The sequence below is a fragment of the Daucus carota genome, chromosome 8 (genome assembly GCF_001625215.2).
Source record: "Daucus carota subsp. sativus chromosome 8, DH1 v3.0, whole genome shotgun sequence".
NCBI lineage: Eukaryota > Viridiplantae > Streptophyta > Magnoliopsida > Apiales > Apiaceae > Daucus > Daucus carota.
The window spans coordinates 12,810,759-12,882,847 of record NC_030388.2 but is presented as its reverse complement, the minus strand read 5'-3'; the positions used below and the strand labels follow the sequence as shown (position 1 = coordinate 12,882,847).

The following is a 72,089-nucleotide window of genomic DNA, read 5'->3' as shown; positions in this document are numbered from 1 at the left end:
CTATTCTCACCTTTAACAAAATTCTTTTTAATGGGACCATATTTCTTGTTGAGCTTCTTGAGAACTTTCTTGTCAACTGGTGAGTTTTTGTTCAACTGATGACTCTCATCAGTTGAGACTTTGCTCTTCAACTGATGATCATCATCAGTATTCTCATCACTTGAACTGTTCTCAGATATCTCAAGAACTTTCTTATTCCTTTTCCATTCATTCTCCACAAAGGTTTCTCTACCTTGCATGTTGATGATATTAGTGGAAACATCTCTCCCAGATTTCCATTTGGCAATAATCTCTTGTTCCTTATCAAGCTGTTTTCTTATGATCTCTTCTCTTTTCAGAACAACCAAGAGATCATCTTTGGCTGTCTGACACTCAATTTTCAGTTTCTCAAACTCAATAAATTGAGCTTCTAAAGCACTGTTTCTGTCACTAAGAAAGGTGTTAGCTTCCTTAATCCTACTATTTTCCTTAGTGAGAGATTTTAAAGAAACATGCAAATGATACAGTTCTGTAGACATTTCATTTATGGTAGCATTGCATTCATCTTTAGTTAACTCAACTAGGTTTGTAGTGAATACCTGACTACTGCTTCCAGTGTTTTCTTCTTGATCTGTGGAGTTGGCCATTAGAGCTAGATTGACAAACTCCTCCTCTTCATCAGAATCATCTCCAGCTGCCCAATCATCCTTTGTGATGAATGCTCTTTCCTTTTGTTTGAGAAGTTCATAATATTTCTTTTTATAGTCAATGTTTTCACTTGACCTCTTCTCAACTTTAGGCTTTCTGCACTCATTTGCAAAGTGACCTGCATTCCCACAATTGAAGCACTTGAATTTTGATCTGTCAACCATGCTTCTATCAGACTTGGGATTGCCTTTGAATGATTTTGCAGAATTGAAATTCTTTTTGAATTTTAGTTTGGAGAATCTTCTTGACAGGAAGGCTAGATGTTCATCAATTCCATCACTTTCTTCACCAGAATCAGCTACATCTTTCTCTTTTCCTTTTACTTTGCTTGACTCTGAGCTTTCTTCTTTGACCAACTTCTCAGTTTCTTCAACTTGAGACTTTCCTTTGTCCTTGACAGTATCATCAAGAGATGCAACTAAAGCCACAGATGAATGTCCTTTCTTTTGGCTTTTCTCAATCTCTTCATCTTGCTCCATTTCAAGCTCATAAGTCTTTAAGGTTCCATACAGTCTCTCTAGAGTATAGTCTTTGAACTCTTGTGTGTTTCTGAGAGAGACTGTCATAGGTTTCCATTCTTTGGGAAGAGCTCTTAAGAACTTCAAATTTGAATCCTTAACTTGATATACTCTTCCAAAGAGCTTTAGACCATTTAACAGTTTTTGAAATCTGTTAAAAGTATCACTCAAACATTCACCAGACTTGAAATGGAATGACTCATATTGTTGAATCAGAAGCTGCATTTTGTTTTCTCTTACTTGCTCATTCCCTTCACAGATGGTCCTGATGGTGTCCCAAACTTCTTTGGCACTTGTGCAGCTGATAACACTATCAATCATTTCTTGATCCAAACCATTGAACAGAAGGTTCATGGTTTTCTTGTCCTTGTGCACTTCTTCGGTATCTTCTTGAGAATACTCATGGATAGGTTTTGGAATCATTTTACCTACCATGTCTTCACCATCAGCTCTCATACTGGTGCAGACCTTCATTGGGACATGAGGTCCTTTTTCAATGCAGTTCACATAGCTTTCATCAATGGACAACAAATGCAAATGCATTCTCACTTTCCAGTGAAAATAGTTGTCTTTGTCAAGAACAGGAATCTTCACTCCAGCATCCTTCTTTCCCATCTTTCTTTAGCAGTGTTGATCTTTTTCCCTGTTTGTTGGGAACCTGGCTCTGATACCAATTGTTATTTTACACCAACTATAAGAAAGATTGTAGAAGGGGGGGGGGGTTGAATACAATCTTTTACGAATTAAAAGATTCAAGGAACAATACACCTAATCACAGTAAAACAGGAAACACCAAGTATTTAAAAATACGGGTGGATTGAATGATCCACCCGTGAGATTTTATATAGAAGAATCTGTGGATTGATTACAATTCGCACAGCTGCTGGTTCATCACTCAAACAAGTTCTAACTCTCAGATTTTTTCTCTCAAGTAATTTGAACAAGTTCAACTGATGCTTCTAACTTGGTTATATACTCCAAGTTTTACAAAGCTTTTAGCTAGAATACAAAATGCACTCTAATCTAAAAACAATGCTGCACAACTTTGTCTTATGTATGTTTTCTGAGATGTCTTCATCTTTGACCATCATCTTGATTTGATCCAGATTGCATTGCATAAGATAAGTATGTTTCTGCTTCTTCTTTATTTTCCTAATCAGGCTTCCATGTTTATTTTAGTGTAATTCGATCCATGTGATTTGTCAGGCTTAAGCTCTAGTCGCTTTCAACTGCTCTTTTGCTCCATCAGTTGAAGGTTCAGGTTGCTTTCAACTGCTCTTGACTTTATCAGTTGAATGTTGTGCTAGGGTCATCAGTTGATCGAATTACAAACTTTATCAGTTGAATGTTGTTCCAGGCTCATCAGTTGAATTCCTTAGCATCATCAGTTGAACACTTTGTCTTCAGTTGAAAGCTTGGTCTTCATCAGTTGAAACATGATCCAGTCTTCATCAGTTGAACAGTTACATCTTATCAGTTGAATATCCTTCACTTAGATGAAATTACATGGCATTGGATATTTACAATTAGCCATCCTATTCTACCCATCCGTTGATAATTCCCAAGAATAAGAAAAATAACAATTACAACTAAAATTTGATAAAGATTCTAAATAAGATATGTTACAAAATGTTTATGTTATCATCAAAAATTATTGATTCCTAACAGGCCGGAAATTTGCCCAAAAATTTAACCAAGTTCATCCATTCATAGTGGGAAATACACTGATACTCCTCTACCCGTGAGGTATCACCTGATACTCTACTGGTTACGATATATCATTATGTTAATCCTCTTGCAATCAAAGCTTTTGTCGGTATTTAGAGCCTTCCTTATTGAATATACTTATTTATGTTAAATGTTGTTGAGTCACGAGCATGCTGGGTATTTAGGGCCCCAACTTACTGAATATTCATATTTTGGTCAAATATTGTTGAAAATTGGGTAGTTTGGCCGGACATTTACCGAAGAATTCAATTAAGTTTTTATAAATATATAAGTTTCACTCCGAGTGAAATATCACACTGATACTCCTCTACCATTGGAGTATCATCCTGATACTCAATTAATTGGACGTATCACCATGATAGTACTCTTATAGTCAAATATTTTGCGCATATCTAGGACTTCTTTACTAAATATTCATAATTTAGTTAAATATTATTGAGACATGGTCACACGGGAATGTTCTCATACGCGTGGATGGATGTTGTTATCTCGACATTGTCAAAATGTTAGGTTTAGGTTCTTATTATTGCAAGGTGATGCATTAACCATTAATATGAATTAGATATAGTTGTCCTTATAATAATGTGAGTAAAACATCACACTGATATTTTTTTACAAGTGTGGTATCATATTGATATTTGACTGGCTGTCCGTATCAACATGATAATACTCTTGCAGTCAAATATTTTGCGTATATTTAGGACTTCTCTACTAAATATTCATAATTTGATTAAATATTGTTGAGACACGGTCACACGGGAATGTTCTCATGCGTGTGGATGTTGTTATCTTGATCTTGTCCAAGTGTTAGGTTTGGGTTCTTGTTATTGCAGGGTGATGCATTAACCATTAATATGAATTAGATATAGTTGTCCTTATAATAATGTGAGCAAGGTATCACACTGATATTCTTTTTCAAGTAGAGTATCCATATTGATATTTAACCGGATGTCGTGTATATGTTGCAAAACTCCGAATGAAATATCACATGATAATCAATTGATTGTGACGTATCCTCATAATAATCCTTTTACGGTAAAATATTTTAGAGGTATTTAGGGCCCACAGATAATTTAGATAGGCATTCATCCAAGAACTTAATTAACGCATTTTTGTTAAAAATTATGCAAATTAGATTTTTTGATTATAAATTAGTTAGTGTGATACATGCTTTGACGATATAATTATTTACCTATCCATCTACTTATCTACTTATATATATAATAGCTTAACAAGTTCGTGTTAAGCCTCCCTCCTGAGCAAATAAATTACCTAGCTCCGAACCTGAACCTAACTCCGAACCTAGCCTCTTCTCATATATATATAAAAAAAATATTATTCATAAGACTCGAACTCAGGACCTCTATGATGCAAATACATCACTTAAACCACTTGAACTACACAAACAATTAGTTTATTATTCAAAAGCATTAACCACATACTTTAAAGTTTTTGTATTTATATTCGTTTCAATATCTTATATATTTGAAACAAGTTATTATTTCAGTTAAGTCTCATATATTGTTTACATGATAGATTAATATCTATGAATTAATTATTTACGTAAATAAATTTAAAATTGAAAAAGAATATAAATAATCGGGTTCGAGCCATGATTCAGATTTCTAAAAATAGATATAATTCATATTTGAATTAAAATAAACGAATTCAAATCTAACTTAATAGTTTAAACGAGCACCGATACAATATTATAGAATTTTTAAGTCATGAATGTGAGAAATAAGCACACAAACTGAGGTTTAAATTAATTCTAATAAATTATAATTAATTCTGAATCGGATAATCTGACGCGATACGGTGAAAACTAATATCTGATTAAACGGGACTAGAACAAGAATAGTTTTTTCTTAATTCAAAATATCGGATATATGACTTGATCTTTAACAATTGAACATGATATGCCACATTGATCACTCCTAATAAATACAAGTATTAGAATATTTAAAAATGTGAGTTTGCACAAAGCTAAAAAAGTAACTACACGACTAATTGAACTAAATAGTTCATGGTTTTATGAACTTCATGATGCCTAACTCATATCTACTCTCTTTTTACTATTTGAAATTCCTAAAAATCATTTGTTTGGGATCTGGTTTATAACGATTACATGAAAAATCATTAAAAGTCTTAATCGACAAGCTCAAAAAACTAATTGTAAAAAATTAAAATTTTATAACGAGATAACGTTATAACATACTGTATCAAAGTAATAATCATCTAATACTTTTACATTAACAATAAAAATATAATACGTTAAAGTACTATATAATTGATATGAAAAATAAAAGGATAAGACACATCAAAGGTGTCGGAAATTTTTGGGGTGCAATTATATGGTTAGTAGTTCAATTGATACTTTTATAATAAAATAAGATATGTGTCTTTTTACATACAACATATATTTCAATATCTATTTATACAAAATGTGTGCAACATATGCTAAAAAGAATGTGTTGATGATCTGCTCCATCATGTATCACTTTAACAATTATGCAAACGTATGCTCAAAAAAGAAGAAATAAATGTAAGACAACGCGGACCACACATCTTCGTTTAATCATGATTTAGGATATCGTAATTCACATATCAAGAACAAGTTTTCATCAAAATCATGGTATATTAGTTGAAATAATTTAATAATTTCAACAATAAATTACATATACTTTTAATGAGTTTATTATATTTAAAATCTAAAATATCAGTATTAATTTCGAATATAATTTTGAACATAGATAATATGATAATGGTCTCTATATCCTAACGAATTTGAATACAGAAATATCAGTTCAAATGTAGTTTTTGATCCATAAATTTTTTTAAAATATACTCCCTTCGTCCCATTTTAAGTGACCTTATTTGACTTTCACGGAGATTAAGAAAAAATTAGTAAAAAAAGAGTAAATTTAGTTGGAAAGTGGGTAAAGTGGTGGAACATGTCAAAATTTAATAATTGATTTGAAATAGTGGAGTTAAGTAGTGAGTGTAATAGTGTTTATTTAATAAAAAAGAGTATAAAATAGAGAACTAGTGGGTGTAATAGTGAAAAGTAGTGTTTAAAAATAGTAAGTATAATAAGTTCATTATTTTAGAGATGTCTCAAAAAAAAAATAAGGGTCATATAAAATGGGACGGAGGGAATAGGACTTATTATTACTATTAATGCTATTAGGGTGCAAATATTACATTTTTTGTCAAAAAATAAAATGTAATAGTTACGCTCGAAACAATATGATGACACACGGATATTATTTAAAACACAATACAAATTGAAAGCTCGTACGAGAACAATATAATGACATATGAATATTATTTAAAACACAGCAAAAACTAGAGCCCCGTGCCTCGCACGGGCTTTTATGCTATTAATAATTAACATATTATTTACAAATTTAATTATGAATAAATTAATATGTTAGATATAATCACACATATTAATTATAAATATTAATTTAATGTATTAATAAAGAAGGTAAACACATCAATTACATGTCTAATAATAAATTTATTAAAATCTTAGATATAATTACATGTATTAATTGCAAGTTATTAATTATATGTATTAATGGAAGAGATATTAGTTGCAAGTGTATTAATGAAAGAGAGGGTTAAAAGAGTAATTTACATGATGAATAAAATTTGGCATGTTGGTCTATTATATAGTTGGTCACTGAAGTGGGCTTAATGTATCAAATTGGTCACTGAATTCAAAACGGTATCAAAATGGTCACGGAAGTAGCCATAAATATCAAATAGATATCTTGAAATATAAGTTCAAGCAGTAAAAATATTATTTATAATATTTTACACATTATTTTTGAATGTTACCAAAACCAAGTAAAAGGTTATGACTTCTAATATTTATGATAATATATTTAGATTTTATCAAGTTTATTTATTATTTATTTTTAATTAAAACAAAGAAAATAACTATATAATAAAATATAAATAATAAATAAACTTGATAAAATATAAATATATTTTTTTAAATACTAGAAGTCATAACCTTTTAGTTGGTTGTGATAACATTTAAAAATAATGTGTAAAATTTTATAAATAATATTTTTACTGCTTGAACTCATATTTCAAAGTAATTGTTTGATATATATGGTGACTTTAGTGACCATATTGATACCGTTTGGAATTCAGTTTCCAACTTGATACATTAAACTCACCTCAGTGATCAAGTTGATAATTAACTCTATACATAATAGATAATTAGTTGCGAAGAGCCAAAAGTAAAGCAAAAGGCGAGTGGAAAAAGATTGCAATTTTTGGAGCAAAACAATTGAAGCAAATCTAGGGTCCCCGAAAATGGGTAATTTTGATGAATAAAAATACTCTAACAAAGTAGGAGCAAAAGAAAAGTTAGGTTGTGTTTTTTTGTGTTGGAGTTATCATCATGATTTCAACATTGTAACTTGTAAGTAGTCTAGTACTAGTAGAAAACAATCAAGTCAAAGGGAAGAAGAGTTTGTTTTTAGTCACACAACTGGCTCCAAATTCGACGGTGCTGAGGACACTTGCTCCAAAAAAGATAAAATAAATAAAGTATCGAATATTCCTCTTCATTTATATGAGCAGCAGCATCAGTTTGGGGTTTTGTGAAGAATGGTGGAATTCTGGAGCAAGAAGACGCTAATCGGTCTTGTATTGGGACAGATTTTATCGCTTTTGATCACTTCCACCGGTTTTTCATCATCTGAATTGGCTAGGAGAGGAATTAATGCTCCAACTTCCCAGTCTTTGTTTAATTACGTGCTCTTGGCGCTAGTCTATGGATGCATTCTCATTTACAGGAGAAAGCCTCTCAAGGTACACACATGTATCTACCTCTTACTTGTGATTATCGTCTAGCTGCGTTCACTTTGACGGAATGGAATGGAGCGAAAATGGAATGATATTTCTACTTTACTTTAAATTGGGGGTGATTAGAGAAAATGTCTAATTTTCGTTCCATTCAAACTGTTTTAACTATAAATGTAACACTCGTGTTTTGGAAGGAATGTTCGTTCCACTTCTTCATCGTGTTTTCCTACAATCTTCACACTCACTCATATTTAGTCACTATTTGTGTCGTACTTTCTTCTTTCACCATAAAACTTCTTTATAATTTTTCATCTCATTCTATGCCATCCAAGTGAACATCACCTAAGTTTACAAACAAGAGTATAAATGTCTTTCATAATTGTTCTTTCTTTTGTTAACCAGATTTTGAGATTTTCAATCCTCTTTTATTGATCTCTATACTGATGTTTTTTTCCTACTTTATTAATCATGTTGATGATATCTTGACGCTCAAAATTATGCAGTCAAAGTGGTACTTCTATGTACTTCTAGGATTGGTCGATGTTGAAGCCAATTATCTTGGTAAGCCATCTATGCTACTTTAGACAATACTTTCTTTCCTTTCATTCTTCAATTAATCTGCATGCTTAAAGTTGTTCAAATTACAACCCTTTTAATCTTAGATATTTTTCAACTGTTCTTCAAAGCTTCTTTCTAATACTAATGAAGGAGCAGGAATGTGCTCATGAAATTCAGTGGTTTACTGCCTTATTGACAAGCTATGGTTTGTTCTTATGTTAGTTGACAAGTTTGAAAGTTCCAGCATAAGTATACGTCAATGATTATGCTCACAATAGAACTAAAAGAGGTTGAGAAGTGATATTGGCCTATACGAAACATATATTGTATACGCATCTCTCTAAAGCCTAATATCCTCTAATCGTGTTGGATTGAACATGATGCTTAAGTTATTGTTTCATTGATTCGTGGATCATAAAAAAAAACAGTTGGAGGTCTAAGGAAAAATTTCATTGATTTTCAGAGCAATCAATCCAGTACTAATTTCCTACTGTTTAGAAGTCTTTAAATTAATTGAAAAGAATGAACGCTTACCTTAATGCAGTGTACTGGCCGTGATATGTATGTAGACTACAAAAAATAGGTGCATTTAACATGAATCAATATGGAAATCTAAGTGTATTTAGTGGTTTAAAAGCTAGCTTCTTACTTGTCTTTTGATGAAACATGTGTCTGCTCCTTCACACAGCTATGCATTACTTTTTTAATAGAAGTGTTAAAATACAAAATGTCCCATTTAGAAAAATCAGGAGCAAATTATATATACACATGATCCAAGGTGACTTCTTTTAAGTTGGATTCAGATTCATGGTATGCCTAATGTACGAGCAGAATATAATAACTCTCATCACACACCGATGCACCCATGTCAAACGGCACAAAAACAGTTCATGGCTAAAGCATCTAATAAGAATTCATCACTAGAATATGTTCGATGTATGTTCAACTGCAGGTAACCTGTTACAAATGAACAATATGAAGTAGATAGGTTGATATAATTATCAACTGTAGTTGCAAACCCAGATAAATATTTCTCTGTTTATCATATCTAAACGATTTAGTAGGAAAATCATTGTAAATATTAAAGAAAGCAAAAATAACCTTTGAGAGTTGTATTAATTTGAATCACAATGTTATCTGTGCAGTCGTAAAGGCATACCAGTACACATCCTTAACAAGTGTCATGCTTCTGGATTGTTGGTCAATCCCGTGCGTTATACTTCTCACCTGGCTTTTCTTGAAGACTAAATATAAATTCCGGAAATATGTTGGTGTTGCTATCTGTGTGGCCGGTCTAGTCTTGGTTATTTTCTCAGACGTACATGCATCAGATCGTACAAGTAAGCAGCTCTAAAGTTTTAATATTTAGCACTTCATGTTTATTTTGTTACTTCTAGAAGTTGGGGTTATAAACAAGTTTTTTGTCTCTCACTTTTGCTTTGGAATGGCGGTGGTTCTTAATTTATTTTCTAGTACTTACATTCAGTGTTAAGTAGTTACAGAATATGTTGATTATCACAGCAGCGTATCATAAGTAATTGGAGTGTACAAGTTATAGAAGTACCTGCCGACGGAACAAGTCAGGTACAATCCAGGAGGTTCTGCAAGTATCAACTAAATTAATTTAATAAATTAATAATATATATAATAATATTAGAGAAAACAATCCAAGAATCAGGGTTCTTTAATGTGCTATCATGAATGTCTAGGCTGTGTCTTTTATTATGCCTTGAACAGTCCTTTTTATGTTTATAAATACAGTCCCAATGTAAATTATAGTGCCTACAATACTTCCTTCCTCGTACGCAACTTCCATCATCAAAATAAGAAAAACTCTAAACAATTAAGAAGCCAGGTTACATAATACTCATGTCAATCTTTAATCTAATACTTCAGGTGTGTCTATGATATCATGTATAAGAATTTTAAATCCTCTCTTAATTCATTTTAATTCCTTAAGATTCAACAAAAAGTCGATATAAGCAGCTATAAAATTTAAGTATTTAAGACTATAAGTTTATTTTGTTACTCCAAGAAGTTGGGATTATAAACAAGTTTTTCGTCTTTCACATTCCCTTTGAATTGATGGTTGTTCTCAAAATTATTTCTTTGTGCTTATATTCGGTGTTAAGTGGTTACAGTCTTGTAAGAGTATGTATATTATCACATCAGTGTATCATAATAAAGGGAGTGTGCAAGTAATAGAAATTTTCTCCTTTGGATTAATGGTTGTTCTCAATTTATTTCCTAGTGCTTATATTCGGGTGTTGAGCTGTTACATTTTTACAGAGTATGTATATTATCACATCAGTGTATCATAATAAATGGGGTGTACAAGTAATAGAAATTCCTCCCAACACAAATGGAACAAGTCGAGTACAACTTAGATGTTTTTTAATCATCACCTAAATTGATGTAATAAATATATCATAAATATGAGAAAAAGCAATCCAAGAATTCGGGTTCTTCAATGTGCATTATGAATGTCTAATTTGCTTTTACTTTTTATTATGCTAAAAACAATCTCAATGAAAATTATAGTGCTTCCGGTTATGCTTTCTTTCAACGCACTCCCATCTTCAAACAAAGAACAACTCTCGACAATTTTAGAACCAAGAATTTTTAGTTTCACAATTCTCATATTAATATTTAATCTAATACCTCAATTGTGTCTATCATCATATCACGTATAGAAATTTTAAAATGCTCTCTCAATTCATTATAATTCCTAAAGATTCAACTAAACTAGTTGCTCTTCTTATTGTGTAATTGTACAAAGTGCTTAATGATAGATAATCAATTTAAGAGAATCAAAATATAACATGACAAATAAAAAAATCAATGAATACTACTACCCATTTCTAGGATTCAGGGACTAGCCATTTAAGATAGGATTGAACAAATATTTAAAATAAAAACCATGAGTAAGAATTGAAGTACCAAGTATACGTGTGAAGTTTCTTTGAAGTTAGGACGAACCCATTATCTCCTTCGCTCAATCTCTTGTTTCTCTCCCATCTCTCTCCATATCTCTGTAATTCTATGTATGTATGTATTATGTTTCTTGTCGTAGGATCTAATCACAAGCCTCGACAAGAAAGAATGTTTAAATGAGTCTATTGAATTGGTCTGAGCAAGGCTCGTCATGACAGAGCCTCTCAAGCTAACTTTGAATTCAGCAAAACTTGTTCTTTATTTCCTGTTCCAAGCCTTATATAGGCTACATATAATAGAAAGACTAGGTTCCTAAATTACACGTATCATTTCAGGATCATAACTAGTAAAACAAAAGCAATACAGGAAGCAAATAAATCAGAATATGAATCCAACTGTTGCCGATTCTTTCCTATATTGTACAGATTTCTTTCTTTTGGTACGCAACCCAATAACAGCATCTATATCAGTATGTAATATGGCTATATCTTAATTATGTTTAGAAATATATGGGCGGGCCTTCAAGAGAGCCTTACAGTGTGTAGGAAAATGAGTTTGAACTAAATAGAAAGCTCTAATATTAAAAATCTCATCCAGTTTCAGGGCCTAGAAATTTAACAAGCCCTTGAGAATCTCTGCCCTTAAATATCAGGTTCAAGCCCTCGACTTTCAACTACTTGAACTCTTTCTTCCTAGCATCTCCTCCTACTATCCATAGCTATCTCCATAACTTCCTGCAAACATATGAAAATAGTGATTAGCATTAAGCCAGTTTAAGTAACTTCTAACAAACTAATAAAGGATTTAGGTATCTGTTAGGGATAAAAATAGGAGATTCACCTTCTAATGCAAATCAAACACACAAAAAATATATGACACGGAAAATCCACGTCCCAACTTATATCAATAATCAAAACCATTGTTAATAATACAACTAACCAAACTTGGATACGCAAGCCTAACAATACTCAAATATCCGCTCGGAAGTGATACCTAAGTCTACATCTCGAGCACACATAACAAACATAATATGACTATGCATATATAGCCATCTCAAACTTAGCTAAATCAAAATCTAATTCTGAAATACCTAACTCCCATTAGAATCCAATTCTGAAATCTAACTCAAATCATAATCTAATTCATACTGGGTTAATACCAAAGAATCCTTCCCATATTTTGTGACCAAAACATACCTTTTATAATAATTGTCTAAATATATTATTATTATCCATATATGTTGTGGATCACCCAAGCCCATACTATCATTGTAATGGGTTGATACCTAACAGCATCACCATATAAGTTTAACTGGGTAGAATATGATATAAAATATGTGTACATTTAGCATGTATCAGTTCCTTTACTATAAGAAAATGATAATATTTTATAAATTATTAAGGAAATATTGTAATGATGATTTAAAATAGACTGATAAAATAATTCTACAGTAGGGTGTGTTTATGTACTACTTCTTGTGTTGCTCATATGGATACTCTGTAAAATTAATAGGTGGGAGCAGTCCTTTGAAGGGGGATGTGTTGGTGATTGCGGGTTCTATGCTTTACGCTATCAGTAATGTCAGTGAGGTAAGCAAATTTTAACATATCTTGTTCCATTATATTATATTTGGCTTCTGGATCCCTTAATTTGTTTTATCTCATTATATTTGAATAAGCAAGTGCTAGAGACTGATGGAATTCGCGAATATTAAAGAATTGCAACTCTTAATTCACCAATGTAACTTCAGTAATTCTACTAGAGAATTGCAATCACAAATTATACTGTAAATTACAACTGAAACTTGCCAACTTTCGAGATGTGGCCTCTCCCACTATAGAACTCTACACAATAATTTTCAATACCCAAACCCTAGTTGTTTTCCCCCTTTTCTACCTCCATTTTGCTAATTACCATATTACCCTCTTATTTCTCCTGCCCAGAGCCCTTACTCAGGTCCGTGCATAGCTTAGCAGGCCTAGCCCATAGAGGGTTGGGATGTAGCAGCATGCTTCAATATGCTTTCATTAATTTAGCTCCAATGAATGATGACTTTTCAGTTTCCTCTTTTTGATTCTTTCCACTTGCATGTGTTTCATCCCATCTTGCATGCCTGTTCTTTAGTGGCACCGTTTTTTAGTTTCTTCATAGAATCAAGATTCAAGACTGGAGAAAATTACTAGTTTCTTATAATGTTAACAACACACGCACACACACAAGTACACTGTTTATCTACCAACAAAAAAGGACAAATGTAATTCATGGTCATACCATCCCTGCAAGTACTACTCATGTTCTCTTTTCCTTCCAAAATATGATATTTATCAAGTAGTTTGATAAAATTTTTCATTCCAACTTCCTAAATCGCAAAATGAACATTTTTTTATTATTATTTCAGGTATAGATTTTACCCAGCCTAGAGAATCTTTATAAATAACAGAAGTTATATACCAATTATTGTAATGTTAATCCCTGATCTTGTGCAGGAATTTTTTGTAAAAAATGCCGACAGAGTGGAACTAATGGCAATGCTGGGCCTTTTTGGTGCTATTGTCAGTGCTATTCAGATGTATCCTTGATATTTATGACAACTCTGAAGATGTTTGTCTGCATGAAATATCTATGATAGTGTTTGCATATATAATTATGTATAGTGATTTTTTCATTCCTGACGTCATATCGTAAGATCTTTTGTTTAATGTTCTGTGTAAGCCTCTAACATTCATGTTTTTGGGGTGTCTTATTTATACCCGCCTATATTCTTTAACGGATACTATAGATGTGTATTGGAGCGCACTGAGCTGAAAAACATCCACTGGTCATCTGGGGTGGTGAGTTTCCTTGTCATTCTCCTCAATTTCCCCCCGATAAAAACATCCTGCTGTATCCCTTTTGGTTTATAAGAATGCTTCTTATCTATTTCTATGCTCTTTTTGTGACAGAAGTCAAATTACCGTTTTTCTTCATTTTCCTGATTTTAAAAACTTAAAGCGCTACCATATTATATTCAACAATCTTCAAGATAACTGTTTTTATAAAAACTATGGTGGAAGTATATCAGTTGGAAAGATGATAGATTTAGCCCACAATGTCTGGTGGAAAAGTACAAGTATCTTTACTGCTCAGAGTCTTAAATAGTTACATCTCCTTCTTTAACAATTTCAAGAAAGTTGTAAAAAATCTGGTAATGAATTTATCTTAAGCTAAATCACTTCTGATGTCTTGATGTTGGCAATGCTATCAAAGCATTAACCATTTTCGTTAAAGTAGTTGCCACAAAGTTCATGGCGGTTAATATAATATAAGACAAACACTTTTGTAAGTTTAAGCTTAATTTTGTTTTTATGAAGTCATTACTTTAGTCTCGTACTCACTTTGCTTAATATAGCCATTGAAGTAATTTTCAACTTTCTTGGTATAATTTATACCTTAGGAGAGGCAGAATAATAGTCCTCACCTCACCAAGAAAATAAAATGAACCAAGACTTTTTTTAAATTATTCTATTACGTGATTAAGTATGTCTAAATAAGGGCAAGTTGTGTATTCTTCAGGGATTATTATTCTGTACAACAGACATACCCTTACAGTTTGTGTATCTTGCTCTTGAAATCATGTAATTCGCTATCTTATCGTGAAATAAGTTTAATTGGATATACTTTCTGATCCCATGGTTTAGGCATTCCCATTCACTGGATTTGCGCTTGCAATGTTTTTATTTTATTCTGGAGTACCTGTTCTGCTGAAGGTATGACTTCAGCCATTGTTTTCATATACGGTTTTTCTATGGTGTGCCCATGGGCACACAATAAGCACTAAATTTTATGAGTTTGGTGCATTCTTATTGGTCATCTAATCATAAATAAGGATGGCCCCCCTGCATTTACACCAAGTCCACCAATCAAAATCCACTAAACTCCTCAAATTTAGTGTATAATGTGTGCCCATGGGCACACACTAGAAAGATCCTTTCATATATACTGATTACTAATTGTTATTGCCACCCCCCCTCCACCCCCCCCACCCCCCCTCCCCCCCAACCACCAAACACTTTTTACAGATATCATGCCATGGATAGTTTTGGTTTTATTATATAAAGAAAAGGATAATATTTGGTGGAGGCTTATAATTTTTTTATTCTGTTGCAAATCAAATGAGCATAATTATTGCCATGTAATTACGTATCTTTTGTAATTAAAAGAGACAAGAAAATATAATAAATTATTTGATTCTTCGGTTACACTTTTGAATCATCACTCCGACACTCCTGAATATTTGTAAAATTTATTTAGTGATTTCAAATTGACGATGTATTTCCCATCATCGACCCTGGAGCACTTCTCTCCACAATCATATTTTTCATTTCACTTCTCACCAAATTCAACTTCCGGAGCACTTCTTACCAAATTCAACTTCCGGAGCACTTCTCTCCAATTTTAGAACAGTGTTTCCTTTTCAGAAACATGTATCAAGTGGATACTTTTTTCAATCTTATTTCGACAATATTTTTGCACATGTTCAAACTTCTTGCATATAAAGCATTGAGGTTTATCTTTGTGCCAACAATCTATTTCTTCATGGCCAATCTTTTGGAATGACCATATATTTTTGTTTTTTGGCAAATAATCATCATTTTTATTTCTTATAGCTTTTTGTTTTTTGACATGTTCATCATCTTTATTTCTTATAGCTTTTCCTTGATGTTGGGCTTGCAAAGATTTAATTAGTTTTAAAAGAGGTAATTTATTAATATTTCTTGAATCTTCAAGAGATGATTTTTTAGCCTTAAACCCTTCTGGCAAGCTTAAAAGCAGATTCTCCACGATTCTGGTATCCGATCTTCTCCCATAAGCCGAATTTTGTTGATGGTGATTTCGGTAATTTTTTTATTGTCCATAAACTAATTTAGGTAAATATGCAAACTTTGGTAAAACAGATAAGATCTGATAAGTGAGTGATATTGCTTTAAAGATGTCTCAAAGAAGTGAAACTAATTGAAACCCTTATAAAAGAAAAACCATATTATAGATACCATGAAACAAAAGCAACTATTTGATTGATTGCAAGATCACTCTGGTTTGATTGGTCTTGTTTTCTCTTCGTCTACTTGTAAGTATATTTCATGATTTGGTCATTAACTAATCTCGAGTCTTGCAAAAAGAGAGAATAGATTCCCTCGTTATGAGATGCAGGTAAAAAAGAAGATAGAGTAATCATTATTTAATGAAACCAGCCCACTTCTAATATGCCACTATTCTGCTAGTCTAGAACCTAGAACTGAGGTAGTTAGATAAAAAAAACAGTATTTTTGATCTTTTGTAAATAGAATTTGAGAGTTGCTAACTACTGGAATTTTTGAATTTAATTATCATGTATTATCTGTTATATGTATTGCATTTCTTTTGGCATGCACCATCTACACTTGATAACATCCGACATCTTGTTTCTTCATCCTACATGCAGATTAGTGGATCAACAATGCTGAACTTGTCTTTGCTGACATCAGACATGTGGTCTGTCTTGATTCGCATATTTGCATACCATGAGAAGGTGTGTAACATATAAACATATGTAACACTAGCAGGCAATTATAATTAATACAAGCAAACACAGTCTGTAAGATATACATGTTATTGATTGTGTATGTCGACGTTTTAGTGAACATTTACCTCTGGGTTGAGTAAGCATATATAAGAATTTAGTTAAGCACCAATTCTGATGGTAGTTTTTTCACAGGTTGATTGGATGTACTTCATAGCCTTCGCCGCTGTTGTTGGAGGTCTAGTTGTATATTCAGGGTAAGTTTCAACTTGCTTCTGGAGGTGGTCTTAATACTCTTTTGCTTAGTGGGTAAATGGTTTTAATTTATCTTTAGAGATTCACAAGAAGTATGAGACTTTGCACTTTATATAAAAGAATCTTACCCTAACATAGTATATATCTCAACTGGTTCCATATGGAATATAGATCAAATTGTTTCCTTCATCACTATGATACCAAAAATTTAAGTCCAGTCTTAGTTTCCATATTTGAAAACTGCAGCAAATTGAAATTACACCTAAAGGGAGGTGAATAGGTGTATAATGGCTTACTATGACTATTTTTAACTTTGACCAACTATTATAGTTGACTGTTATTAAAGCAGTCTATAGTGTCTTAGACAGCTATGTCAAGCTATTATGCATGCGCTGACAAAACTAGCAAGGTGCAGTAAAGTAAATGAGGCACAAGACGTTTTAGCAAGGTTCGACCCCTAGTTCTAATGGTCTACGTCCTGGTAACTTATCAACTTCGTGAGAGAATATATTAATACTGAAAATTCAATAATTACAGAATAATAATATATCTCCCCTTTTTCCCCGTCACTGAAAGTAGCTTGCTATTATCCCTGCAACTTGAGCCGACTGCATGGAGTAGTTGTTTAATTTGATTGTCTTTCACATGATTAAGGTTGAGAATATTAATCAATACCTTCCCGATCTCTTGACAGATCATTGTTAGGTTCTTTAAAAACAATATCAATAATAGTTCTTCAGTAATACGTTTCTTTAAGTTATAATATCTATAAGCACGACTTCTTAAAGAATAACCGAGAAAGATAACTTCGAAAGATTTAAAATCAAATTTACCATCTCTATCAATATTTTTAAGCACAAAACATTTAGAACCAAAAACCTTAAAATACCCGATGTTAGGCGTTTTGTTCTTAGCAGCTCATATGGAGTTTTATTTAGAATAGGCCTTATGAACACACTGTTGAGAACATAGCAGGCTGTATTGACCGCTCTGCCCAGTAACTTATTAACAACTTGCTTTCTTGCAATAATATCCTGACTGTTTCTTCTAAAGACCTGTTTTTGTGTTCAACAACTCCATCCTGCTGAGGTGTCCTAGGAGTTTTAAATTCATGTGTGAATCCTCATTCTTCACGGTAAGTAATAAAGTCCTTTTGGAATTAACCTCCTCGATCAATCCTTATATCGAAAACTCCTTATACCTACAAGCTTAGTTTTCAACTTGTTCTCGAGAAGCTTAATTACAGCTAGAGGGGGTGGGGCGGTGAATAGGTGTATAATGGCTTAGTATGACTATTTTTAACTTTTACCAACTATTATAGCCGACTGTAATTAAAGCAGTCTGCAGTGTCTTAGATAATGGCTCACTATTTTCAATTCAGCAGTGTGTTATGTCAAGCTATTATGCATGCGCTGATAAAAACAGTAAGGTGCAGTAAAGTAAATGAGGCACGAGACGTTTTAGCCAGGTTCGACCCTAGTTGTAATGGTCTACATCCTGGTCCCCTACCAACTTGGTAAGAAAATATATTATTACTGAAAGTTCAACAATTACAGAATAATAATATATCTCCTTTTTTCCCATTCACTGCAAGCAAGGCAATAACGGCGCCAGTCGAGTCTCGGCGCCCGTGTATCGTGGAATCGACTAGTCTACAAGTCGCCCGACTAGTCGTAGAAAGTCGACAAGTCATTCATATACATATTTATACTAGATTTAATAAATATAATATAGTTGAACATCAGTTTATATTTTGAATCAAAAGTAAAAGATAATAAGCAGGAGTGAGATGTACATGATTTGGCAGATTGTTAGTTCACATGTAAAGTGAAGCCAGAAAGCAGTGACAGGTCGGAAATATAAATGTTAAGTTGAAATGATACAAAGATTAGGGATATACTGATATGTTGAATATGATACAAAGATTATGTAGCCGGAATAGATAATCAAGGCCTACACGCTGACAACAAGTCTATTAGACGGGCCTGATGTAGCGCCCAAAGCCTTATCTTTGTTTTCGCATAAGATTTTGTCTAAAAAACCCTACTTCTAAAGTTTCTGGTGCCGGGTCGGGTTGGGTAAAACCTATAGTCGCCGGACTAAATAAGTCGCTGCTTGACTTTCTCTATAGAACGACTTGTCGACTAGTCGACGACGGCTAGTCTTAACACTCTCCTTGTTTTTAGGATAAACGTTTGATTGATAAAACGGAGCGTGAACGTGCACTATAAAAATATATTAATCAATACATAATTAAATCCTAACCCTTGTAGACTTCGTATTGATGTGATCGGGATAAAATTCTAAGTCTGGTAGGTTTGCTTAACAGTTTGCTGTTTTTGAAAAACAGCTTGCTGTTATTGTGACAATATAACTTCCTGCAAAACTGAGTTAGTATATACTTATAGCAGCAGGCTATTATCACAAATTATGAACATGTTAAGCTAGTATATTAAGGTCGCTTGCTGTTAAGTGTGATCATCAAAACTTGAGATTTGCAGAGATAAAACTTTAAGCACCTGGAGAGTTTTATGTTGTTTGTAACATGCTAAATCCCTTTTTAAGACATGTATACAGAACATTGGCACTAGGTAATTTCTTATTAATTTGCAGAGTTTGATTCAATAATCACTTGTATTTGCTAATTTCTAACTTATCTCTGATTGTCACAGGGGTGATAAGGAAGTGGAACAGAACTCTGCTGAGGTTACTGATGAAAATGCAGAACAAAGCAAACATCTTGACGAGGTAAGTGGCTTGATGAATAGCAGTAAAATGGGGATGCCAAGGAGCTCTAAATCAGTAGATGCTTCAACCAGCAGAGGATATGTATAGCACATAGTAGAATATCATTTTTTTTGTGGGGGGGTTGGAGGGGAAGGGGAGGATTTTATGTATTAAAATGATCAGATATTTTTAATAAACTACACAGGAAGAAACAAATAACCATCGGGTCTTCCTTGAATATAGCAGCAACCCACCAACCAGTCTGACCCTCAGAGGCATGCAAGACAAAATTTAGAAGTAGAAAAATGTATTATTCCCAGTTAAACTCGTAGTTGTGGGTTAAAGGACGGAGGATAGCAAAGAACACGGGGGTATAGTTTGATCAACAGATACCGGCCTATGTAAAACAAATTGCTTACTGCTATCGTGCCGCGAGGGGTGGGGGTTGTTTTTGGTATCGAACAAACTGTGAAATTTTAGTCGGAATCAAAATATAGGATTAACCATCTTTTGCCCCTCGTTAGTATACGATTGAACCCGTATATTTTAACTGTCAAGGTATTTGAAGTTTGAACCCATATTTTGGGCCTTAAGATGCGGTATATGTAGTTATTTACTCTTATATTTTTTAACAGTACATATTGCAGAGATAAAAAAGACAACTACATGGTAACACAGGTACTTCATACAATGTATATATGTTGAGGCTGTTTGAAGGGAAATTATAAAGTTGATTACTTTTTGGTTATTGTGATATATGTGGCATATATGGAGTTCAAACTTGGATTCGACTCGTTAAAAACGAATATAATCCGTATTCGTATGAAAAATGAGTGAATTCGAATCTGTTTTTGTAATTCGAACGAATACCGAGTCGGATCCTATTTTTCTGGTACTCGGACATATATATTTAGAGTAGTTCGACTAAATTAAGAGTACTCGAATATACATATTTAATAAAGATACTTGAATCGAATTCGTAAATCATGTATATTATTATGTATTAATATACATCATATAATATATATATATATATATATATATATATATATATATATATATATATATATATATACACACACACACTCTACAAATGATTTCATTTTAGTTATAGTACATAATTATTCATGTATTTATAGTTTTTTAATTATCTTCTACGAATTCGAATACAAATATACAAAAACAAGTAATTTGGTATTAGTTCGAGCCGAGCCGGATCATATACGAATATTGTATTTGAACTCCAGTCAGAATCTGAACAAACTTATATAATTTTAGTTCGAATTTGGACCGAATTCGAATGAGTAATTATAAATTCGAGCCGAATTCGACCATACTGTTGTTCGTATTTATTCGACTCGTTTTCACCCCTATATATGTCGTGATATTCTCCGTCATGAAAAGATTGATAGTTAAAGATTGGGAACCAAGTTAAGAAAATAAGCAAAGTAAGAGTTAAAAAGTAAAAAAAAGGAAGATAGTGATGGGACTGGTTGATATTTAATCTATAAACTATATTGAAGAGTAAAGTTATGTATTCTGAATTTTGTCTCAATTTTTTTCCCAAATGGTGTGGTACACAGATGACTGATTTTAATTGGATGGTTTATTTGCATACAGGGATCCATGAAAACATTGTCAGATAGGATTTGAGAATAAAATTTGGAACAATTTATGGAATATGTATTCTATAGAATAAAAGTAATAAGATTAGTTGATTTTTATATTATTAAATTTTTATTATATTTGTCAAGTTCTAAAATGTAAAGAATTAGATCGAACATCACAAAGGAAGGAAAGTGTATAATTTTAGGATTGTCATAAGTTTTAAGGATTAAAAAAGTTATGGAAAAGGCTAGGTTTAGGAAATAAATTTGAAACATAACTTAGGGTACATACCATTGTTCAAAAGCGGTGTTCTAAAAATCGGTTAACTTGGCCGAGTACTCTTTTTTGACCCCTCATCCGATTCGAGTTCTGAGTACTTATATCCGAAAACGATTTCGTAAGAAATCGGTCAAAATTCGATTTGATTTCGAGTACTATGAGTCAAGCTCGGATTTGACTTTTTCGTAAGGTATGGACAACAACTAGAAACATAGATGTAGCAATTAATAAAACTTGTTTTTATTATATTGTCAGATATTATTAAGATTATAATATATACTTCACCTGTGAATATGTTGTCCATAATATTATTTATTTATTAATAAATTATTGATAATATTAGATAATTATTTTTAATATATAACATATTCTTTATATATTAATTAATAACAAAAACATTTATACTTAAGTTTAAATTTAAAACACTTGAAGTTTATATCAACTGCTACACTCTTAGCTAGCAGTTGATAATTATCAATTGATAGCTACAGGTCAGGTAAAGGACAAAGGTCATATGGGTTGATGTGAAAGGTGATGTACCATCTTTGGAAGCTAAACTAAAAAAGGTTTAGTCAAATATTGAGAATCTCGAAACCTACCATTTTAAGCGAAGTAACAAGAATTTTAGCTGCCAAAAGTTCCATCAAATCCAAGAAATTCTATATATGCATTTGTTAGGAAAAGAGTAGGAGCATACTTTTTGCAGACTAGCCCAGATATTTTTAGTTTGTATTAGTATAAATACACAATGTAATTTTACATTTCATTATATTCAACACACCAAGAACAGAAGAGCAAAGCATTAGAATTTGCAAGTAAGATCCGTAAGCTTTTGCTCTTCAATTTCTTTGTAAGCAGTCAAGTAATTCAACTTGGGAGGTTTTTAATATAAAAATCCTCAGGTGGACAAAACAATTCACCTGAAATTTTTGAATGACCTTGTTAATTAAATTCTGTTTAGTTTATAATTTGATCTTGTGGATGAATACAATCAATTTTATACAAAAAGAATTCGAAATTTTTTGTAAATTGTATTCAACCCCCTTAGTACAATATAACTCCTTGTTTGCATTGTTAAATAACATAGCATAAGAAAAAAATTAGGTTGGTTGGCTTGCGGTTTTTGAGCTCATGAGTGGGAAAAAGCTCTTCCAAGTTTTTATTTTATCCAAATACAAAATATAAATTGACCAGATACTTTTAATAAAAAGATGTCACAGACTTACAGTTTTGTTGCTGCCAAACACCCACATAATTCGCATACTAAAATAATACAACTAACATTCTTGTTCAATTAACGCCAAATGTATAATGCCAAAACTAAACTGAAAAAGAAATCAAATTATTGATTAAATTATTGACTAAATGCATACTTCCAAATCTGACTATACTGCTCAGCATGAGTTCCATTTATTTTCACCAATGCCCTAGTCTTTGCTCTATAAACAGCATGTTTACTAACATTGCATTTAAGGTCATTCACAATTTTTTTACGGAAAGAATTTATGGGCCAAGAGGGATTCATCCTGATTTCTTTCTCGTAAAATTCTGCCAGCCATTTGGAGTTTATTTGTCTTTGGTTAAAAGTTGGCATGCAACTATGTTCTCCAAAATAATGTCTTCATCTGGTAAGTGGAAGTTTTTTGCATAGGAGAAGCATAAATCTTCCACTTACATGGACTCTCACACACATTTTTAACTGCTTTTCCAAAATTTCTAACATTGCTAATTGGCCTCCTGTCTAGAATAGCATGTTTCTTCACTGCAGCCCTAAATGTTTTAGCATCGTTAAAACACATGCCTCGCTCAAACAGTGGTTTCCCATCTGGTGTCTCATGATACACAGGGTAGCCAATTTCATCTTCATCAGCTGTATTGGGTGCTATTCTCTCTTCTTCACTATCAGCATACATAGAGGAGTGATCACTAAATTCATCACCTAATTCTTCATCAAATTTAGATTTATTACCACGCAATTCATCAGCATTTTTGTCAATTTGAAAATCACTATCGCTAGCATCCTTGTTAGAGTTATTAGAGTAAAAGCTATCCTCAGAGCTTTCAGTTTCAACAACATAGATACTATCTGATTCTGAATCTAAATCTGAAGAACTAGGAATCCCAAAAGCATCTCTAAATTCCTTTTCTTGATTAATTTCTGCTTGGGTACTATCCATGAAGTCAAAATCTTCATACCTAGGCTCAGGTTGACTAAATTGATATTGTTCTTGTTCTGCATTTCCCTCAACATAGTCTACATTTTGTGTATTAAACTCAGGCTGTGAGGTAGACAAGGGTTCAATAACAGTGGCAAATACTTCAGCATATCTACCTTTCACAAGGAAGCACATATCCATCACATCAGCATCACTATTTAATTCGAATAAAGTCTTATCCATATCAGTACCTGGTAACGTATACATGTATGAATGCCATCCCCCAAAACACTCACATTCGACCATCATGCTATTTAAATCTAACCAACTAAACTCATCCACATGGCAAAAATCAAAGTAATCCACAGAACCCCCAACATATGTAGAATGATCAGACTTTAGCTCTCCACCATAATGCAACTTTATAGTTAAATTATCAGGGTCTGTCAAATACCACAAATAAGCACATTTTTAATTAACCATATTTTTACCCATAAAATTAAAGCTTATAATATGCACGTAATCAACTATATGAAGCTCAAGAAACCCTAAAAACCATACACAACCTCTATCACTGTCAAAACCCTAAATATTGTACCAAACAACAATATCAGTTATGAAAAATTACTCGATCATACTTGAGCACACAGATATGGAATACAACAATAATATCGATAACAATCAAACCCCAAAATTTATACATAATTTCCAATCATTTTTCTACATGCAGTTAGAGAGTTCGAGTTTAGTACATGTATAAGCGGGCGCTTCAAGTGGCTGGCAAATATTGTGATCTTCCTTCAGTCTCTTGTACCAACTCATCTTCAATGATCTTCGATAGCTGTGAATGATTGCGGTGTGTGGGTGTGTGACGTTGGGAGGAAGATGAAATGAAAGTGGAGGGAAATGTAATAACAATTAAAGTAATAGAAGTATTAAACGGCGTTAGTCGTGAACTAACGGGACTCGAGCATAGCCACTCATCTGGGTAAATATAAAACAATTAATCATTCATGTGGCTAATATAATAATTTAACCAACACTGTGCAATTATAAAATATTTTAGACACACATTTTGCAATTAAGTATAGTATAAATACACAATGTAATTTTACATTTCATTATATTCAACACACCAAGAACAGAAGAGCAAAGCATTAGAATTTGCAAGTAAGATCCGTAAGCTTTTGCTCTTCAATTTCTTTGTAAGCAACCAAGTAATTCAACTTGGGAGGTTTTTAATATAAAAATCCTCAGGTGGACAAAACAATTCACCTGAAATTTTTGAATGACCTTGTTAATTAAATTCTGTATAGTTTATAATTTGATCTTGTGGATGAATACAATCAATTTTATACAAAAAGAATTCGAAATTTTTTGTAAATTGTATTCAACCCCCGCTTAGTACAATATAACTCCTTGTTTGCATTGTTAAATAACATAGCATAAGAAAAAAATTAGGTTGGTTGGCTTGCGGTTTTTGAGCTCATGAGTGGGAAAAAGCTCTTCCAAGTTTTTTTTATCCAAATACAAAATATAAATTGACCAAATACTTTTAATAAAGAGATGTCACAGATAGTTTTGTTGCTGCCAAACACCCACATAATTCGCATACTAAAATAATACAACTAACATTCTTGTTCAATAAACGCCAAATGTATAATGCCAAAACTAAACTGAAAAAGAAATCAAATTATTGATTAAATTGGATTCTTAAAAATAATTGATACATGGTGGGTATTTGGTAGATCAACTTATAGGCTTAAAAGCTATAGGAGCCCACTTTGCTTAAAAGTCGTTCATTTGGCAACTTTGCATAAATGCTTTATTGAAGTTGAAGAAAAAAAAGCTATCAAACCTATCTTTTTTTAGGGCTCCAACTTATTGAACATTAAACGAACCTTGCTTTCTCCCATTGCTATCAAATCTATACTGACTTATAAGTTAAATTATCCAAACACGATATCCAAACACTTGTAATAGTTTATAAGTTCAAATCGACTCATCACTTCTAACTCACTTCTTTATTTTAAACAATAAATCACTTCTGTTAAATCCAGACAAACGGCGCCAGAATGGGTTTTTTGGCTAAACTTGTTTTTCCTGGAAATAAGAGCTTACTTGAGGATGAAAAATAAAAATCTATATTTTTATTAAATAAGTCTATAATTTTTTTTATCAAATAACGAATATAAAATATTTCTTTAACATTTTCATTTAAAATATTCTAAAATAATAGATTTCTGAAAAAAAGTAAATTCTTATTTTATAATAAAAATTGGTTGCCAAGGGGCAGAATTTATCATTGAAAAAAAGGGAACATGATATATTATTTAAATTGGACGACGGAAGTAAATGAAAGAATATTAGAATAATCTAAAATAAGAAAGTAATACTACTCCCTCCGTCCCGGTAGATTGTATACATTTGGTTTGGACACGGAGATCAAGAAAAAGTGTAAAAAGTGAGTAAAGTGAGATGAAAAGTTAGTAAAGTGATGAGACCCATTTATATTTAATGATAGATTTGAGATAGTGGAGGAAAATAGTGGGTGTAATAGTGTTTATATTATTATAGAATGGAGATAGTGGAAGAAAGAAATGAGTGTAATAGTGTTTTATATTATTAAAAGTAACTATATTTGGAATGTATAGAAATGATGAGAGGTCCAAAAAAGAAACTGTATAGAATTGATTGGGACGGTGGGAGTATGAAAGTGAAATAAAGGGAGAAGATATGGATGACGAAGAGAGGAAGCGATGAGCACGCAAACCGGTGCAATGTAATAATAAGACTAGTAATACCAAGGTGACATAACATAACATTTGTTTTCTTGTGGATGAAACAAATGGAGAATCAACACTCCTCCGATACACTAGCTTATCTCTCCGGCTTCGGAAACCACTTGTCCTCTGAAGCAATCGCCGGAGCTCTGCCGGAAAGTCAAAACAGTCCCCTCATCTGTCCATTCGGTCTCTACGCCGAGCAGATCTCCGGCACATCCTTCACCGCTCCTCGGAAACTCAACCAGAGAAGGTATATCTATCTATCTATTTTTGTTTATAAAGATTTGTCATATATATATGTTGACTCAACTAATTCTGTTGCAGTTGGTTGTATCGGATCAAGCCGTCGGTGACTCACGAACCGTTTAAACCTCGGGTCCCTTGTCACGGGAAACTCGTGAGTGAGTTCAATAACTCGAATAGTCGTGCGACTCCTACTCAATTGAGGTGGAGGCCGGTTGAGTTTCCGCAGCTTCAGACTGATTTTATTGATGGTTTATTTACGGTTTGCGGTGCTGGAAGCTCCTATCTTCGACACGGCTATGCTATTCATATGTCAGTCACTTCATATCTTCCTGCTCTATTTTTAGTATTATGTGCCATAATTATGTACTCCCACCGTATCACCCAAATGTTTATTAATAAGATATGTAAACTAACACTGAAAAAGTAAGAAACGTGAAGATAGTAGTCAGACTGGTTGATAATTTATGTATAAAGTATAGCGGAAATATTGGGATTAGAAATTCACTGTATTTAGAAATGTAAAAAATTGGACAGGATATCTCAAAAGGAATATATAAAAAAATGATCAAGACGGAGGGTATTTATAATTACCCATTTCATTTATAGCAAGCAGCATACTGCTATATTAAACAAACATTTTTCTGTTATTTTTACCACTTGGGTTACACCCCCCGAAACTCCCCCTTCATCTCTCCATCGTAACCCCTAATTTATTTCACAAACAAATCAACAATCAACATAAGCCCCAATTAAGCTCAAAATCCTAGTTTATATGTCAAATCCCAATTAATTAGTTTTTGGGAAAATTTTAAATATATATATATAGAGAGAGAGAGTTCTACTCCAATAGAAATCTCCTTAGTCTAGAAACTAAAAACCAAGCTGAAATATCACTAAATCCTAAAGCAAATACCACTAAATTCTTAAACAACCCCATCTCCACCTCCATCTTCACCAACCCCACCTCCACATCCGCCACTGCCACCACCTCGGTCTCACCTCCTCCATAACCACCACCACCTCTATGCCGCCCGCCCCCTCCATCTCCACCTCCATTATTTCTTTAACAACACAATCTCCACCTCCATCTTCACCAACCCCATCTTGGTCGCTGCTTCAACCTTCTTCAGCCCCGTTCATACTTCTTTCTCCACCTCGGCTCAACTTCAAAACGCGGCGGAGCCGCCACTATTCCGGCAATGCTCCAACCCCCTACTTCAAGCCACCCACACCTTCGCTACAATCATCCTTCCTCCATCTCCACCTTCACCTCCACCATCTCCACCACCGTCACCACCATCTGAATCGAAAACGTGAACAGATCTGAAGATTTGAGCAGTTTTTGGAACATATATGGAGATTCTGGGCTATTCTGCAAGTTTTCACTAATTCTTGCAACACAGATCACTAAATCTTAAAGAGAATATCACTAAATTGTACTGCGAATATCACTAACTTGTATTGGTTTTTAGTTTTTATTTTAAAAGTGGTTTCTATTTGATCATGAGCCTATATATATATATATGGAAGCACAAGTATGTAATGTAGATTTTCATAGTGAAAGCATTTATCAACCCTAAAAAGTGGGACATTACAAGGAAGTGCATCAATTCACAAACAAATTAATTACAACTACTTCTTTAATTAAATCATGGTAATAACATGAGCAAGATTGGATAGCCCAAGTGGTGAGTTTATCCTCTGTTGTCCCGGGACACCCGTGTTTGACTCTGGCTCAATCCGAAAAGTATTAGAATAGTTACTAGTACATGTGTAATGCATACAAGCCTAAATTGTCAAAAAAGAAAAAGACATTGTAATAAGAATAGGTGTTGAAAATAATCACCTTGTTTTCCTTGTAATCTTTCCTCTTGTTGCCAAATTCTTCCTTAATCTTCTTTGATTCTCTTTTCTTCTCTTCTTCTCTCTAACCTTCGCTCTATCTTTCTTTTTCTCTTCCCTTAAGTGTGATTATGATTAATTAATATTTTCATTACCTTTTTTTAAAGTTGATATATCTTAATTTGCACTCAAGGAAAAATTATATACGTTGAACTCCCTTGGACAAGTCCTTCAGTGTAAGGTCTAAATTAGAAAAAAATATTTAAACTCTTTCTCCTTCTCAACTATTTTAACACTTCTCTATTATAATTCTAGCTATTATTATTCTAATATTAATTATATAGTTTTTACGCCAAATACTCGAATATATTAATTACTATTATTAATTTATTTTGTATACCTTACTAAATCTCAATATATAATGATCATAAAATTTTTTATTCACTATATTAAATATTTCTAGCTATAAATATTGCTTTTAATATTTTCGGTTTTTCTAAAATCACGTGCCATTTTTATTACACTAAAATGATATTCTCGTAAATGATATCAAGAGTTTTTAACAAGAATCTCATAATCATTTATTTTTATATCATATTTTATATACTTTTAACGAGAATCTCATAGTGATTCTATTTAATAATATTCATTTCTCCGCACCATTGGCATTATTACTAATATTCCATCTCAACCGATTATTTATAGATAATTTAATAAACCGTTTACTATTCTTGGTGTTTATCCATAAGATATTGAAATATTACTCACCTCAATAAATTAATTTATCAATTAATAAATATACATACTTGAAATTTTGCGGTCGTTACAAACTGTTTGAAAAATATATGCCTCTGATCTTTTAAAAAAGGGTACGGTTCTAAAGTCCCTCACAAAAATCCGAATTACTAGCCACGAACAATCAGCTGCCACTTAAATAAATCTATTTTAACTACGAAGATCATACCATGAGTTCAAGTTTAATTAAGCACCAAAGAAATATCAGGTTCATGTCAGAAGTTGGTAGAAAATAAGGATAGGGGAGGGGGGTGGGGGAGGGGCGTAAGCAGTATGCCAACAATTCAATACCACCATTTTGAAAAATAAAAGAGAAGAACCAACATATAAAATCCAGAGCTTTACACTTACCACTTTGGAAGTTGAGATGCATAAGTTGTTATATACGAACTATTTGGAAAGTTCTTTAGTGGACTTCTCACAGACAAATTTGTAAAAGACATGTTTTATGATATGTTTCCATGGTAATTCAGGTATGCTGCAAACAAATCAATGGAAAATTCTGCCTTCTGCAATGCTGATGGTGATTTTCTGGTAGTGCCTCAAGAAGGAAGTAAGTAGCAGTCCATCTCTGTAAAAATTTATGGTACAAACCATCATTCAAATAAGTGTACAATTTTCATCCTTTTAAGCATTTCCACTAAAAAATTTAAAATTAATTAGATGTATAAATATATTTTCTTGATTTGTGTTCACTACATTAACTGCGATTAATGTAAAATCATAGCAGGAGAGAGATTAGAGCTTGTGGTCGGTCTCTTTCATTCATAGTGGTTAAAAAAGAATATTTTAGTTTGGATTTGCCCAAACTATGAGCAATTACACCTTAAAACTCAATTATCTCTCCCTATTCCAGAGTTGTCTCAAGTTCTCTGTAATAGAACTGCATTCAGAGGTTACCACTGCCACAGGATTAATAGGAAATAAGTTTGTTGTTTTCTTTACATACTCCTAGCACCTATAGTTGCATGACATCTTCTGGACTTCAAACAAGGATTCATTAAGAAGCTGTAATTCTGAAAGCTACCATGAGTGATTAAACCTGTTGGCACTTTGGTCTAGTCGTAATGGTATATTATATCTGAAACAGATTATCTATTAGGGAGAACTTCTCACAAATTCACTGTACATGCTGTGTAGAGTTGTGGATCACAACTGAATGTGGAAGATTGCAAGTCTCTCCTGGCGAAGTAGTTGTATTACCTCAAGGATTTCGTTTCGTTGTTAGCCTGCCAGATGGACCATCACGTGGTTATGTGGCTGAGATTTTTGGTACCCATTTCCAACTTCCGGACCTTGGCCCAATAGGTACTAATCTTTCAGTATGGTAGAAGCACAAATAATTGAATATTATCCGGTGTTTTGGTGTTTCTCATGAACTGATTATTGGTAGGTTCTAATGGTCTTGCCGGGCCCAGAGATTTCCTTGTTCCCACAGCTTGGTTTGAAGAGAGAACTTGCTCAGATTTCACTATTGTACAAAAGTTTGGTGGAGAGCTTTTTACTGCAAAACAAAATTTTTCTCCATTTAATGTTGTTGCCTGGCATGGTAATTATGTCCCTTACAAGGTAGGCTTGCTCTTTTTCTTTCTTGTTTTTTTCCAATTTTTCCTTGTTTCCAGTCAGATAATTAGTTCTCCTCATTACAGGCTCCTTTTATCTTTATCCTTACCAGTACAAGTTACAACTATACTTTTTCCTAGTTGTGATGACTTCTTACTGCTTGCAGTATGACCTTGCTAGGTTCTGCCCTTACAATACTGTCTTAATTGATCATGGGGATCCGTCAATTAATACAGGTGGCCGCTTTCATTCTGTAACTTTTCTGCTAAATAATTTACTTTAATTGCTTAATAATGATCACTTACTCCATCTCAGTCCTATTTTATGTAAAACGTAGTACTGACGGCACCAACCGACAAACCTGGCGTGGCACTCCTTGACTTTGTGATTTTCCCTCCACGATGGTTGGTTGCAGAACATACTTTTAGACCTCCATACTACCACCGCAACTGTATGAGCGAATTTATGGGTTTGATTTATGGTGGATATGAGGTGAAATATTATTTATTGCATTTTTTACAGTTACAGCATAGCCATTTATGACTTCTGCATGAACTTTATCACCTCTCGGGTGTTGCTGTTGTCTATAGAAACTGTTGACATGTATAATGAGCTTTCCTTGCACTTTTTTTCTGGGTTCAGATATTGAGGGTCCAGTAATTCATCTTTTGACTCTCACAATTGATTTACTCGAATCATTTTCCTAAAATTCTTTTGGAAACATATCTAAAACTTTCAGGCTAAAGCTGATGGTTTCCTCCCAGGCGGTGCTAGCCTTCACAGCTGTATGACCCCACATGGTCCTGATACAAAAACATTTGAGGTATCCCTTTGTTCCAGATTGTTGTATTGTATGGTAATCAATCGACAGAAGAACTTTGGTTTGATATATTCAATAATAGACCCATAGTTTACTTTTAATAAAACATCTATGATCTCCCAAATATTCTCTCACAGGCAACAGTTGCACTTGGAAATGAAGTTGGGCCTCGGAAAATAACAAATACCATGGCCTTCATGTTTGAATCTAGTTTGATTCCCCGGGTATGCCAATGGGCTCTGGAGTCTCGTTACTTGGATGATGATTACTACCAATGCTGGATTGGCTTGAGGTCCCATTTTACACATGAATATGGTGATGAAATGAATTTACAGAATGAGCAGAATGCAAGTGGAACTAACACAGAGCTATAATGAGACTGATCTGCATATTACAGTCAATAAGAGATGTACAGCTGTGCATTGAATACTGTTATTAGTTGAAATAATTGATGGATGTTATATAGCAGAAGGAAAAAAATGGTGTAATGGTTGGATTTTTAGTAGTTACGACTTGCGACCTTCCCGTTTTCTGATGTCTACCGTGACTATGGCTGTTTGGGTGTTACGACCAGAGTGTTACGTTTGGCAAAGAAAAAGCCCTCAATTGATCGCTCAAAATGTCCTTCCCTTCCCTGTCATCTTAAAACGCAACTTCGATTTGCATCCAGGTCAAAACGCAACTATAGTTGCTGTTTTTACTCATAACGCAACTTGAATTTGTGTTTTACACCTAAACGTAACTTCAAGTTGCGTTTTGAATATTACTCCCTCCGTCTCATTTTAACTGCTTTTGACTTTTTTACACGTATTTTAAGATGTTAAAAAAATCACATCTAAACATAATAATTTTTTATAAAATTTATATCAAATAAAAGTTTAGAACCTAAACTTTTATTTGATATAAGAATTGAATTATTTTATTAAGTGTAGATATTGTTTTTTTACATCTCAATATACGTGCTAGAAAGTCAAACATCAGTTAAAATGGGACGGAATGAGTACTTTTTTTTGAAATTTTTTAAGATCAATTTAATTTCAAATACAAATATATCTTTGTAAAACCCCGATATGAACTCTAAAATATTAAACACTATTGATATACTCCCTCCGTCCCAATCAATTCTATACACTTTCCTTTTTGGGATGTCCCATCATTTCTATGCATTCCCAAAATAGTAACTTTTTATAATATAAAACACTATTACACCTACTACATTCTCCCACTATCTCCATTCTATAATAATAAAAACACTATTACACCCACTACTTTCCTCCACTATCTCAAATCTATTATTAAAAAATATACGGGTCCCACCACTTTACCCACTTTCCATCTAACTTTACTCATTTCTTACACTTTTTCTTGGTCTCCGTGTCCAATCCCAATGTATATAACTCACTGGGACGGAGGGAGTATGTTTTTGGATTAATTTTTTAATTTAATTCCTCGACATTAGGGCCCACGGCTCTAAAGCATTGAATTAATAAGGGTTTAGCCTCGAAGGTTTAGCCCTCAATTCTAAACTCTAACCGTTAGTTGAAACAAATCATTTTAAAATCCAAAGGTGAACCCTAAAATGTTAACAACGGTTAATTTCAAATTTTTTTTAATAAATTAATCACTAAAACGTAACTTCGTGTTACGTTTGAAGGTAGTAAAACGTAATTGTGTGTAACGTTTATACTTATTTAAAAAATGAAAATGTCAAAATGTGAATGCATGTTGCATTTGATTCAAAAATATAAAACGCTACTCAAGTTGGGTTTTGAAGTGACAGTGGAGTTTTTTTTTCCTAAACAATGACATTTGGGATGTTATATATTGAAATTGTGATTTTGAGAGCCTTTTCTCTCCGGCTATTTGTACATGGAGATGTATTATTAGGAATTCTTTTTGGTTCATGGAATTATGTATTCTAACTTTGATTATTCTATAAAATCTAGTGGTATTTGATAGGGAGGATTTTAAGTTATGTTAAAAATATGATGATATTCAACTGAGATTATTTTATAATTTATTAAAATATGATGATATTAAAATGTTGATTTACTTTTTTAAACTTCATAAAGTGATAGATTTTATGAGATTGTGTAATATATTTTTATATTTATTGAGATTATAATTTATGTGATTTTGAACATTATGTTTAAATCGGTAATATAAGCACAATTCATGTGACACTATACTTATCCTGCATTGATCTCTTGGATTTATAAATTATATTTTCAATTTTAATAGATAAAATTTCATATTAAATTTGTGTTTACAAATAAAATTTCACACTAATTTTTTGTTTACCGTAAAAATTAATAATTAATTATGATTGATATGATTTGTGTGTCAAGAGTTTACAAACTTAAAGCATTTAGTTTGGAGAGAGGTATGATTGTGTTCGTATTCAACAAGTTTAGCTTATTTAGTTTGGGATGGAAGTAGTACCACATTCACAATAATACATGAAATGAGAAAGTAGCGGGTATTGATTAGAGAAAGTAGTGGGTATTAATTTAAATTATCATATTTTCTGTAAATATCACCTTAGGAGAATATGGACAAAAATTTCCTACATTAGGATATCACGTGTTACAACTTACAACTAAGAGAAATCTTTTTTTTTCTTTTTATTTTTCTGAAAACTTGTTGCATATTTTATAAATAGGATATTATGGATAGTTGTTACTCCTCCATCCCTTAATACTTTTCATGATTACTCTTATCACGTTTGTCAATAAACACTTTTAATCATTAATATCTTCAATTTCATAATAATATTAAATATAAAATTTTTATTGTATCCAAATACTCATAAATACTAATACAACAAGATCACTCATCACTATATATATATATTTTTTTTTTTGACAGAACTCATCACTATATTTAATATTATAGATTATGCGTAAATTAGTAATTTGTCTCTTGTTATGAACAGTTGCGATATATCGAACAGGATATGTATAAAGAAACAGAGGGAGTACCTATTTTTGAAACGGTTAACTAATTTTTATAATAGTTTTTTTCCATTTTTCATTCGTTCTTGAATTTACTTGTTAATTCTAGAATAGGGCATCATTTATTAACCATTCTCGAATCTAATAATTGAATAATTCTTTTTATTTTTGTTGAAACTTTGTTATGCATTTTTCGGAAGGTGTGAAGCGCCACTCATTCTCGGTCCAAAATAATGGTCTAGCCAGTTTTGACCAACAAAATAGAAAACGCTATTTTGGGACATTTATAAGTGCGATAAATATGTCAATTTTTAGAAATGAGCTTAGAAGAATGATTTGGTTAGTTGTACGAGAAAGCAGCTGCCGCCTGCCAGCATAACAAACCTTCAAGTGCCAATATTGATATTTCAGCCTAAAATTTACAAAGAAAATACAGACAGAATTGTTGCACACAAATAGTATTCTTTGTCCATGTTATTTAATCAGAAGACTCATCTGAATGATCTTCAGATGTCAACTCTGAAACATCTTCCTCTTCCTCTTCCTCTTCCTCTTCACCGCTTTCAACAATTTTCATCACAGGTCTATTTGCAATTTTGTTCATTGCAGCAGTCTTGCTTGCCCGTTGTGAACGGGTGCTCATCGTGATAGGATTATTAGGGACGACAGATTCGGGTGATGTTTCATCTTCGGATGATGACTCTTCATCCCTCACTTTTCTTCTTCGACAGGTTGGCCTGGTTGATCGTGGTGCCACTGGCGTTGGAATATCAGTGCACTCATATTCATTAAGGTTAAGTTCTAGTTGCAACCTCCCTGAACAGAAACCATTTCAGAAACGAACAGTAAAAATAAAAGAATTAACAAGGGGGTAGATATTGTGGAACAAACAATCAAAGGATCAGTAACTTAAAGTGAAGAACAAAAACAGAATTAACTTCAGAAAGAAAATTGTGGTGCTGTGGTGAACCACTGCTTTAAAAGCAAGTTTGGCATTGGCAAAACACAAAAATGCAAGTCTGAATGCCAATTGCTCCCAAGGTTAACACATCTTTCACTAAAAGTGTGCACTTGCAGGAGTTGAAATAGAGTTCTAATTTGGGCCCAGAAAAATCATTAGACATTGTCATTTCCCACACATGTACAGGGAATAGACCCATGACATGCAAGGTATAGAGGGAATCTTTGGTAACCATTGCCTGAAATAAATATAAATAACTTATTAATACGTCTGCTTTGTCAAATATCTCAGTCTCTATTTTCACTCCCCGGACATTAAATAATAACTGAAAATACCTTGCATCAATATATAGTACTAATATACTTACTCAGCTTGCCCTTGTACCCAGAAAAACTCTCCATCCAAATTTTGCACTCTTTTTTCAAATCATATAATGCAGGTATTAAAAAAAAAAAAAATTGTCTATATCTCATCAGGACCTTAACTACTTGTCCATCTTGTATTTGTATGAGCTTGAGAACATGTAGAAACTTGATGTGTATTTCAAAGCTGGAAGAATCATGATTCACTGAATATAAAGAAAATGGAAGTGTACAGGATTTCAATCGATACACGTTAAATAGCCTTTATGTACTTTCTCCTGCCTTCAGCCTAAAATATACTTAACAATGTCCTTTTGTATATATTCTCTATAAATAAATAAAACATACCTCGGTTTAGCAAGCATAAGAGCAAGTCCAATGCAATGTTATAAGTGGTGCCATTTCTATAATTTGAAATTAAATGCTAAAATCTCAACTCCAATGGGGTTCTATATTTGGATGCAAATATGTATATATGCATCCTTGGTTCTAAATTTGAAACCAAGGATGCATTTATGCATCCATGCCACATCATCAACTAACTATAATTGGTATGTATAGTGGTGAACTTCAAATAAAGTTTAGGAGAGAGGGACTAAAGTTACTTAATTTTGGAATTATTTGGATGCAAAATGCATCTAGCATTGGAGTTGAAGTTCTATTTTAGCAATAAAATACACTTTTTAGTGCTAAATTATAACAATAGCTATAGCTATTTTGCATCTTGCATTGGACTTGCTCTAAGAGATAGAGATCATCCATTTGGACAAATATACTTCTTTCCACTAACATTTAGGGTATATACAGGGATTACAGATATATAGTCAATGAACTACAGGGACCATTCTGCTCAGATGCTAAATTAAATTGTGTTTAAGTTATTTTGTCTACCCCATTACATCACTTTCTTATTTCCTACAATCATCTCTAGTCCGTAACACCAAAATAGTGTAATAATCACTATTATACTGTAAAAGTTATACTATCCACAAAACCAACTCCACCCCGTTTACACTATATATTACACAGAAAGGAAATTTCTATCTATAAAAAAACATACTCATCTAACCTTCTCAGAAGTAAATCTTTTGTTGGGATATAATAGGATATCCATGGGACATGAAGGGAATAAATTTGATTTGTCAACGAACATGAGGGTATGCCTGTAATTTTGAAAAGCCCCAAATTTTGTGTAAAACTTAGACCAAATGAACATTTGCTACCAAACTTGGTGTCTCACTATCATTTAATTTACTTTATAGCCGTTATAGTATTGGGTTGGAGAAGGGAGTCTATCCAACAAAGAAGAATATACTATCATCCCCATTCCTTAAATTATAATCCATGTAGCAAACAAAGCCTTGGTACTATTTTCTAGATGAAGGATCCAACAAAGAAGAATATTCTATCAAACCGTTAAAGCAAGGAAAATAAATTAAAGTTAAGTGGACACTAATTAAAGAAACAAGGCTTTACCCAGAATAAGGTTAGCTTGATCAGAATGCAGATCCTGTTCTTGATGTTTATCAGCTGTCTGAAGCCGTTCTGCAACTCGCTTTAGCTCCTTAACCAACTCCCTTTCTGAAGAGACAAATTCCATCACACGATTTAAAAGACGCCTCATTAACTTTATGGGCCCTTGTTCCGATAAACGGAAACGAAGCATTGGGATCAATTTACAGATTGCTACTAGATATGCCTTCTCTGCAGCTGTCTTCTTTACAGGGAAGGATATAGCCTATACGAAGATGAGGGTGAGTGGAAAAGATTACAAAGATTGTACTCATAGTTTTAACTAGACACACAAGCAGAGAGTACCAACACCTGTATATTGTAAATATGGCACCAAATTTTTATTAATAATAATAATATTATGATTATGATATCACTCATCACAATACAGTATAGATCATGTTATAAATATATATTATCCTAGCATATCAAAGTCAGATTACCTCAACAACTATGCGTATAGCAAGCCCTTCGTCTCCATTCTCAAATTCATCAGAACCATTTTCTATATCATCAACTCCATCTGAGGGACTACTGCTACAAGTTTCATCTATCTGTTCTGTCTCTTTTGTGTACAATGGAGTCTGCAACATCTGCAGCATAAACCGTGAAGCTTGCACAGCACGCTTACGCATGTTAGACACCATTACTGGGGATCCAGCCGGATTACCATCTATGCCTGGCCACATTGAACGCATGGTAGGAATAAAAGCCCTCGACAAACATTTCTGCGTATTTAAATTTGCATAAAATTAGCATTAATCACTCTTTATAGTAGAAAAGTGAATAGCACCTTATGGCATAAAATGTAGCCACAGATCAGTGTTACTTGCCTTGTGATTCACAGAGAGCGACGAATAATGCTCAAAGAATACAAATAGGCATTGCTTTAACCTAATCAATAGAAAAGAATCAGCTATGAATCTTTTTACGAGAATAAAACTAAACAGGAATAAAAGTAAAGTGAATCACCTCCGCAGTTCTGTAATTTCACTGCAAAAATAAAGGCCCATCAGCTTTTCTAAAAGTAAAGGATGTGATGAAGCAGGTATCGTTGGGTACTTATCACTCAAGAGTAGAATCTTTGCAAACCCTTCCCCGAGAACAGCTTGCACCGACTCATCCTCATCAACCTCTGAAACTTTGGTCCTTTTCCATCTTTCAAGCCCAGCTAATAACAGATCAAGTAGATCATTACCCATTTCCTCATTAGGGTTGACAAATTTGATAGGGTCAGAAGGCATTGCCTCCTGAAGTTCTGATGCAAAATCTGGGGTTATGGCTTTGCTAATTTCATGTGGGCCATGCCACATTGAAAGATCGATCAAAGCCTTACCAGCCATTGCACTAGTTGGTGAGAATTCCTTTACAAAGGAAACTAGTAACTGCTTAGTTAGTTCCTCACTGGGTTTCTTCTCTAATAATCCAAAGAGGCCGAGGCACCTAATCGCTGCCCTCTGTATATCTACGTGGATGTGTTTAGCCTGCATGTTTGAACATCATGTATATCATCAAATACAGAAAGGACACGTGTATTAATCATTTATATGTTCCAACATACAAGTGAAACTTTTATAACACATACCCCGGGTAACAATAAAGACAATAGGAGCTCTGCAGGTTCAATCGACATTCCGAGCATCCAACGAAATGAGTTAGTATTTTCCAATATCAGGCTGGTCACAGAAAGGCAGTGCATCCACTGCACGAAATTTGCTGTTCTCTCCCTGCAAGGTCGAGCAAGCTTCTCAATGACCCCCAGAAATACTTCTTCAAATTCTCCCGAAGCAGCATAAACTTTTTTAGCCAATCGTGACACTGCATCAGCCCATTGTTTATCTCCACCAAGATTGATCCCATCTCCTATGACAACTTCATTGCCATCATCATCTAATTCATGCTCAGGAGGCATCTCTAGTAACTCCTGGATAAATGCACCAGCAGCTTTCCTATTTGAAGTGTCGGAGAAATCAATCATCTCACCAAGCAAAAGTAATTGTCTAGATGTAAAACGACAATTTGGTCCTGGAAAGACACAATAACCTGTTGTAAAAGCTCAATATATGTTGGAAAACCAATTGAGAATGTAAACTGCTTATTACCGGCAGCAATATGAGCTTTAACAAATTCAACATATTCATCAACAGTTTCAGGAAGAACTCTTTCCAGAAGGTCATTAGTATCAGATGCTTCTGCTGCATATACAGCAGCTTCAGTTCCCGTCTTCATAGCGGCATCAGAACCTTTAGCCTGTTTTAAAAAAAATGAAATACTGCATCATCATTATTCTTAAATGTCTAAGCAATAAAACCAATAATTGAGGCCAGGACAAAATCAGCAGGAGTCATTACACTTACAAATTGATGTTCTTTAACAATATAATGACATCTTATAGATATAGTATGTTCAAATTCCTTGATTAGTGTTGTCACCTTCAGCAGTAGAGAGGTCCAACTAATGAAACTAAAAGATGCAGGTGATAGATTGATAAAGTCAGTATTTGTGTCTGAACAATTAATTCTCGAGGGTCGCTTACATAGCACTGTACTCAGGATTTATATAAGAGAACAGACTAATGTCGAGTTGAATGCAAGACACTAGAAATCAAGATAACCTTTATAACAAAGGTTGTAGTATGTTTCAGTCAGAACAAACTAAAAGTGCTAAATACAAATTATAGAAACAAGATATTATTAAAGTTATGACGAATGTAACTACAATAAAAAAAATTAGCTCACTTTTTTAATTGCACAAATGGACAGAGAAGATAAAACATCAATAAATTGCAACATGTCACATTGAAGCCAGTCAACATACAAAAGCTAAGGACTTATCACAGACAAGCTAGTGTTGGATGAAGGTGTGTCAATACAACATAGTTAAGATATCAGTATTATAAAAAAAACTTCACTAAGGTAGAGAACATGTACTAGACACATCTATTATTAGCTAATATATTATGGGTTAAAAAACTATGAAGATGCAAACAATCTCAGCAGAATTGTCTTATTCAGTTTGAAATCTGAAGTATTCTTTAATGATACTAGAAAGATACTGTAAAAAATTGAACACAGACAGAAGCAATAGAAGGAAAATTTACAGGGAAGACAGTAATATGAACTAATCTATGAAAAAGACCAACATAACATTCAATTAAAATTCAGACAGCTAGTGTAGAACTTTCAGCATACAACTAATAGGCAGAAATTCATTTGAAGGAATACACACCTCTGCCTTTGTGTGTAAGTGCTTACACACAACCCTCCAATAGAGAGCAATCTCTGGTTCGATCAACGGGATGTGTGAATTGCACCGCTCTGCAAATAAACAAATATGAATACTGTAAGAAGACAAGGACAATAAAAGACTGTTCTTTTATAATTGGTCTAAAATGAAATTTTGCGAGCCCAAAAACTAGAGTTCATTAGAGTTGTATTTTTCATTCTTTCTGCAACTTTTTACGAATTTCAGCGAATTATTAAGTTCAAAGCACGCATTATTGCAAATTTGTAACTTGCATTAAATCTCTTCCTTAGGCTTGCAAATGTTTACACCAACTCACAATGAGTATAGTATGGGTAAGCTCGCTTTATAAATCAGTACAGCCAGCTAAAAGGAACTTATTAGGAAATTAGTACTTGATATCAAGTTAGATAATTTGAAAAAATATCACTCAAGAGATGTTAGTTAACAGTACCAACCTTCGTTATCATTCCTTGTTAATAGATTAAATTGTGTGAGACTTCCATTTTTTTGAATGTTCCCCAACCCAGCATGAAGAAGGGCTTCCATGACAGACTCCCCTACCAGCTCATAAGTTTCAACATCAAGGTACCTTAAAAGCACAATGGGGTCTCCGCTACAACTCTTCATAAGCCATTCATCTTTTATCAATGCAAGACATTGCTCCACAACAGCTGTTGATCGATCAGCAAGTCCCCTACGTAGAATGATAGTACGGAGCTTTATGCTGAAAGCAATGGACCATAGAAAAATTAGGCATCAAATCATGTGAATAGGTTAAACATTGGATCATGTTCAAGGCCCAAAAGTCCAAACTGCTAAGAATTCTTGAACATGCAGTTTGTTATCACCCTAAATAATATATTTCAATAAGCAGGACCCAAAGCTTGAACAAAAAATAGCTTGAGAATGAAGGTAGGCTTTTGTCTGATTAATTATATAATTAGTAATGAAAGGACATCAAGTTAGATCCACATTCTGTTGCACACAAAAAAGTGAAGATATGCAAAGACCTTAACTGATTATCTATTTTTCGCAAACGAGAACAGATTTAGACCAAACAACAAAGTGAACAATTTTATTTTAATGATAAAGACAACCCATTCATGATTAACAAACGATAATCGCAAGTCAGCAACACCACCACTTTATTGAATATAAAATGCAACGGTCCTGAGCTTCTTAAAAAAACACATCATAAAATAAATGAATGGCATCACGCATAGTAATTCTGATATAATCATTAATCATATAAGTAGCTGGGAATCCTATACAGAAGCATCCAGTAGATACTATTGCCTGGCTCGAAATATTAATATCAATATAACAATAGTTGAAATTTTCCAAGACAGCTTAAATGTGTCTACACATTCAAATGCGGCTGAAAAGGGAGAAATTAACCAAAAATATAAATATGTCAGAATGTCAGATAATTAATGAGAAGAAAAGGAAGTCGCCTGTGATAAAAAATTGGAAATAAAATCTTACAATTATATATATAATGTGCAATCACAACTATGAGCTGGCAAAGAGAGATTTGGTACCAAAGGATATTTTGTTGACTGGATATTTCTTTTCCATCCCATATAATCAACTTTAAAGGAGAGTTTTGGTGAGAGATGGCTAGAAGATTCCTTCCACTTCTCTCTTTGAAATATTTCAGAAAAACAAATAAAAAAGGACACACTACGACTTCCTTCTCATCTTACTCTAAATTAATCTTTTGTAACAGTGGCACTGTTGTTATACATTAAACAGGAATGGCCAGATGGATATATCTCCCTAAATGACAAACTTTAAAATATAGATGGATTATAAGAGCTGATAGTTCTGCAGAAAGAGGAGCAAATCATATAATGTGTTTGGATTAAAGCATTTTGTGGAAACTGGTCTGTATAAGATAGTTTGCATAACAAACTTTGAGTTAGTCATACATGCTCTTCCAACTTGGCACCATTTTATACTTTAGTTGACATACATAGATGGTAACTCAGAGGTTACGATCGTTAGATTACTACCAGAATCCATTCTTATATGCTACAGTTTATTCATAACAAGATGGAAATTATATTGAAGTCCATTTTACAGTGAAACTTGTAATTTGATGGTCTCACATATATGGGTTATTCAATAATTCATGGAGATGTAGATGGACATTTCGAACTTGGTGATTGTTTGGTTAAGATTATAAGTGGACCACATAGAAGCTGCAAAACCATATTGGAGTCTATTTCGTAACTAGACTTGATTGTCATTTAAAACCCGACAAGTTATAGGTAGAGATGGTCTTACTTTCTTGGAATATTAGTTTGACTAGAAAAGGCACTTCTATTAAGCTTTTTGTAACTTCTAACATTTTCTGTCACTTTTTTACAGATATTTTTGTAAATTACAAGTTAAATATTATCAATTAAACTTGCATTACAAAAACTTGCCTGACAGATAATGACTTTTATTTTTAAAAAAATTTACTTAATTGAAAATTTTTAAGAAAGAAAATAAAAAGTAGCTTTTTGAAGTAGGCAAAACTGGCAAAGTAGTACAAATCAAAATCATTGTAACATTTTTAGCTAGTTCTAGCATTCCATCTTGTGCAGATGGACGATACAGAGTCATAACTTATGTCCTGGTGCCACTATTATAAATCCTCTTAATTAAGAAAGCGCCTACTCCTGGTTTGGCCTAAGCCGTAAAGTAAGTAGGACAAGTCCCATAAGAGTGTTCAAAACTTGAAACTAGGGAATGAATCTCATCTGGATTCCAGAGTTTAAATAGTTTAGCATTGCATTATTGCATACAATTAAGAACTAAAACAGCATTAAAAATACAGTGATAGCAGTACAAAATGAAGAACATTTAATCAAAAAATAAGGCTTTACGCATTATTGCTTAAATTTACCTCAAGCTCTGAAGGGGAAATTTACTAGCCAGAACAAAATATGCTGCTTTGCGAACTGATTCACTTATATCAAGGGTGCGGTCAATGATAGCTTGTGAAGTTGCATTTGAAGGAGGCAAACAAAGTAGTATTGTCTTACGAACATCCTAAACAGAAACAAAAAAAAAAACACTTGTAGACAATAAGGATAATACTTAAGTTGTTTTAGTTGATTAAAAGAGACAACTTGGGCTCTTAAACATAAGACTCCCTCCGTCCCAAGAGGTTGTATACGTTTACTATTTGCACGCATTTTGAGACTCCTATAAAATATAGCTCCATAATGTTTCTTTGAATAAAAGTTTAAACATCAAGGCCCTGTTTGGGAATTAGCTGTTAGCGGTTAGTTGTTAGCAGATTGAATTAGATATTTTGACTAGCTGATTGAAATAGATGTTTTGACTAGCGGATTGAATTAGCGGATTCGTCTAAAACTGTTTGGTAAATAGCTGTTTCATTAGCTTTTCATGACACATAGCAAAATCGCTAACCCAAAAAGCTCCTCAAAGTAGCTTTTTGAAAATTAGCTTTTTGACGCCAAACCTCTATTTCAATCCGCTAACTATAAAACACTATCATTAGCGGATTGAAATGGTCAAACCTCTAACTCACCCCAAACCTCTAATTTTTTCTCAAACCGCTAACTTCCAAACACGGCCCAAACTTTTATTCAAAAATATTTAAATATATTATGGAACTATACTTTAAAGGAGTCTTAAAAAACGTGCCAAAAAGTAATGTATACAATTCAATGGGACAGAGGGAGTAATAAGTTTATATACAGAACTACCAACAGTACAGACGATATTCTATATCTGTAATATATAATAAAAGAGATTTCAATTAGTTGTAGACGCTTCTAAGACAGTGAGCATCCAGATATAATAATATGTGTAGACAGCTAATAACTGTTAAGAGAGCATACTGCATTCTGTTCTCGAGGCAATGACTGAATAAACAGCTCAAGAATGTCACTATTCTCTGCATCATTTGCAAAGCGTGACAGAGCCCTGATGACACATGCACGGATCATCGGAACTTTATCTGCTATCCTCAATTTGAAACAATCTATCACCTCATCCCACAGATCGTTGCTTACTTCAGTATCATCTGGCAGCCGCACTATGATCTAGATGTGAAATATTAAAAATAGTTATACATTACATCCTCATGAACAAAGGCGAGCAAGTCAAACAAAAATCAAACATGCAACATTAAGTGACAAGTGAAATAGTGGAGAATTAAGCAGACAAAGAAGCAACATACATGTGAATTTGGTTAGTTAAGAAAATCAAATGCACTATTAAAAAAGGGGAAAATTAAAGAAATTGTAATACTAAAATTTGTAATTACATACGGTTAAATCATGAAACGCTAACAAGTATTGTAATACTAAAATATGTAATTACATACGCGGTTAAATCATGAAACGCTAAAAGTATTATACAAAATCGAAAAAAAAAGTATGTGTTAAAGGAAATTGAAGAAAAAATTGTACCTCAGAGATGAGCTGGCAAGCTCTAAAGCGAGCAGTGTTATTAGCAGCCGTGGTGGCTCCGAGCAGAAAGCGAACAAATTGCTGGAGAAACAAGGGATCGCAGAGATTAGGAGGCGTGGTAGCGAAAGCCGAGACGAATCGCACGATTCTTTCAGCGGAAGCGAGGCGACGCTGGGAGTGACTGAAAAGAGGAGTTAGGGTTTTGGAGAAAGCGGAGAAGAAGATGTGAGTTGAGTTTGATTTGATAGCGGAAAGATCTTTTAGCTTTCGGATGTGAGTTGCGTTTGATGCTTTCGCTTCCTCTAGAATTCTACCTATTTTCTCCATTACTAGTACGATCTCTTCTCCTTCTTGTTCTACACTCGCCACCGCCATTGCTTTCAACTTCAAATCTCGCTTATCCTTTCTCCTTTACTTTCTAATATCGATTGGAAATTTGGAATTGGAATGGGAATTCAAAGTCCCGCTTTTATCACTTTTTGAATTTTCAACTTCCCGCTCTTCGAATATTAAAATTCATATTTTGTATTATATGGGAAATGGTAATTTAAGAACAAACATGAATAATTATACATTTCAAATCAAATTTATATATAAGAATGGTAAACAAGCAGCGAGAAAGAGAATAAAAGTTTTGAGAGGTTGAGAAATTCATTTTAGAAAATGTTAAATAGTATAACTAAAATGTAAGTATTTATTTATTTATGTGACAAAAAAAAAAAAAAAATGTAAGTATTTAAAATCAAGCTTAAGATATTAATTTTTTTGAATTATAACACATAGGCAAAATTTTTGAAATTATACCCATTTTTCCAAATAAAAATTGCTTTGCATGAGATTATTATAATATTTGATAAATGATAAATATTAAATTTAAAATAAAGATAAATCTATTTTAATTTAGGAAAGAACCTAGAAATTCAAATAATGTCAAAAATAAATGGAGTAATGAAAACTAAACAACATGTTCCAAAGTAGAGATGCACAAAATATCTGTTCGGGCTAGATCCAGACCGGGCCAGAAAAATCGGATTTTTTTCCAAACAGATCGGGCCGGGCGTTTTTGAAAATCAGGCTGGGCTTTTCCAGATAGTACTAGGCCTGGTTTACTTATAAAAAAATTCGGATTTTTGAAAAATCCAGATAAAATCTAGATTTTTTGAAAATACTAGGCCTGTTTCAGGCCCTTAGACCGGGCCGGGCTAGATCGGATTTTTTTTCAAATCGGGATTTTCAGATTTTTTTTTCCAGATCGGATCAGACCGGATTTCAGATTTCAGATTTTTTGAACATCTCTATTCCAAAGTGTGTTGTGTAGCACTGGTAACAAAAAAATTCTAATATATATAGGGTCGTGTTCAAAAGAAAATCTATATTTAAAATAAAATATTATAATCACTAAGGTTCTGCTGCAGAACACTAAATTTTAAATAGACTTTTAGGATCTAAATCTAAATACATGTTTTTTGTATTTCTATGTGATATGAAAATAAATTTCAAAATATAATACATAAACACACCATTTTTTGCATGCAGAACCCTGATGAATTAATACTAGAATAAGGGGAAGGTAACTAAGGTTTCCTAGACTAATGTTGTGTTTGGTTGGGGAGAATGGAATGGAATGAGTAAAATTATTTGAAACTAATATAGATAGAAGGGAAGTTTTAAAATAAATTTAAGTGAGTGTAAAATTGCTATGATGAAATTTGAGAAAAAATTAGGGGTATGAGAGAATGGAGCATTCCATCTCAAATTGAAGATATGATCTCTAGCATGCACATAATGTAAGGAATGGAATAAAGGAATCAATGAAATTTGTTAACAATTACCCATAATATAGTTCATTTTTCATTTCATTTCTTTCACAATCATACACCCCAACAAAACACAAGTGTTCAATGAGGAACATGACCCATATGTGTGTGTATGTGAGTAAAGTTAACTGTATATCTTTAAATAATTAGAATAATTATAGAAAATCTCCCAATAAATCAATATAAAGCACAACCACACACCAACTACTCCAAACTTATACAAATCATAATCTTTCTTTGACTCCGCCATTTTTACCAAAGGTTCTCAGATAATTTCTTTCATTTCCAACAAGGTTTTCAATATGTTCTGGTGATATGTAGTTTCATCTCTGACCATATTTGGAATTTTTGAAGAAATAACCAAAATATGAAATTTATATATATAATTCAAAGTTGTTATCAATGTCGAAAATGAAAATTGTAAAATATCTTAGCTTCACAGCCTCAAGAGATAGATTTTACCATTATTATTTCATATACGCGGGGCTCAAGTCTGTCACCACCGGTTTCACTGACGGCACCACCATGCATTGTTGGGTGCCGAAAAATTACGACCAAAGCAAGCCTAATCTTCTTCTCTTGCATGGATTTGGTGCAAATGCCATGTGGCAATATGGGGAGCTCCTTCGCCATTTCATTCCCCAGTTTAATGTTTATGTACCAGATCTTCTTTTCTTTGGAGGCTCTTATACGAAATTGCATGAGAGAACAGAAACTTTCCAAGCAACATGCATGAAAAGATTAATGGACATGCATGGAGTAGATAAACTGAGTTTGGTGGGAACAAGTTATGGAGGGTTTGTAGGGTATCGCATGGCAGTACAATTTCCGAAGATGGTAGAAAAACTGGTGTTATGTTGCACTGGTGTTTGCTTAGAGGAGAACGACATGAAATCTGGTTTGTTCAAAGTATCGGATTTGGAGGAAGCAGCTAGTATTTTGGTGCCTCAAACGCCAGATAAGTTGAGGGAGTTGACACAATTTTCATTTGTCAAACCCCCTCCGGTTAAAGGAGTCCCATCTTATTTTCTTCACGATTTTATAAATGCAAGTCTTTTCTATTTTTTCCTCTTAAGTTCAATTTTTTTCACATATTTGCAGGTATTCTACATAATTTCATATTATTATGTATTAATTTCTTGGTTTCAGGTCATGTGCACGACTTTTGTGCAAGAGAAAAAAGAACTCATTTATGCAATCCTTAAGGATCGACATTTTTCTGAACTTCCACGAATTACCCAGGTTTTGTTATCTATACATCTCTTTATCTATTTAGGTTTTTAGTGGATGTTTTCCATTTTCTTCAAAATTAGTGTGTGTGTGTGTATATATATATATATATATATATATTTAAGTCATGTTATATTTATATTTGTTTTGACAGAAGACACTAATAATATGGGGAGACCAAGATCAGATATTTCCGATAGAATTAGGACATAGATTACAAAGGTAAGGTTTTTCACCAAGCACTATATATTTCATTTGAACTGAATAATCAAACAATTATAGTGTACATTAAAAGTTCTCAATTTTAATTTAATAATTTTGTTATATCTTGATAGACATATTGGCGAGAGTGCTCGGCTAGTGATTATTGAAAATGCAGGGCATGCTGTCAATCTGGAGAAATCCAAAGACTTCATCAAACACTTAAAAGAATTCTTGGATGAAGATGTCACAGCAGCTCAAAAATTAGGGGTTAATTAGCTATTTCATGACTGAAGTGGAGGCCAACTTGCAAGTAGGTACTTAAACTGAAAAAACTTGCAGTCAACTACTTGAACGTCAAAAAATTTTCATCTAAGTTGTTGACATTAACAGAGGGATGGAAAAGTGACTAGGCTTGCTTAGGTGTTCATTTTATGCTTAGGTGGACCGCCAGATGCCTGTAATAGTAAACTCTGTGAAAAATCCAATCCTTAATTTAAATCCCCATTCATCTTTTATTATTAGATGGTAATAAATATATACTCATACACATGTTGCATCAAATAAATAAAACTCGTATATCTACTTCATCTACTACACACAACACCACTGGACACCATAATTGAAAAGTTGAATAAATAAAGAGACGACACAAAAAATAAAGGAAATAAGATTCCAGACATGATAATAAAGCACATGATAATAAAGATTCTTGTACTCCCAGTGGTAGGTAGTTCAGTCAAGGAAGTAACAACAAAAAGATAAGTTCCCCAGAAGCAGAGTATTACATAGGAGAAAATTAGCAAAAGACTTTAGTGCTCAAGCATTGAGTAGTTAAATATTTTTTCTTGGTGCTGAAAATGGTTTGACTGGGAACTTAAGTGAAGCAGCTTTCTTTCTTGTCACTGGTGATAAATTAACAGCCTTTGTCCTGGTTACTGGTCCTTGTGACTGAGAGCTTCCAAGCTGACTGCAGCCCCTTGCCTTTGGTGGAGCATTTGGTGGTGTTGATGCAGGAGGATTGCTCCCAGTACCCACGTGACACCTTCTAAGACTAGGTGTTGGCATCTACAAAAACAATGTTAGTAAAAATATTGCCTAAATGTAAAAAATTACTTATAAATGATGCATAAATGCAAAAAATTACTTACAAATGTCATAGTATTTTTCTTTTTCTTTTGTGTGTCCTCTTCTCTCAATGTCCTTTCAATCTCATCCAAACTTGCAGTTTTTTATTTTCTGCCTTTCTTAGCCTGTGGAAGGTCTTCATCTATGATATCTCTTAGTGCTTCCTCCATTAAGTCTGCTTCACCAGTTTGCTCCTCCTCATCTTGCAATTCCACTTCTGTCCTAATTTCATCCTCATCTACATCTTCTTTTCTACCTTTTCTACCTCTTTTCTTGAGCTGTGGTGGTTGATGATCAGATGTCTTACTAGGATAAGCAGATCTGTTATGTCCTTTCTCCCTACATATTCCGCAATGCATGACTCGACCTGTGTAAGCCATTCTAAGCTTCTTACCACTACTGACAGAACCCTCCCACCCTTCCCTTCTTCTAAGTTTCTTAGGTCTCCCTCTAAGTTTTTTGACTATGAGAGGTGGAAGGACAACATCTCCCTCCACATCATCCCAGAATTCTTCACCCTTTAGGGCCTCTAAAGTATAAGAATAACATCTCATGTAAGTCTCTTTTGTGAACCACTTAGCAACATAATCAATTGGATTTTGTCTTGATTCTTGAATTGCAGTGACAACATGACTACAAGGAACACCAGTTAAATCCCAAATCCTACAAGAACAAGTCCTATTTTTTAGGCTTACACAAACAGAACTACCCTTTCCTTTGACTGTATAACTTTCCTTCTCATCCCATAAAGCTTTGTAACCTACACTATCTTTCACAGCCAAATCAAGCATTTGTTTAGCCTTAGGTACTATAATGCAGTCCCTATTAGCCATCCAATCTCTCTTTTGATGTAATCTAATCATCAACATATCATGAATTTCAACTAACATATCGATGATAGGCATGTACCTGGTCTTTAAAATCCATGAGTTGAAGCATTCACTCATGTTGTTATCTGTACTGTCAGTCATAGAGTGAGTGGAGAAATAAGCCTTTGACCAAGTTGCTGAATCCAACCCCTTCATATTTTTTGCAGCTCCCTTAGATGCCCTCTCTAGCTCCTTCATGGCATGCTTGAAGGCCCTTGGGTATGTTGCAGTGGCTGCATTCCAGAAACAATTACTCACAAGTGTTGAGGGATACACTTTTGACAGATTGGAGACTAGATGCCTTGTACAAAATCGATGCTCCACATATGGCATCAACTCTCTTATAGCCTTATCCAACCCTTGAAATAACATTAGTTATAAGTACACATAGAAGTGAACACATCAAAGTGACATATAAAGGTTGAAAGATACCTTTCGTTGATCAGAGATTAGTGTCTTCCCCAAGCCTCCTCCTAGATCCAGATCCTCTATTAATAGCTCCAAGAACCACTTCCAAGAATCATAGCATTCACTCTCTACAACTGCCATAGCTATAGGGAGGATAGAGTTGTTTCCATCCCTACCAACAGTGGAAAGGAGTTGACCACCACAGACGCTTTTAAAAAAACACCCGTCAAGACCAAGGACTGGTCTACATTCATTCCTCCAGGCCTTCTTAAGTGAATCATAGCAAATATAAATTCTTTGAAACCTGGGTTCATCACCTTCTTGCAATCTAGTTGTCTTTATTTTCACTGTATTGTTCTTGTTACTCCTTAGTAGCTCACCCCCAAATCTCCTCAAATTAGCGTAGTGTTCTTGCATTTTTTCTTCCACAGCTGACAGAGCCTTTTGTCTTACCCGACAACACTTAGCCTCACAAACATCAACTTTTAGAATTCTTTTAAACTCCTCCTTCATATCACAGAGCTTCCAGTTTGGATTTTTTCTGATTCTATCTCCAAATAAATCCACTAGGTACTTCACAGTCACAAGCTTGTTTGTATAAGTCCACACATAATTATGTTAATTAATTACTGTTTTAATATGCCAACTTTCACAGTCTTTAATGTAGCTGACCCACATTTTAAAAGGGCAACCCTGTCCATATGCCACTTGCATTCTATTTTTATCATCTATTAAATATTTATATGGTCTCCCACTAGCCATACTACTATCCCTCACTGTTGTTTTAAACTGTTTTTTATCAGAAAAAATCATACCCACTTTCCATTTGATGTCTTTGGCTGGTGTTTTACTATTAAATACCCCAGGAGACAAAGATGTTTTTCTCTTTTCTGGTGGCTCAACATAACACACCTCTGCATCCTCATCCTCTTCTTCACTCATTAGATAATCTTCACTTAAAGACATGCCCTCTTCTTCCTCACAACCAACATATTCTTCATCTCCACAATCTCTTTAATAATTTTCCTCCTCTTGTTGTATTTTCTTTCTAGCTGCCTTGGTAGCCTTTCTAATTTCGATGAACTCATCATCACTACAATCACCCCTTTCACTTTCTGATTCAATCACATCCTCCTCCCTTTCACTTTCTGCCTCATTCACCTCCTGCTCCAACCTTCTCATCTCACCACTTCCCCTCTCTGCCTCATAACCTATCTCGCTCATATCATTCCCAAAATTATCAAGCAAATCCTTAGGTAGATGATACACATATAAGATTATAAATCCATTAGCCAGCTTACTCTTTTCAACAGCCTCATTTTTACTTCCATTACACAGAAGAGAGATCCCATTTTTTATAAATTTCCCATCAGTGCAAAAAAACAAGGAGTCGTATTCACCCATTATATCACCCAAACTATCTTTCAGTTCTTCAACAACCATATTTTCCACATCAACATCTTCATACTTTTTATATATATCACTTGTGTAAGTTTTATGAGGAACATGCCCAAAATCCCCACCATGGTACACAATTAATGTATATAGGCTAGTCCTGAGCAATTAAGAGTACAATCAGTGTGTATAACAATGCAAAACATGTGTAAAACGACGGATTCAAAACATACAAAACATAAATAGAATCATACGAAACATGAATTGCAAGATTCAAGAAAACCCTAAGATGGAAAATGCATATATTATGAGTTCAGGGTAAAGACTTACATTGTGATTGATTGTTGCTTCAATATCTTGTCAATATGTCCTTCAATCTTCAGTATTTGCTTAGCATTCAATCTCCCCCATTAAACCCTAACTTTGCCTCTCCTAATCGTCACTTGTGTGTGTTTATAAAAAAAAAGAGCTGTTAATTTTGTATTTGATATAAATATGGATCGGGTTTTTGTTTTGAATGGATGTGAATCGGTTCAAAGTAATAAATGGGTGGATATACTTACGTGGATGCTGATTTGTAACATTTAACGGCACTCCGTTAAAAGTCAAAGCAATTTAACAGCAGTGAAAGTTATGTTATATTCCAATTACCTGATCGAATATAAGATGAGGTTTAGTTACCAGCTTGCAAGTTTTTTCAGTTTAAGTACCTACTTGCAAGTTGGACTCTGCTTCAGTGATGGAATAGCTAATTAACCCCAAAAATTAGATAAACAAACTAAAGCAGGTGGTATTTACAGTGAATGATTGGTGATATTAGAGAGGATTGATCCATAGCACTTAATATATCATTGAAGCTAAGGAAGAATGTAAGAAATGTTGGATTAAATAGCGATATGTTCCAAACAAATTCTCTTGTTATCATGACAAGTATGCCAACAATTAGCTAAAGAAAAAATAAGTATGCATCAAACAAGAGAAAAAGAAATGGAGATGTCAAAATTTTGTGCATGTTGGGTTCATATCTAAAAATTATTTTTGCTTTTAAAAATAATCTGATGTTTGTACTATTATTTGAAAAATGTTTTGTAAATACAAAGAATTTATATATTATTTTCCGTTTCAACAATATCTTAGACAACATTTAACATGGATCATATGCTAAATTATCATCTCCAAAAATATATGATGGAAGGTATAGCATCTCTGACGTCTTGTCTGCATTGGTTAACTATATCTAAATTTGTAAAAGATGAAGTTTGTAAGGTGTTGTAATCAGACGACGTGGTTATAATTGCTGATTATATTTTAAAAGTCATATTTTTTTTTGAAACATTTAAAAGTCATATTTTATAATCATTTAAATTATTATAACAAAATATTGTTTAAATATGATAATCAGTGTTCAAAAAACCCCGATTTAACCGATTAATCCCCTACAAGGTCGGTCACCGATCCGATTTTTGGAATCCGATTAATACTCAAAAATATTTCTTAGTCAAAGTATATATGATAAATTATTAAAATTAAAATATTATATTACTTTAAATATGAATAATTATAGAATTTATGAATATAGTAAATATATAAGATATTAAATAGCTAATATAATAATAACTAAATATTAAATAATATTTTAATATTAAAATACATCTGATTTTCACTCCGATTAATCCCCGATTTCCGATTAATCCTGAGTCGGTAGTTCAACCGATTAGGTCCGATTCCCGATTTCTGTAACACTGATGATAATACATAATATGAATTTTTCCAACATGTCTTTAGAGTTCCTGTAAAACATAATTTAATGTAACATATAATACAAAATAATAACTCTAACACTAGACAAGACCAAAACTAGTATTAACTCTACACAAAATCGCATGAATATTTGAAAACAACAAAAGTCAATGTTGTATTAAAGACAATTGAAGTTAAAACAACATTCATCGCGTGAAGGTCATCCTCATGTTCAAACCTTGTTGCCTAAGTAACAATAAAGTGTAGAAGAGAGTCGAATACAATTGTATATAAGTTCTGACTTATAATTAAAACACCAATCACAACTATGAAAATATCAAAACAGTTTCTATTAATCTTTGATAAAAAAAATATATTACAAAACTCTCTCAAGAAAACAAATGTAAACTTAAAACTGTGTTAATATAAAACACAACTACTCTATTAATTACAAGATATGCTCAAACTGATTTTTATATGTTTTCATTTAACTGATAGCTACGATCCTATAAATCAGTAAAATGATCAATCCACATCCTGATTTCGAGCATTAGAATATATCTCAATTAATATACTTATACTTATCAGATCCTGATGAATACATATACTAACAAGCTATATTTCCTGACCAAGACCAGATCCTAATGCTAGAAGCAGATCCTGATACTTTTGTACATACCAGATCCTGGTCAGTCTTTAACAAATCCTGACCATAATTGAATCAGTATTTGTAACAATCTCCCTCAATTTATGCCTAATGCAATAACGCATAAATTCCTTGACTCAATCATGTCAAAAACCTTCAAAGCACTTGACTTGTTTACTTTTAGGAATCTTCTTCTTCTCCTTCTTTGATAGCTTTAAAATACTAACTTTGACTCAAAAATTTTGCAAGCTTTTCATCTTCATTTGACTTTAAGGGCTTGATTAATATATCTTTCGGCGGCCTCTGTTCTTCAACATCTTCATCAAATTGATATAGAGCTGCTCTTCTAACAGAACTCAAATAAAACCTATCTTCTGCAAGTCCTAAGTAAGTTAGCATTAAACCTCTAGGATTGAGATCCAATTGTTTTTTCCCTTGAAATTCTTTGATCATTGCAGATTTCTTTTCTATCAAATTTTCATTCTTGAGAAGATCATTGTAACTAGGAATATACTCACTAGAATAGGTATTTCCTCCATCCATTATTCTATTCCTAATCGTTGACAAAATTATAATTGACCAAAGTTTAGATAGTGAATTAGTAACTCTGAGTAGATAATGAATGTATTTCAATTCTTTGGTAGAATTGATCAGCAAATCCTCCATGGAAATTACTCTTGCTGTCCAATCATCAAGGAAGTAAATTATCTTTTTCTTCTTTGCACCATCAAAACTATCTATGACGATGCTCACATATTCTACTCTGTTAAGATGATCAGATGTTAAAGTTTCATCAAGAGTTTCAGTAAGAGGACATGGATTTGTATACACCATCTTTTCAAATTCAATATGCCCACCCAATGCCTCCTTTAGTATAAGGTGAGACCAACTTCAAGTCACTCAGATTGAGCTTCTCTTGAGAAGTAGATCCTTCTTCAAACTATAACTTAGTAATCACACCTCATCATACAAACCTTATTCTTCTTTCTTCAGTTGTGTTCTAGTTCTTCCTATATCTCAACCTCTTTTGTCTTGCTTCATTTGGATCATGACTCATGTCCAATTCATAACTTTGTTTGCAGGATTATCCTATATAGTGGGATCTGAAGTCAGCACAGTGTGCAGATAAGCTCTTTCATTTTCTTGCACATTTCTTTTCCTTGGAATTAGGCTGGCTTCTTCTTCTTCAGCCACAGCCTCATCAACAGTAACAGCAGTTGATTGAGTTTGAACATTCAGAATTGGAGTGGAAATATTTTAAATTAAAGAATCTTCAGTTTAGATTTTCTTGCTGACTTGAGTCTTTTCTTGTCTTTTGTTCCTCTTCTTTTTTAGGAATAGACTCCTCGACCACTATTGGATTTGATAACTCCCTTAGTCTTTCCTCTTGCAACTTTATCATTTCATCTCTGCTAAGCTCTAGAGCTTTAGTTTCCAGAGTTGTTTTAATTGCCCTTTCATCAAACACTTGTGTAGCTTCCTTACTATTGATATATCTTTTAACAATCTTTCCAGACTTTGTTTTGAAATTCATAAAGTACTTAAAGGCTTCATTAGGATTATCTATGATAACCTCCCTACTATCTGGATTTGATTCTGTCAGAATTTGGTGTTAAGTAGAATGTTTATCTATCATCTAAATTGCCTTACTTTTATCTATGTTTCCTTTAAAAGCTTGAGTTGATTGCAGTGATTGAGATTTAGACTTTTGAGAAATTTCATGGCTGACAACATCAAAGGCTTCTCCTTTTCTTGCAGCATCATTATTTCTATCATTGTTAGTTTTATCATCATCCTTTCTTACTGACTCTAGGTCCCTGCATCTAGTGCTTTGAACTTTATCCCCCGTTTTGAAATCAGAACTAAGAAGAGTAATGAGGGAGTCAAGTTTAGATTCCAGAGAAGGAACCTTGAATTCCATATATTCCAATCTCCAATAGAATGCAGAAGTGGGAAAATGAGCAACAGCAAAATCCACTCTCAAACCCAACTTTGAAGTTTCAATTTTCAAATTTTCAATCTCAAACTTGAGACATTTAGGCAGAATAGTGTTTGATTTGTAAAGTGTCTGGACATCAAGATTTAATACAGCGTTAAAAGCTTGTCTGGCATGTGAAATAGAAGATTGAAAATTGATAGGTTCTAGAGGACTAGCCGAAGGTAGCACTAACCGCTACTTTTCGTATCATGAAAGGAGTCGTCCGGTATAGTCATGATCATTTATTGAGGTGTAAGGATGAGCCCTAACTCCCCAGTGAGGATACTTACGAGAATATATGGTAAGGTCTCCCTCTAAACAATCAGGACATATGATCGTCTCAATCCTTCGATGAGGGTAACTCACCAGAATACGGGATCCAGACATGTGACCGTTCTTCATACCACCTCGAAGGGCCTTCAATAAGAAATGTGATCACCTCAAGCCCCTGCACAAGTTTCCACAACTTTTTTATCCATGTCAGGGACATATACAAGTTTGGTCGATCTGATTCTGGTTCAAGTGCCATTACTAGCATCTGAGGAAAACTTGGATGGTATGTTAACTTCGACGTCCTTTTTTACCCTCTCGAGAGGAACATTCTTGGATCCCGCATGGGACTGTTCACCCATTGAAGGTGAAAGGCAATCTGATAAGTGGATTTTATATCCACTTGGAAGCCTCAAGCTTTTGATATTATTGATATGTATTAGTGATCACCTCAAGCTTTTGATATTATTGATATGTTTTAGTGTTGTGTTGTGTAGGTTTCTTGGAAGGAGAACGAAGAGGAGAATCATAGCTTCAAGTGAAAAAAAACGACGAAGCAATCGGATGCACGAGGAGAAAGTTATGCACGCGGAAGCATTAGGGTGCAAGGCTGCTGTTTTGGCGCGGCCGCCCCAACTCCTGGACGAGAGGCTGCCACTTTGGCGCGCCCGCCCCAAATTTGGCGCGGTCGCCCCACGACCTGAGCGGGAATTTTGGCCCGAATTGCCCGTTTTTGATCCGTTTAAAGGCCCGTTTGCTGGGAAACTTAAAGGAGGACTTGGGGGACTTAAAAGAAAACCTAAAAACATTCTAAGGAGCACGTGACGGCTACGGAGAAGATCTAGATTCATAGTTTTCTTTTGTCTTCTTCTAATTAGGCGATACTTTTGGATGCTCGTCTCGGATTTGTTTCGAAACTCTTGTTTTACTCTTTTGATATGGTTTAGACTATTTAGTACCATGTTTACTCTTATTCCCATGATGATGAAAAGTTCGATTATGAACTAATCATTATCGTGGGATTCTAGCGGATTTATATATGGATTTTAGTAGTTGATTTGCCTTAATTATTTGTGTGATGAATGTTTGATTTCTTCGTATTGGTTGTGCTTTTTCTTCTTGGATGCGTAGCTAACATCTTAGATTGTGTCTTAATCTTTATTGAAGCGACAGTGGATATATTGATTTAGAACTTGCCATGCGAACATAGGATTATGTATTCGATATACATGATTAGTGGTGTGATTTTAACCATCTTGCATCGCCCTATGTAATCTTGATAGATAACTTGTTCTTCAACCGTTATGTTTTCAAATTCTATAGAAATATAGGGTCTAAGCATAATTGGTGTCTATTTACCTTCTATCTTAATTGTGGATGTGTAGCAGTATGGTGCACGTATAACGACAGTTAGCGTGTATCAGTTTCGTGTTATCTGATTAGTTATCAACCATCACATATCGATAAGGCATAACTCTGAAGGAAGTATATAATGAAGTTAGAATCCCATGTTTTTATTCTCATTAGTAAATCGTTATTCTCTTAGTTTATAATTCTTAGTTTCATAATTCGAATTGAATTAGTTAAGTAGATAACCAAAACCCAATTTGTTATTTGTCCGAGCATTGAATAATAATCATACATTGGTGCATAAGTGCATATTTCTAAATACACCAGTCTCTGTGGGAACGAACTGAATTTGATTCTATACTACTTGTGACCACATACGCTTGCGTGATTTTGTGCGAACACAATCCACTAGCCAAGACTTCATATTAGGAAGTGTCCAACCATTGGAGGATTCTCTAATAAATCATAATCGATCTATAGCCTTTTGACCCTTTAGCGTCATCGTGTGAAGCTCCCATCAGTACCCTGGATCGCCAGGTGTGTGTTAAAACATACCAAACTACTTGGCAACTCTGTCTGATAAATGTTTCTCCATAATATGCACACATATCATAGGGCCCGAAAGCGTCATAGATGGTGACCAGACAAATAATACTATGGCATTGTGTCAATAATGTCAGAATGATAAAGCTTTAATTTGAAATGAGTTGGAGCAAGCTCAAAGATTGTCCAATCAGTAAATAGGGTGCGTCAAGCCTTCTCCAAAAACGAATGACCAAAAAGCCACCTGTAAACATGATAAGAAAATAATAAAAACATATCAGTATTTTGAAAAGAGTTTTATGATTTGACAGTCAAATTAAAAAAAACTAAAATACATATATTATGTACCTCACTCCATGTGATCCACGAAGGTGCTTAGCCCAAAAAGCATCATCCACTAGAAGAACACCGATCCAGATAGGAGCTAGAGAAAGCAATTTTTCCCATGCCCAGAGCTGTAATATTAGTAGGCACCCATCAACCTTCTCAACATCAAATTTGCAACCATTGCAAAGCTCCCTGTATAGACGGGTGAGTATAGTTGGACCCCATGGCCAAAAGCATCAAGGTCATGAACAAAATGTACCCACATAGCATGCACCAGTCCTTTTGAATGATTGGTAAACAGTGAGCACCCAAGAAGCCGCATCAAATAACACCAGGTATGATGCCTGATTTCATCATTTGATGCATCATCATCTAACCTCTGTGGAGTGATCTTCTTATACCAACTCAATTGTATCATGGATCCATTAAAACGGTTGCCTAGAGGTAAGTGTTCAAATATAGAAAAAATGGTTGTAGTCCAGCTAATACCCGCAGCATGCGAGACATGAAAGATGACAGCTTTGTTGTCAAATAGGTAGACTCAAAAGAATACTTACATCTTAAAGGGTAATGGTACACTCTCTCATAGGCAAATGAAAGGTATGTGTGTTCGGTCTTCATCTCTCTACCAAAGCACTAATCAAACTCTAGTCTACCTATAATGAAGAAATCCGGGCAACACGATATACACCAACTTCCTGTAGTAGAGGAATGATGCATCCGTCCATATTAAAATAATTGGAGTTTGCATTCTGACGCCCACATCTTTGTATATCTCCACTACCTACTCTCTAGACCTCTCGAGATCTATGTCTTGCATGTAGATGAAGAAGGCTATCATCACGAGGTCCCTAATCTCTCGTAGCTTGTGAACTGTAAGTCTAAATGTAAAGACAACCCTATCTGTTACATAGGGATGATAACTCAACAATAGAACAGGACAAGTAAATAACACTACGCCTGCACCGGAATCGGAAGATACGAAGACAAAGGTTGAAGAAGCCATCTACAGTCTTGAAGGAATAAGTTCACTGGAAGAAGTTCATTAATATGTTCATGCCTCAGTGAAGAATAAAGATTGAAGTATTCAAGATTGTGGAAGCAATGAAGATGTTGTCCAAGTACTCGAAAGATTTCAGTGCAACCCCTGAAGCAAGATATTTCTATATATCTTGGTTGGTTATTTATAATCAACAAACTGAAGCATAAACTAACCCGGAACCGACTGATCAATGGTTGCTGACAAAGACGGTACAATGTTCAACTTCAGTGTTAGTCGCTTGTGAACCAGACCAGTGCACTAAGCGTCAGCACGTACGGAGCTTTGCAAAGTATTTATCGATCGAAGAATTGATCCAGTCATATCAAGTCATTTGTTCCAAAGCCAAGTCAAGCCAAATGCCAGCTATGCCAAAGCTTACTGCTCAAATGCCATATGTCAAAGCTTCCACAGAAAGCCATATCAGGAAGTGACATTTTATATATGTGTGCACTTATATATTTGTATATGTACAAATATAATTATATATGTATATATGTATATTTAATTAAATATAATATATATAATATATATGTATATATGTTTTTAAACATATGTATATGTATATTTATATGTATATATATTTAAATAAATATATATGTATATAGTATATGTATTTATATTTTACATAAACATTTATATATTTAAGTGTATATATATATATTATATTATGTGCATAAATATGTGTATATTTATATCTATAGATAATTATATATATATCCCTATATATATTTATATTTATATTTACATATAATTTTATGTATATTATATATATTTAAATATATGAGAATATATTTAAATATATGTATATATATATATTACTATATGTTTATATAAATATTATTTATATACATTTATATATATATCTTTATTTATACATATATTTATATAATATTATGAATATAATATAAATATATGGATGGAGCAAACTCAAGTCAATCTCAGTCAAAGGAGTGATAACAAGGAAAGCTCTTACTATGTGAGGAACAACATTTGACCGAAGTCAACAGCTCTTCCTCACTTAGAAAATTCTCTAAGTACATCACAGTGAAGACATAGCACTCTTGAGGCGCAACCTTTGACCAAAGTCAAAGTTCGTCCCCAAGAGATGAGAGATAACAGGGGAAGCATTACAATGGTGGAGCAAGTTCATATTTGCCTTAGAATTTCTCTAAGTCACCATATACCTCTTGCACACTCTATGGCGCAACATTTGACCAAGGCGCAAGGTTTGACCCGGGCGCAACATTTGACCCAGGCGCAACGTTTGACCCGGGCGCAACATTTGACCGGTCAAATGTTGCTCCTCTACTACCAACTTCCCTTGGCACAACTTTTACAACTTAGAATTCATCTAAGTCATGCACACAAGGGAACACTGTGAAGGCGCAACCTTTGACCAAAGTCAAAGGCGCAACCTTTGACTTGTCAAAGTTGGCGCTAACAATTCTCTTGAATTGTTTTGTTCTAAGTTGAAGAACTCCACAGGGCACAGAAGGAAATCCCCTGGAGCGCAAACTTTGACCAAGTCAAAGTTTGCGCCTCCAATTCATTTGTCCAAGGCGCAACTTTCACTTGGTTGATTCTAAACCAAGTCCCAGCCTAAGGAATGCACTGTGAGGCGCCACTGTTGACTGAGGTGGCGCCAAGTTTGACCTCAAGTGGAGAAAGGACATACTTGAGCGCAACTTTGTGTTATATGTATATATATATATACATGTATATGAAAGTTGCGCCACCCCTGATACACACTGGAGTTAGATTTATTTTTATAAATCGAATCCGTCCAGGACGAACTCAAGTCGTCCAGGACGAACTCGTTAACCATGGTTAGTTTATGAAAAGCCTATAAATATGTGAATTGTGTTCTCACAATTTACACATCATCCTTCGGGATGGATGGCCAAGTGCTATGCACAAACTCTCTCAAATATACACACACCCTAGCCTAGTTTTGTACCATAAATATTTGTAGTGGATAGGGCTTGTAATATTTAGAGGAGTGGTCATTGTAGCCAACCTTCGGGTTTGGATTTATAGCACCTTCGAGGTATTTATCAATATACAGATATACCTTGGAAAATATTGTGTGTTGGTTTAATATTTTCATATCCTCAGAAATCGACCCAATAAATATCCGGAACACGAAACCCATTACAGGACTGCAATTTATTTATCCGCAAGATTCGAAAGAATTTTAAATTGTAGTGAGTATCGTATTCAACCCCCCCTTCTACGATACTTTGGACCTAACAATTGGTATCAGAGCGCAGGCTGATTGATATACAAATCAGGATCCTTATCGTACGGAAAATCAAGAACCTAGCTTTCGATATTTGATTAGGGGAAATGTTCTTCCGGTTTGTGTTGCTGAATTTGTCTGTAGGCCTAAGTAAGGATTATCTGTCGGATACTGAACTTTGGACCGGGACTTATAAATTTATACTTTAAATTTTAATAAGTTTATTTTATAAATTTGACTTAATTTATTTTAAACTTATTAATTGAGTTTATTATGAATTAATTAAATTTATCTTATAAACTTAATTAAATTTACTTTATAAACTTTACTAAATTCAATTATAAAATTTGTTTAAATTTATTTTAGACTTGTAAAGTTTACTCTTAGACTTTATCAAGTTTATCATAAATTTTTATAAATTTATTATTTAAATTTGTATAGTTTATGATTTAAATTTAAGTTAAAATCTAGAATATAAATTTAAGAGGTTTTAACTGATTATGGATATAAGTTCAAGTTCAAGGGTTCAATTTAGTTTGTTCTGGAAGCTATGATTTAATTGGAGACGAGACACTTGAATATTTTCAAAAATTAAATTTATCTAATAAATTTTAACATATTTACTAAATGAATTTGAAATAAATTTATTCTAAACTTATTCAGTTTATTATAAATTTATTTGAATTTATTTTTTAAATATAATTAAATTTATTTTATAGATTTGACTAAGTTTATTTTATACTTTATTTTCTTTTATCTTTTAAAACTTATTTTTAAATTTATTTTCTCTATAATTTAAACTTAGTTTAAATAATCAAGTGTCCCGTAACCTTTTTAATTATTTTACTCCAAGACAAATTAGATTGACATTTAGTTGAGACGGATCAGGCTGACAGATTACAAGACAAACACCGAGCTTTCAAATACCAGATTCTCAGAACCGGTAATGGAAGTACATTGATGACCCAATCCAATTGATTTCTCAAAGGATTATTAGAAGCAGTTTTCTATGTTCGACAAAGCTGATTGTGATTCGAAGAAGATTCTATTGAAGACTAATTTGGTACTACTAAAAGTGGATTTTGAAGAAGGTACTTCAGGCCTTGATCTGAGTAATTACTCCGACTTGATTATCAGATCACCAGATCAGGATGGGAATTTGCTACATCTACAATGAAGCATCTTTCCAGGGCTCGGAATGTCAACTTTGAATGGCACCACTAGTAGTAGGAAAAGAGAAGTTTTTGCAGAAGAATCTTCAAGGGATTTCAATCTAACTCAGTGATTCAGGGATATACAATTACTCAGTGAATTGTACCAATGCTAAATCCATCCAGAATCAACTGAACCAAAGACAGAGAACTGTGGAGGTTTAAGGATATAATTATCGAGTTACTACCGCACCAAATCAGTTTCGTGCATTTATGTCAGAACCTTAGGATTGAACAGAAGAGTTTGTAACTGCTGAATTTGAGGAAGCTCAAGTCGACGAAAGTTAACACTTTTGAAGAATGTGAGGACAGAACTTCAAGGATTAGCATAACACTGTCTGAGAGGTTTAGTCATGTCAGATTCAGATGGAATCCATTAGTTTCAAGTGGAGACTCTTCAGGGTTCAATTCAACAGGCTGTTTACAAACTGAGTTGGTCAGCGCACACAATATTTTTGGTATCTTTAGCAAAAGAAGGGTTGCTATATATATTGAAGCCTCGACAAACAAGGATGATAGGGCTTGTCTGAAATTCAAGTGGATGTTTTGAAAGAAACATCACAACAAGTTCTTATGCTATTTTAGGAAAGGTGCGAGCTGGATCAGTTGCTGATGAGAAGGATGATTATGGTTATCTGGCTATCCTAGCATTCTCTGAAGATGACTCAACTCGCACATCTCAGGTACGAATTCTTTCTAACTATGCAATACATATTTCTTTATATTCAAAGCATGTTATAAATCTCTGAGTAGAATTGTTTAACACACAAGCACAAGCATGATAGCATCACAGTAGAAAATGTTAAACTGGTATGCTAGATGACTGTTCTAGTTACTAGGCTTGATGATAATCTTGTGCATGTGTCTTTAGCAGATTCTTAACATGTGTATGAATATTTAGGATTTGATTATTTGCAATGGTGAGATTAGAAGCTTTCCTTTGGAACACGACTCTTAGTTTTATGGGTTATGATCCTAGCATATATAACTTTGTTAAAACACTTAGTTTCAAATTCCCTAGTACAACTAGATTTGCTTATTTATCTGAATTGTTTGTTAAGGAATTTATTTGTTCTATGATGGAATGTCTACCTTATGTTAGTAGAACTTTTAGAACTTCATGTTATATCTAAAACTAACTTAGGTAATAGAGATAGTATAATGCTGTATAACAACGGATTGGGATTAATCCTTATGCTCTTAGAAGATTATTGAATATCTGTAATTCTACTTGCTACCTGTTACACTTGTGTTAATTGGTTTAAGTAGAGAGTACTGAATCTTCTGAATTGCATAACTGCCTACCTTGCTCTTGTCTTATCTTTGATTATTTGCCATGTGTATTCAACATCATGTCTGCTTATTTTCTTGTCATGAATGCATGTCCGTGTACTTGCATTGATTTTAGAAAAGCATGTTTGAGAATCAAATTAGGGCAATGTCTAAATAAGAATTAGCATGTTAAGGTTGATTCTGTTGTTACCACTGTTAAAGAAAAATCTCTAATCCATCCGGACCCAGTTATGATTGGGGACCATAGAACACTTTCCATTTGTGATTGCAGGTTACATATGTTCCATATGATTTTTGGTGCACTCTGTTTGCTGAGTAGCTGAAATCATATATTTACCAAAAGTACCCTGTCAGCAAATGTGATCGTGTGAGCAGTTCCGTCAATAATCTTTGAAAGATGACAACAAAGATTCTCTTGCGGGACATGCCTGTTTTCCTGGAATGTCATCATGGAAACATATCTTTCTTGGAAGAGTAAAAGCACACAAATTCCTAGTATCAAACGGTTCTCTGACAAAGGACATTATGTCAGTTCATGGAATAGTGTTTTATCTTAAATCAAGAAGGATGTGAATATTGCTCGTAGCTAATATGGAACTTCAACTGAAGATGGAGTGAGCTGTTTTGATAGTGAAGCCTCATCAGATGAGTATTAGCTATGGCACTTGAAGCTCTCAAACTTGTATGTCAAAACAAGGACCTCTTTTTATTAGTAAGAAGAGAATTGGTGAGAGGACTACCTCATTTAGAATTCATTGTGGATGAAGATTATGAGGTATGTCAATAGGGAAGTCAAAGGAGCATCGCACAGAAGCAAAGATATGATCAATATTACTGAGCCGCTTCAGATGATACGTATGAATTTCTACGGATCAGTTAATGTCATGTCTACAACAAAGCCAAATATCTTTTTGCGAAGATCATTGACTACTCTAGATTCTTTCGTGTTGTTCGTATGTGTTCGAAGGACAAGACGTCACAAATGAAGGTTGATCAAGATGAACCCTGATCATTGATAATCCAGAAAGACACCATTCTTGTCAGTGGCCAATCAGAAGCAAACACTAACTCTTGGTATGTGTTTGGAGGAAAATGCCTCTTTGCAAGTCTTGCATTTGAAGCTCAAAGAATATTTTCCTCGGCTACTCAATGGAGTCTACAGTCTACAGGGTGATTGTGATTAATCAACAGAAGGTGATTGTAAGTCTGGACAGGACATTGAACGACACTTTGCTCCAAGCTGTTAAAGGTGATATCATTGGTATTATGATGATTCAAATCCAAGCAGAATCTCTTTGCAAGGATAAGGATTGTTAAGAAAATCCCAGCAACAGCTTAGGGGGAGCATTTGGTGGATCCACTAGTCAAACTCAACACCACATTGAAGATGAACAGGACATATGAAGAACGTATCTGCTTAGACAAAGGGTTTGAGTCTATATCATTCCCGGGTTCTAGTTCTTAAATGTTCCGAATGGTGAAGTGAAGACTAGGAGAGCTATTGTAAAAAGATGTTGTTTCTTTGGGTTTCAATCTGAAGTGAAACTAGAGGAAGATTCAGAAGCTCTTAAAGGGATCCCGATTGAGTGATTGCATAGCAAGGTGATCTCAATCAATTTGAAAAGCAGATTGTGCGGGTTCTGATACCCTGACATAAAGACAATTCAGTATTTAGTACTTGTCAGGTATTCAGATTCCAACTGGATGTTTTTGGCTCTGTTACGAGGGACAAGCCAATTTGGTTGCTTAGAGTTACTTCAAAAGAGAAGGTTATGAAGATGATGGAAATAGAATCTTCAAGTTCAGAACTCTACATCTTAGGGAACTCAACGACCTTCATGATTGAACTAAAGCACCATTGACGAGACTCGGGTTCAGGATATCACAGTGAGCTAGAAGATGAAGCTTCATACAACATTTCAAGGACTTTGCAGTTGCAGATCCAACGGAGTTTGTATTCTCTTTCTTCACCAGCTCTCTATGAGTTGCTATCCAACACCTGATAATCGTCACGGACATGGTATGACTTCTGACTAGAATATTATTTTAACATCTGTTTGCTAGAGTCATATTTGGTATCCAAATTATTACCTCTCATGATACAAGGCACACACAATACAACTATCTGTGCTGTGATACCATGATTATATTATATGTGGACTAACATCACTTGTGCAAGATAAATGCTAAGTGAATGCAGATTAGTGATATGATGAGTTTGTTGGAAAGTTGCAATTCTTTATGGCCTACTAGTTAGCCTAAAGAATGATGGCAATAAAAGGAATTCAAGGATCTTTTGAATATGCGCATTTTGGAAGATTCTAGACCTGCCAAGACTTATGCCAACAACCACTGGACTTGACCAGTACAAGAAAGGTACATCAACTGAAATGTCAAGTCTCAGAGGCATTCAACTCATCACTTTACTCAACTGCAAGTGGATCACATACTATATTTTCCATAAGGTATTACTTCTTTCATGAGCATGTCTATCGTATTTCTTGAATGAATTCATGAGTATTAAATTGTTTATACATAGGACTTATGAATTTATTTAAAATCCAGTACCTCGTGCTTTTTGCTATTATATGTGATTGCCATGTTTTTTTGCTTTGCATGCTTAGATGGTGATTATATGTTTTAGCATGAGTGTTTGTTATTTCAAATTATTTAAATTATGGTGCATGACAATTAAGTGACTTATTTGTTCATGATTTAAATGATTAGTGATGACATGAAGCATGACTTAATTATGTTATTTTTCTTCATCTATACCTCTTTAACAATTGGTATCTAGTAGAGAAATTTATCATAATCCAGTTGTGATATATCTGTATTTATGAACATACTTAGGATTATCTTCTAGGTTGAATTCATTTTTTATAGGTATAAAATCTGAAGCATGACTTATTTGTTTCTAGACTTGTGACTTGTATCAGTAATTGGTATGTGGTTAGAATCTAGTTAGAATTTAGTCATGATATACTAGTATTTGTGGAGTTACTTAGATTCTCTCTAGGCTGAATCCATTTATATTAGTGCATATACTTGAAGCATAACTATTTGTGTTGGATATTTGATGATTTATTAATTGATATTTTATTTCATGTCTAACTGCATGTAGTTGTGATACTTTTAGTGTTAGTGATATTTTTGCATGCTTATATGTAGATCACTAATATTAATTGTTAATATTTTCTGTGATGAGTTGTTGTGAGTTTACTTGTACTTAATGCTTACATGTATAGGACTTGTGAACTTTTCTTCAACTTTTCCTCGGGCTTGCGAATATTGTTGTATGATTGTCATGACTTTAGTTGTTATATGCTGATATGATAATTATATGATATTGCGTAGGTAATTATTATTTTATCATAGTTAAATTGTGATCCACAATTATATGCTTATATCTTTCATGATTAACTTTGATAGAATAATAGAAGCACGATTAATTCACATTTCGAAATATTTAATTGGTGTCTCATTTTTGATGCTTTATTGATGTTTTATTTGTGAATTGATTGTGATGTATTGGCACTGGTGAAATATTGTTGCATATTTCTAAAAAAAAAACCACTAGTGCTAATATATTTTAGGTGTTTAATATTCTGAGTATAAGAGAGACAACAAAATCTTTATTTTGTCTCATATTTATGTTCTGGAGTGGTGAGTTTCTTCAAAGAAATTTTCTTATCAATTGATTTCAACAATTGGTATCCACTACTCTATTTCATAAATATTTCTTAGAATATTTTGCATCTATACATGTAGCGTCATAGGACGAGACATTGATTATCTTGTATTTGTGTACTTGGTGATCTTTGTCACTTGCAGCGTCTGTTTTGACGATGTGCTAGTATGAGGCATTTTCACTAATTAGTGTGGCGAGTGCTTTATACACTGTAGCGCATAAATTTTCTTGTTTCCTTTTTAAATTGTAGTGAGAAACAGGAGTCTGTGTCTTCTTCAAAGACAAGTTCATTTAAACCTTTTATGCATAGATTCAGACTCTCGTACTCAAACTAGTTTTTAAAGGAAAACTTTATTTCTTTCATCGGTTGTGATTGTCATTCTTTATGTAAATCATTTTACAGTCACAACTGATTCTTTTTTCTCAAAAGATTAAATGCAATTGCTTTCATTCAAAATCATAGATTTTCTAAAATGCATTTATATCTCTTTCTGTTCTTTGGAACTTAATCAGCCTCTTGGCCTTCCTAGATAGTCATAAGGTTGAAAACCAACAATCTTTATCCCAGATTATAAAACCAAATTCAGAACACATCTCAACTTTCCCCCTGGAGTAATAAGGAACTTTTCAAACAAAAAGTCAATGAGGGAGAAACTGTACTCGTTGCAGCAAATAAGGATGTGAGGGATAGTGTACCCACAGCTCTACCTCTCAAGGAGAAAAGGTGTTTTCAAACTTGAGGTAACTGTTGCTCATCTGTATTCTCCCAAAAGAATATAGAGCTGAAAAGGCAATTAAACAGTCTCTGGAATCATTCTCTCAAAAGGATGAGTCCATTGAAATTCGCTCGTCAGCCAGAGCATCTTGTATTGAGTCAAGCACATCATCAGTAATCACTCTGATGAAGAGCCTAAACAGAAAATATTATGGACACAGTACAAGAGAGTGCACAGTAAGGTTAAAGGTTTTGTTCCAGAAGCAACTTCTTCATTTACCATTTTACGGTAGATAAGATGGTTGATGCCTTTACAGGTGTAAGGAGGAAACGAGGATCTCAATTGCCAAACTCTTCAGGATTCTCGTCTCCCTCCCCAGATAAGAACAGATCTGGATCCAATCGGAATGGATTTCCTATTTATAGGAGATCGGCAACTATCTGACTATGAGTCAATTTATTGATGAGTCAGTTGAGGATCGGGGATTTACGAAACCCCATTGCACCGCCAGTGACCTCTCTTGAAGGGGCTATGGTGATTTTCTCATGCAGGTACAGAAGACCATACTTTGAGTGCTGAGAGAAACACTGTGAGCCAAACACTGAGAGTTAAACACTTGGTGAGATTCTGAGAAGAACCAGTGAGATATCAGAATGAGAAATATGTGAGCATGAGTGAGTGCAAACACATAGGAAATTGAGAAGAGTGAAACACTTGTGAGGTACATATTATAATATTTAGTATCGAAAACTCACATGTTGTTGAAAGAATTGACGGAAGCAACTACGGTTCATTCCATTTCACGGTGTGAACTTATGGTTGATGATTCTCTTGAATCAAGTGTCTTCACAGACATTGAGGAGGACTTAGGCCTTTGCCATAATTAAGCCTTTGTCTAACCTCCCAGAGCAAACAACTCTGGATCCTTATTTGGATAAGCCACTTAGTGGTTGGCAACTTGTGGACCATGATTCGGATTTATCTGATAAGTCTGCAGGGATTGGGAATTACGAACTCCCATTGCACCACCGGTGACCCCCTTTAAGGGTGGCTAAGGTGATTTTCTTGCAGGTACTCAGCATTTTGGAAGCTCAGTATTTGTGTGGAGGGATACACTTACAGAACTTGTGAGTGACACCCTTACCCAAAAACCGAGAGAAAATTGAGTGTTGAGTGATACACCTGCAGAACATTTTAGTGAGACACCTACTAATTACCAAATTTATACCTAAAGACAAAGTGGATGTTGTTACTGGAATGTCCGTTTTTATTCCTTACTTTTCCATTTGGAACCTATTCTTTCAGCATAGGGACCAACCCAATCAAAGTAAACCCTTCTTCTGAACTCTTTCTTCGACCCCAGCTTTAGCGTTGTTTAGTTCTCTACGGGGATATTATCTTTTGGTACAGGATGTATTGGACACGTTCCTTGACCATATTTGATACCACATATCCTCGGAGGATTCCACAACTAAGGGGGAGAATATATTTAGGGGGAGAATATATGAAAGGGGGAAGAAAAAGTAAGTTAGCTTTCTTCTATTGTCTACAACTAAGGGGGATTAAACTACTCTTTAGCTGTGTACTACTGAAGGGGAGATTCTTCTTCAACTACGGAGGAGGATTGATCTTTCATCTAAGGGGAGATAGCTACTTATCACCAAGGGGAACCTGATCAAGGTAACGGGAGGAGAAGTATAAGGTGATACATTTATTCTTCAGTAAGTGGTAGACAGGAACTTATTCATTACCACTGGAGAATTCAATGAAGCTGCTGATTATTCTTTGCATAATGGAATGTTTTGAATTCTCTTCAAGACAGACTATGAGGATTATCTGGCAGGTAAGCAAAAACCAGAGAAATGAAGGTGATATGCACATCTGTTATTTCTATTCATGAAATCTGGAAATGTATTATATGATCCAGAAACTTTGTAGCATTAGTTACTAGTCCGGGACTTTACTTTTTCTAGTGTTAGTTGAGTTATCCTCCAAAGGATTTGCTTGTTATGATTAACAAACAAATAGGGGGAGATTGTAAGTCTAAATGTAAAGACAACCCTATCTGTTACATAGGGATGATAACTCAACAATAGAACAGGACAAGTAAATAACACTACGCCTGCACCGGAATCGGAAGATACGAAGACAAAGGTTGAAGAAGCCATCTACAGTCTTGAAGGAATAAGTTCACTGGAAGAAGTTCATTAATATGTTCATGCCTCAGTGAAGAATAAAGATTGAAGTATTCAAGATTGTGGAAGCAATGAAGATGTTGTCCAAGTACTCGAAAGATTTCAGTGCAACCCCTGAAGCAAGATATTTCTATATATCTTGGTTGGTTATTTATAATCAACAAACTGAAGCATAAACTAACCCGGAACCGACTGATCAATGGTTGCTGACAAAGACGGTACAATGTTCAACTTCAGTGTTAGTCGCTTGTGAACCAGACCAGTGCACTAAGCGTCAGCACGTACGGAGCTTTGCAAAGTATTTATCGATCGAAGAATTGATCCAGTCATATCAAGTCATTTGTTCCAAAGCCAAGTCAAGCCAAATGCCAGCTATGCCAAAGCTTACTGCTCAAATGCCATATGTCAAAGCTTCCACAGAAAGCCATATCAGGAAGTGACATTTTATATATGTGTGCACTTAT

The 72,089-nt window shown here is 33.8% G+C and overlaps 5 protein-coding genes across 5 annotated transcripts; 3 read left to right on the top strand and 2 right to left on the bottom strand.

Annotated features, from left to right (window-relative positions):
- Nucleotides 1-7,368: 7,368 nt before the first annotated feature.
- LOC108200039 (uncharacterized) lies at nt 7,369-20,405 on the top strand. Its single transcript, XM_017368098.2, has 10 exons — nt 7,369-7,766; nt 8,264-8,321; nt 9,464-9,658; nt 12,765-12,841; nt 13,739-13,821; nt 14,032-14,083; nt 14,930-14,998; nt 16,714-16,800; nt 16,987-17,048; nt 19,719-20,405. Exons 1-10 carry the CDS (start codon nt 7,563-7,565, stop codon nt 19,879-19,881), a joined length of 1,050 nt encoding a protein of 349 aa, XP_017223587.1. The 5' UTR covers nt 7,369-7,562; the 3' UTR covers nt 19,882-20,405.
- Nucleotides 20,406-26,499: 6,094 nt separating this feature from the next.
- Nucleotides 26,500-32,403, top strand: LOC108199911 (homogentisate 1,2-dioxygenase). The gene is made up of 9 exons (XM_017367934.2): nt 26,500-26,852; nt 26,927-27,157; nt 29,959-30,038; nt 30,626-30,793; nt 30,879-31,054; nt 31,215-31,284; nt 31,386-31,540; nt 31,788-31,871; nt 32,006-32,403. The coding sequence occupies exons 1-9, from the start codon at nt 26,656-26,658 to the stop codon at nt 32,240-32,242; spliced, it is 1,398 nt and encodes a 465-aa protein (XP_017223423.1). The 5' UTR covers nt 26,500-26,655; the 3' UTR covers nt 32,243-32,403.
- Nucleotides 32,404-35,198: 2,795 nt separating this feature from the next.
- LOC108200098 (uncharacterized) lies at nt 35,199-45,793 on the bottom strand. Its single transcript, XM_017368162.2, has 12 exons — nt 45,337-45,793; nt 44,764-44,967; nt 43,800-43,945; nt 41,359-41,627; nt 40,886-40,974; nt 39,760-39,907; nt 39,243-39,682; nt 38,630-39,141; nt 38,491-38,551; nt 38,101-38,385; nt 37,622-37,883; nt 35,199-35,638 (listed from the first exon to the last, which is right to left on the bottom strand). The coding sequence occupies exons 1-12, from the start codon at nt 45,709-45,711 to the stop codon at nt 35,301-35,303; spliced, it is 3,129 nt and encodes a 1,042-aa protein (XP_017223651.1). The 5' UTR covers nt 45,712-45,793; the 3' UTR covers nt 35,199-35,300.
- Nucleotides 45,794-47,401: 1,608 nt separating this feature from the next.
- LOC108198147 (uncharacterized) lies at nt 47,402-49,104 on the top strand. Its single transcript, XM_017365917.2, has 4 exons — nt 47,402-48,200; nt 48,303-48,395; nt 48,538-48,605; nt 48,719-49,104. Exons 1-4 carry the CDS (start codon nt 47,556-47,558, stop codon nt 48,861-48,863), a joined length of 951 nt encoding a protein of 316 aa, XP_017221406.1. The 5' UTR covers nt 47,402-47,555; the 3' UTR covers nt 48,864-49,104.
- Nucleotides 49,105-49,418: 314 nt separating this feature from the next.
- Nucleotides 49,419-51,955, bottom strand: LOC108198146 (uncharacterized). The gene is made up of 4 exons (XM_064083711.1): nt 51,851-51,955; nt 51,014-51,577; nt 49,838-50,929; nt 49,419-49,652 (listed from the first exon to the last, which is right to left on the bottom strand). The coding sequence occupies exons 1-4, from the start codon at nt 51,953-51,955 to the stop codon at nt 49,419-49,421; spliced, it is 1,995 nt and encodes a 664-aa protein (XP_063939781.1).
- Nucleotides 51,956-72,089: the final 20,134 nt, after the last annotated feature.

Excerpts from the sequence above, each read along its gene's own strand:
- LOC108200039 (XM_017368098.2), top strand. The coding sequence starts at position 7,563 with ATGGTGGAATTCTGGAGCAAGAAGACGCTAATCGGTCTTGTATTGGGA. Across the intron at positions 12,842-13,738 it reads CTATCAGTAATGTCAGTGAG|GAATTTTTTGTAAAAAATGC; the intron begins GTAAGCAAATTT and ends GATCTTGTGCAG. Across the intron at positions 13,822-14,031 it reads ATTGTCAGTGCTATTCAGAT|ATGTGTATTGGAGCGCACTG; the intron begins GTATCCTTGATA and ends CGGATACTATAG.
- LOC108199911 (XM_017367934.2), top strand. The coding sequence starts at position 26,656 with ATGAAACAAATGGAGAATCAACACTCCTCCGATACACTAGCTTATCTC. Across the intron at positions 30,039-30,625 it reads GGTAGTGCCTCAAGAAGGAA|AGTTGTGGATCACAACTGAA; the intron begins GTAAGTAGCAGT and ends CATGCTGTGTAG. Across the intron at positions 31,285-31,385 it reads GGATCCGTCAATTAATACAG|TACTGACGGCACCAACCGAC; the intron begins GTGGCCGCTTTC and ends TGTAAAACGTAG.
- LOC108200098 (XM_017368162.2), bottom strand. The coding sequence starts at position 45,711 with ATGGCGGTGGCGAGTGTAGAACAAGAAGGAGAAGAGATCGTACTAGTA. Across the intron at positions 39,908-40,885 it reads ACTTACACACAAAGGCAGAG|GCTAAAGGTTCTGATGCCGC; the intron begins GTGTGTATTCCT and ends TTTTTAAAACAG. Across the intron at positions 35,639-37,621 it reads TCAAGCTAACCTTATTCTGG|GGAGGTTGCAACTAGAACTT; the intron begins GTAAAGCCTTGT and ends GTTTCTGTTCAG.
- LOC108198147 (XM_017365917.2), top strand. The coding sequence starts at position 47,556 with ATGTCGAAAATGAAAATTGTAAAATATCTTAGCTTCACAGCCTCAAGA. Across the intron at positions 48,396-48,537 it reads AACTTCCACGAATTACCCAG|AAGACACTAATAATATGGGG; the intron begins GTTTTGTTATCT and ends TTGTTTTGACAG. Across the intron at positions 48,606-48,718 it reads TTAGGACATAGATTACAAAG|ACATATTGGCGAGAGTGCTC; the intron begins GTAAGGTTTTTC and ends ATATCTTGATAG.
- LOC108198146 (XM_064083711.1), bottom strand. The coding sequence starts at position 51,955 with ATGTCTTTAAGTGAAGATTATCTAATGAGTGAAGAAGAGGATGAGGAT. Across the intron at positions 51,578-51,850 it reads AAACATCTTTGTCTCCTGGG|CTTGTGACTGTGAAGTACCT; the intron begins GTATTTAATAGT and ends TATACAAACAAG. Across the intron at positions 50,930-51,013 it reads TAATCTCTGATCAACGAAAG|GCTATAAGAGAGTTGATGCC; the intron begins GTATCTTTCAAC and ends GGGTTGGATAAG.